This window comes from Diplotaxodon limnothrissa, linkage group LG19 (assembly GCF_057381915.1).
Source record: "Diplotaxodon limnothrissa isolate DT_005_m linkage group LG19, D_limnothrissa_male_GT1.1, whole genome shotgun sequence".
NCBI classification, from domain to species: domain Eukaryota; kingdom Metazoa; phylum Chordata; class Actinopteri; order Cichliformes; family Cichlidae; genus Diplotaxodon; species Diplotaxodon limnothrissa.
In genome coordinates, this window is record NC_140614.1 from 20,083,852 (window position 1) to 20,155,940 (window position 72,089).

General features: G+C 37.9%; 1 protein-coding gene and 1 gene segment (V, D, J or C); one reads left to right on the top strand and one right to left on the bottom strand.

Moving 5' to 3' along the window:
* The first annotated feature begins 13,596 nt into the window (after positions 1 to 13,596).
* Positions 13,597 to 51,277, top strand: LOC146612074 (T-cell receptor beta chain C region-like). The segment is given in 7 exon segments: positions 13,597 to 13,645; positions 16,942 to 17,243; positions 46,500 to 46,545; positions 50,322 to 50,684; positions 50,799 to 50,822; positions 50,927 to 51,033; positions 51,132 to 51,277. Coding segments are annotated over 7 exon segments (918 nt in total).
* Positions 51,278 to 55,654: 4,377 nt separating this feature from the next.
* paplna (papilin a, proteoglycan-like sulfated glycoprotein) overlaps positions 55,655 to 72,089 on the bottom strand; it is a 19,043-nt gene continuing 2,608 nt past the window's right edge. Inside the window, exons 3-27 of the mRNA XM_085342838.1 lie at positions 71,365 to 71,425; positions 70,956 to 71,058; positions 70,665 to 70,795; positions 68,869 to 68,992; positions 68,612 to 68,692; positions 68,363 to 68,535; positions 67,780 to 67,903; positions 67,550 to 67,676; positions 67,307 to 67,372; positions 65,462 to 65,666; positions 64,476 to 64,652; positions 64,233 to 64,383; positions 63,943 to 64,023; positions 62,935 to 63,133; positions 62,661 to 62,745; positions 62,423 to 62,549; positions 61,413 to 61,878; positions 59,904 to 60,062; positions 59,681 to 59,808; positions 58,884 to 58,929; positions 58,575 to 58,721; positions 58,041 to 58,168; positions 57,002 to 57,110; positions 56,363 to 56,538; positions 55,655 to 55,833 (exon numbers count right to left, since the gene is read on the bottom strand). Of these exons, the coding sequence (XP_085198964.1) occupies positions 55,655 to 55,833; positions 56,363 to 56,538; positions 57,002 to 57,110; positions 58,041 to 58,168; positions 58,575 to 58,721; positions 58,884 to 58,929; positions 59,681 to 59,808; positions 59,904 to 60,062; positions 61,413 to 61,878; positions 62,423 to 62,549; positions 62,661 to 62,745; positions 62,935 to 63,133; positions 63,943 to 64,023; positions 64,233 to 64,383; positions 64,476 to 64,652; positions 65,462 to 65,666; positions 67,307 to 67,372; positions 67,550 to 67,676; positions 67,780 to 67,903; positions 68,363 to 68,535; positions 68,612 to 68,692; positions 68,869 to 68,992; positions 70,665 to 70,795; positions 70,956 to 71,058; positions 71,365 to 71,425 (3,553 nt within the window). The remainder of the gene's footprint in view (positions 55,834 to 56,362; positions 56,539 to 57,001; positions 57,111 to 58,040; positions 58,169 to 58,574; positions 58,722 to 58,883; positions 58,930 to 59,680; positions 59,809 to 59,903; positions 60,063 to 61,412; positions 61,879 to 62,422; positions 62,550 to 62,660; positions 62,746 to 62,934; positions 63,134 to 63,942; positions 64,024 to 64,232; positions 64,384 to 64,475; positions 64,653 to 65,461; positions 65,667 to 67,306; positions 67,373 to 67,549; positions 67,677 to 67,779; positions 67,904 to 68,362; positions 68,536 to 68,611; positions 68,693 to 68,868; positions 68,993 to 70,664; positions 70,796 to 70,955; positions 71,059 to 71,364; positions 71,426 to 72,089) is intronic.

The following is a 72,089-nucleotide window of genomic DNA, read 5'->3' on the forward strand; positions in this document are numbered from 1 at the left end:
CAAATCATGATTATTCTACTTCTAACTATTAATTTTAGCTGTATTCTGGTTTTAGGTAAAGCCATGAATATCTTCACTATATTTTAGTAGGATGCAATGCTATAATAATCCTGTATATCTGTTTATCTATATTTTATAATTTAGATCATTTTAAGGCTTATACTTATGGATTGTGTCTTATTTTTGGTTGGTGTCTGTTTAGCAGGTTCCTCTGACAGTGATCAAGTCGACCAGACTCCAGCAAACATTTACACAAATGGGGAAGAAGCAAAAATCCACTGCTCACACAGTATTTCAAGCTATAACCAAATCCTCTGGTACAAGCAGTCAGAGAAACAGCTACTATTGCTTGGATACATGTATTATGATAAAAGTTATCCAGAACCGGGAGTGAATGTAACAATTGATGGGGATGCAAGGCAGCACAAGAACTGCACATTAACGATTAAGGAATTTGAACTGAGCAGCAGTGCAGTGTACTTCTGTGCTGCTAGTTACCACAGTACTGCACATCACTGCACCTCAATACAAAAACCTATCAAACATGTGTTCTTAATCTGTTTATTACAGCCTCTCACACCTGGAATCTGCCATTATAACCAATGTTGGTCACAGAAAGATCAGATTACTGCAAGACGCCGGAGACAGATGCAAACTCAACTGCAGCTTTATTGCTGGGTTACATAAATTTAGAATCATGTACAAACAAAGGCATAACTATGAACTAGAGAGAAGAACACCGAACAAATCGCAGAAGATTGATAACATGACAACAACAGGAGCAACAGGAGACAAGAGGTAATCCGGGAGATGGAACACAGAAGTGGACACAGTTGAACTTAATCAGAAGCAAAACTCAAAACACTGAACACGGGATGTGAGAACTCAAAAGTAAAACACAAAATACAAGACAGATGCAGACTTGACTCTGAGACATGGCAACATTAAGGCGCAGAACCAGAACAGAAACCTTGAAACCAGCAACAATAAATATAACAGAAAACCATAATTCAAAGAGGAAAACGTAAACCAGCAACACAAAACACTGGGTTGCAGATCGAGGACCGTGACAGTTCTTTCATATATCATTATCCATTAGCTAAGTTGTACTTATGTGAAAAGCTTTAACAAATAGGTCGTTTTGTGTAAAGTATTCAAGCTGATCATTGTTGCTGTGTTTTGTTTTGTTTTGTTTTTGTTAGTTTGTTTTCATTCACATTAACATGGTATTAGTTTCTCAAAAAGATAAAGCACTGCTATCAATGACCATCTGTTGATCTCACAGCCTACAGCTTGTAGCACCTGAAACACTTCTTGGCGTATGATGCTAGGCTATCTGTGACTTTTACACTGAACCAGTAGTGTGGATTTGTTTAAGACTCCTCCCACTAAATGACAGTTTCTTCATCAGACAGTTGGAAATAATCAGCACAACTGAGAACATCTTTCATAGCAAGACATCATGATAATTCTACTCCTAAGTATTTATTTTGAATGTATTCTAGTTTCAGGTAATACCATCAACATGTTAATTGCATTTTAAATTGGTATCGTACAGTGCTAGTGTTATAAGTGTATTTAAATTGTTATAAATTTCGCTTTACTTTTGAATTATGTATGTTCAGCAGGTTCCTCTTTAAGTGACCAAGTCCACCAGACTCCAGCTAATATTTACACAAAAGAAGACGATGTTAAAATTGACTGCTCACACAATATTCAAAGCTATGACCTAATCCTCTGGTACAAGCAGTCAAAGAAACAACTGCTGTTGCTTGGATACATGTACTTAGGCAAAAGTTTTCTGGAGACTGGAGTGAATGTAACGATTGATGGGGGTGCAGAGAAAAATGAGAACTGCACATTAACGATTAAGGATATCAAGCTGAGCAGCAGTGGAGTGTACTTCTGTGCTGCGAGATATCACAGTGGTGCATATCACTAGACCTCTATACAAAAACCTCCCAAACACACTCCTTTAATATCTGTTTTACAGCTCATGCCCCTCACACCTGGAATCTGCCATTATAACCAATGTTGGTCTCCCAACGATCAGATATTATAATATGAGGTTTCTTGTGAGCAGCAATTCTACATTTTAGCTGTTGGTTTACACACGCAATATTATAAAGATTTTGTCACTGTCCAAATATGTATAGACTGAACTATGTCATTGCCAACCTACACTGTAGCAGTTCATTAAAGTGTAAATATTGGACAGAGCTGCCATTATCAACCGAATTAATTGTGAAAATCAGTGAATTTTACTTATGTGAACAATGATTCATATTACTACTCATTAATACATAACCTTCCCGAACATCAGTTTTCTTCTTCTCACAGGCTGTGAGCTGTTAGACCTGTGCACCTCTAACACTTCCTGTCATAAGGTGGCAGTATATCTTTGATTTTCACACTGGAACCAGTAGTGTAAATTTGTGATGATGGTTGACACAGTGATGATTGCATAACTGAGTACATAACATGATCAAAACAACTGAGAACATATTTCAAAACAGGGCATCGTGATCATTCTTCCCCTAAGCATTCAATTTAACTGCATTCTTGTTTCAGGTAATGCCATCAATGGCATTACTGTATCACACAGTGGGCGGCTGGAAACAAACCAAAAGTTAGTGAGAGTAGGAGGCAGAGAGTGGGCAGGCTGGTGAGTAGGTGAGTCCTTCCTTTGACAGGTTAGAGAGATCATGTGATCAGGTGAGGTGGGCATGCTTGACTGGAGATTTCCACAGCTAGTAGGTGAGTTTGTTTCCAAGACAGCAAGAATTTCCAAGACAGACAGGAGCTGTCACAACGGGACTGAACGGACTCACGCGCAGGCTCTGAGTAGGGAACAATAAAGGTTTTTATTTACAGAAGCACCAGGTGATCTATTTACACAGTGGGGAAAAGACGGGTTCCGGGAATCCACACACGAACAGGAGGGGGGAAAGACACTTGCAGTCCACACACGCTCCAAAGTCCTCACTCCATCCACGCTCCACGCTCCTCTTCACACTCCACAAGAAACACAAAAGCTCGCTCCAATCCTCACACACTTGATCGCTCAGGTAACACAGGGGCAGGTCCAGGGAAACCTATTCACAGAGATGCAAAAGGTTACTGTAAGAAGATCGCTAGGGAAACACGAGAACGAACTGAGCTGGGGTTAACACTAACGAGAGTCGGCAACGGTCCAGCGACGAGAAACACAGGGCTGCCGTCTTATGAAGGAGCTGGATCACTCGTAATGAGCCACAGGTGCGTGGGCCAAGGGCAGGAGCCCGCAGGTAAGCTCCGCCCAGGCAGAGGGAGGAGGGAAAGAGGGGAGAGGAGAGAGCAGGGAAAAAATAAAAAAGGAATACAAAACATATGTAGCCGTACTGAGCCGACCGGGTAGGCACAGGGACCCTGACAGGAGCAGGTAATTCAGGTATACAAGGAGAGACAAGTATTACTACAGACAGGCGATTTCAAACAAAATGTACTAAATGCTCACGATAACAACAACAACTACCGAGCAAACAAGTGATGTAGCCTCCAGCCTTGATCTACCAAGCACTTGACTGCCAAATATAAGGCATGTGTAGGAAGGATGGACACATGGGGAAACCGCCCTGCATAAAAATTTCTGTATGGCAGCTTGCAGCCACTTACACCTGGAATCAAACATTATAACCAACATTGGTCTCACAAAGATCAGATATTATAACAGAACGTCTAAAGTGTCACATCCTGTTTTAAAAAGAAATCTACAATACCAAAACTGTCTGCAGTATCTCATTTGAACATAGTAAATTGATGACACAAATTCTCACACATATCATATGACACACATATTGATAGTTTAAGGCGATTTGAGCTTCGTCACATGCTGTGTTATCATGCTGCAAAGTAAGAGTAACAGCAAAATAGTTAAAGATTAAAAAAAATAGAAAAACATCCTTCAAAGCCCTGCTATAACAAAAATGAAGTATTGGATTCAAAAAGCAAGCTTCCAGTAACCTTGAATTTTGTTTACTTATTGAGTTGCACGAGAATGAAAGTTTATACTATAAAATACTAACAAAAGTAATTTTCTAAATATATAGACTTATACAGATGAGCTACAATAATCTACTATCAAAGGTTATGAAATGTTAAAAGGAAGTGTTATGAACTTTTAAAGAAAGAAACTTACAATTATATACTAACTTAGGTTATAAAGAAAAAGTCTTTAACAATTAGATTTAGTATCAGCAAAACTCAGCTTCTTGTTGCTTTTACTAATGATAGGGTTGTTCTTGTTGACTGTTCACTTCTTACAGCTCACAGCCCCAAGCAGCCATGAAACTTCCTGTCTTAAGGTGGCAGTATATATTTGCTCAGATTGTTGCGCTGAACCAGTAGTGAATTTGTGGAGGTGGCTGAAACAGTGAAGATTTTAATAATAAGCTGAGGATGTTGTAGGACTCCACCCGTTAAGTGATGGTTTGCTTTTAAGAAATCTATTCATAAAAGAGAAAATATCAGCAAACCTGGGAATATCTTTAGTCAAGAATCATGATCCTTTTACTCCTAAGCATCTTTTTTAACTGTCTACTGGCTTCAGGTAAGGGTATAACAATAATTAAGCTGAATTTTATAATTTATTATTTGGCTTGTTTTTATATATTGTGTTTTATTTTTGTTTGTTGTCTGTTCAGCAGGTTCTCCCGCCAATGATCAGGTTGACCAGACTCCAGCCAACATTTACACAAAAGGAGAAGATGCTAAAATCCACTGCTCACACAGTATTCAAAACTATGAAACAATCCTCTGGTACAAGCAGTCAGAGAAACAACTACAACTGCTTGGATACATGAATTATGATAGGAGTTATCCAGAGGCTGGAGTGAACGTAACGATGGATGGGGGTGCTGAAAAAGATCAGATGCATGTAAAAAGAAAAATAATCTATATAAGAGATTCATAAAACAGAGGACAAAAGTACAAGTTATATAAAAATAGATTAGTAAATATTATAAGAACAAGTAAGAAAGAATATTACCACAAATTATTGGAGCAAAGTAGAAGTAACACACAAGAAACATGGAGGATATTAAACAGTATAATCAAAAAGGGCTCAAAAAATAAAAATTATCCAGATTATTCTAAAAAGGTAAAGATATTGTGCTTGATAAAACTAAAGACATTGCAAATGAATTTAATGATTTCTTTGTAAATGTTGGCTTTAATTTAGCAAAAGAAATTCCAGAGTCAAGAAATAATAACGACCTAAATAAACATATTACTCAGAATGTGTCCTCCATGTTTATTGGTGCTGTAACTCATAGAGAAATAATTAACATTGTGAAGACATTTAAAAATAAAAAGTCCACTGACTGTTTTGGTATTGACATGATATTAGTTAAAAGTATTATAGAATATATAGTGCAACCTTTCGCATACATTTGTAAACTGTCCTTTCAAACTGGTGTGTTTCCCTCACAAATGAAAATAGCAAAAGTTATTCCAATCCATAAAAATGGAGAGAGATGTCAGTTTACCAATTATAGGCCAATATCACTACTCCCACAGTTCTCAAAAATTTTAGAGAAGTTATTTGTTAATAGACTTGATAAATATATTGAGAAGCATAATCTCCTAAGTGATAACCAATATGGCTTTAGAGTGAAAAGGTCCACTTCGATGGCAGTGATGGAACTTGTTGAAGGGATATCTAATCCATCCATTCGCTTCCGCTTATCCTTTTCAGGGTCGCGGGGGGCGCTGGAGCCTATCCCAGCTGTCATAGGGCGAGAGGCAGGGTACGCCCTGGACAGTTCGCCAGTCTGTCGCAGGGCTAACACACAAGGACAGACAACCATTCACACTCACATTCATTCACACCTAGTGGCAATTTGGATTATCCAATTAACCTATCCCCACAAGCTGCATGTCTTTGGACGGTGGGAGGAAGCCGGAGTACCCGGAGAGAACCCACGCAAATACGGGGAGAACATGCAAACTCCACACAGAAAGACCCCGGCCTGATGGTGGAATTGAACTCAGGACCTTCTTGCTGTGCGGCAACAGTGCTAACCACGGGATATCTAATGCTATAGATAATAAGGAATATACTGTTGGTGTTTTTATAGACTTAAAAAAGGCGTTTGATACAATTGATCATTCTATATTAATGAATAAACTAGAGAGATATGGCATAAGAGGGATAGCATACAAGTGGATGAAAAGTTACCTGGATGAAAGATATCAATATGTCGAATTCAATAATGTAAAATCTAAGCAGTTGAAGGTAACTTGTGGTGTTCCTCAGGGCTCTGTGCTGGGCCCTAAATTATTTATATTATATATAAATGACATATGTAGCATTTCCAAACTGTTAAAATGTGTATTGTTTGCTGATGATACCACTCTGTACTGCTCAGGTAAAAACCTAGAACAGCTTCTGACTACAGCGGAAAAGGAGTTAAATATATTAAAAAACTGGTTTGATGTAAATAAGTTATCATTAAATATAAAGAAAACAAAATTGATTATTTTTGGCACTAGACAAATGAAAAATGTATCTAAAATAAGGGTTAATGGAATTGAAATTGAAAGAGTGTACGAAAATAAATTTCTTGGAGTGATAATTGATGATAAGCTGAGTTGGAAGTCTCATATAAACCATGTGAAAACAAAAATGTCAAAAACCATTGCTATTCTCTATAAAACAAAGCATGTCCTGAACAAAAAATCATTATACACACTTTATTGTACTCTGTTGCTTCCATATATGACTTACTGTCTGGAGATATGGGGTAATGCATATAAAACGAACACTCTTCCTATTTTCAAGTTACAAAAAAGAGCTATAAGAATTATAAACCAATCAAACTATATAGAACCAACTAACATTTTGTTTATTAATCTGAAAACCCTGAAATTTTATGATTTAGTTGAATATAAAATGGCACAGATAATGTATAAAGCACAAAATAACTTGCTTTGCCCCAGTACTCAGAAGCTGTTCAAAGTCAGAGAGAGTCAATATGACTTAAGGGGAACAGATTTCTTTAAAAAAAAAACAAGATAAGGACAAATATAAAGCAGAGATGTGTTTCTGTTAGAGGAGTTAACCTGTGGAATAATTATGACAGTGATTTAAAAAGGTGTAGTTCATTTTCCTTGTTTAAAAATATGTTTAAAAATAGAGTATTAGAAAAATATATAAATCAAGAATGAAAAGAGCAAAAAAAAAAAAAAAACCCTCTTGATTCTTTTGCTTTGATGTAGTTACTTATCTAAGGTGAAAAGTTTTTTTTCTTGTTTGTTTGTTTGTTTGTTTTGTTTTTGCTTTGTTTTATTATTTGCTTCGAGCTCTGTGTACAGGAGCTGCATGCAAAAAGATATTTTGTTAAAAGGGTTGGCGTAATAAGCAAATGCTTCAGCCAATACCTTTTGATTAGCCTTGTTCTCATGCTTTCTTGCTTTGTGGTAGATCTTTGTTCTGTTTTCACTGAGATATTTGAATCAGAACTGCATATTAACGATTAAGGATATCAAAGCGAGCAGCAGTGGAGTTTACTTCTGTGCAGCTAGGTACCACAGTGCTGCACATCACTGCACCTCAATACAAAAACCAAAGTTGTTGGGGTTTTTTTAAAAAAACAAAAAAACAAAAACAACTTCTTTATTGCAGTTCGCAGCACCTTACACCTGGAATCAGCCATTATCATGAATGTGGTCTCACAAAGATCAAATATAGAAGGTTCGCTATAAGCAGAAATGCAACATTTGAACTGCCACATCATTTTTAAAAAGCAGCCTCTATATATCTATAAATATCTATGTATATGTTAAAAATATCTGTAGTGTTTAATTTCAAAATGATCACTGTGATAGCCTTTTTCGTGTCTTGGCCATTGAAGAATATGCCATTTCTTTGCCTTGAGAAATTCTTGGGTTGTTTCTGCAGTATGCTGTGGGTCATCATTCATTTGCATTTTCAACCAAGAGAAAAGCTCAGTACACATCACAGTTTATCCTGCTCCTCTATAAGCAATGCTTCACTTCCACTGCAGTGCGCCAGCTCCAGCAGCATTCATTAATGCCAATGGTGACTCCGCCATGTTTATAGATCATGATATGCTTCAGATCAAAAGTTGTCTCCTTCATCGCTCTCTCCTTCTCTTCGCTCTTTCCATCATTCTGGTAAAAATTAATCTTGGTTTCAAATGTCCAAACAATGCTTCTTCTGAACTGTACAGTCTCTATTTTCTGGAAAAGTCTGGCCTTTCAGATTATCCCCTTTTCTGTGGTCTTTTGGCCTATTTGTGTTGTGGAGCAGACCAATCCTTCTCTTCTTTCTAAACATGAAACAGATCATTGATTTGGACACTCTGGACATTTCTTTTGTTAAACCTTTGAAAGTTTGCATGTTGCGTATTTAAAATCCACTTTGCTGGTATACGGAGACAAAATTGCAAAAATTGTGTCACTAAGAACTCATGGACATGACTGTAGCATTATCAACCTACACTATAGCAGTTTGTTTTCAAACCAATATGGTTCCTGTATAGATGGGACTGCAACAAATGGACCGACTTGCATGTGATCAACTGAAGGACCTGTTCCAAAAAGCAGTGCAGTTTACTTCTGTGCTCCTATTTACCACAGTGATTCATATCACTCTTCATCAACACGTAATCTTCCCAAACACAAGTTTCATCTCCTCCCACAGCTCATTGCCCCATGCACCTGTAACATTTCCTGTCATAAGGTGGCAGTATATCTTTGACTTTTACACTGAACCAGTAGTGTGATGTTCATCACTAACAGACTGACAATTACACAATTAAGTTGAGGATATAATAAGACTCCACCTGCTGAATGATGCCTTGCTTGAAAGTGAGTTTACTCAGAAAGAATGTTTGAAAAGATCTTTACAACTGGAAACATCTTCAACAGCAAAACAATCATGATTATTCTACTTGTAGCTATACATTTGATGAATTCACTTCTGGTTTCAGGTAAAGCCATGAATATGTTTAATATATTGTTGTCTGATAACTTCAGCTTTATAGTTGCATTTTATAATTTACATGTTTTATTCTTATTTATATTTTATTTATTCTTGTTCTTATATGTTGTGTGGTCCTTTTGGTTGATGTCTGTTCAGCAGGTTCCTCTTTAAGTGATCAAGTCGACCAGACTCCAGCAGACATTTACACAAAAGGAGAAGAAGCTAAAATCCACTGCTCACACAGTAATCCAAACTTTTACACAATCCTCTGGTACAAGCAGTCAGAGAAACAGCTGCAACTGCTTGGATACACGAATTATGATAAGAGTTATCCAGAACCTGGAGTAAATATGACAATGGACGGGGATGCAAGACAGCACAAGAACTGCACATTAACAATTAAGTATCTCAAACTAAGCAGCAGTGGAGTTTACTTCTGTGCTGCTAGATACCACAGTGCTGCACATCACTGCACCTCAATACAAAAACCTATCAAACACATTTTAAAAATTTGGCAGCTTGCAGCCACTTACACCTGGAATCAGACATTATAACCAACGTTGGTCTCACAAAGATCAGATATTATAACAGAACTTTTAAAAAGTGTCACATCCCATTATAAAAAGAAACCTACAAAACTATCTATTTGAAGATGGTATAATGATGACACAAATTCCCACACATATCATATGTCACACATATTGTAGTTTGAGGTGATTTGAGCTTTGTCACATGCTGTGTTATCCTGCTGGAAGCAGACATCAAAAGATGGGTTGAGTGTGGTCATAAAGGGATGGACATGGCAGCAACAATACTTAGGTAGGATGGGCCATTTAAACAATAGTCAGTTGGTATTACACCACCATTGTCCAGCTGAATTATTAATACAAGACAGGGTGGATATACATGTTGTTTATACATCTTTTCTGACTATCATCTGAATCTGACTCATCAGACTAGTCAACATTTTCCAATCTTGATAAGTCTCTGTAAATAGTAGCCTCAATTTCCTGTTTTAACAGCAGGCATGCAATCCAGTGTGTTCTACTGTTGTTGTAGTCATCAACTTTAAGGTATGAAATGTTGTGAATTCTGAAATGGTTATGACAAGCTTATTTAAATTACTGTTGACGTTCTATTAGCCTGAAGCTGTGTGTTCATTTAGATCTGTTGTCAAGCATCAAAGAACAAACGTAAATCATCATGATAATTTCTTGTACATAGCTTTTAAAGTTATTGTGGTTTCAGATGTTGAAAACATTGAAACATTTATTTATTTACATTGTTTTGCTTTTTTTGTTTTCCTTGTTAATTTTTATAAGGAATGAGGCTGGTCTCGGTAATGCTTTTTAAACTTATCAATCATCAATTTTAATTTCTTATGCACACATTTCACAGCCCCTCACACCTGTAACACTTCCTCTCAGAAGGAGGCAGTATATCGCTAGTCAGACTTACTCATGTGAATTATTGTAATAATAACATGAGGATTACTGAGACTCCACCCAATGAATGATGGTTTCCTCCTATAAACATTTACTCACACAGAAGACTGGAAATGATCAAGACAACTGAGAACATCGTTCATCACAAAGCATCATGATTATTCTGCTCCTAAGCATCTATTTAAACTATAATCTAGTTTCAGGTAATGTCATGAATATGTTCAGTATGTACACAGTATTATAGAGTGCTACAAGCTGTATTGCTGGATTTTATATTTTACACAAGATAGTATGTTTTATTTTTATTTGATGTCTGTCTAACAGGTTCCTCTTTACGTGACCAAGTCCACCAGAGTCCAGCAAACATTTATACAAAAGGAGAAGAAGCTAAAATCTACTGCTGGCACAGTAATCCAAGCTATGACACAATCCTCTGGTACAAGAAGTCAGAGAAACAGCTACATCTGCTTGGATACATGTATTATGATAACAGTTATCCAGAACCTGGAGTAAATATAACAATGGACGGGGATGCAAGACAACACAAGAACTGCACATTAACAATTAAGTATGTCAAACTAAGCAGCAGTGGAGTGTACTTCTGTGCTGCTAGATACCACAGTGCTGCACATCACTGCACCTCAATACAAAAACCTCCAAAACACATTTTAAAAAATTTCTGTATGGCAGCTTGCAGCCACTTACACCTGGAATCAGACATTATAACCAACGTTGGTCTCACAAAGATCAGATATTATAACAAAAGGTTCCTTATTAAAAAAACCAATGCAACATTTGAGCTGTCACATCTTGTAATAGAGGCCAATCTCCAGTGGCAAATATATCTGTAGGGGATTATTATTATTAGCTTTTGACTATGAATAAAAGTGTCACATCCTGTTTTAAAAAGAAACCTATAATATTCAAACGATCTGCACTATTTTACTTTAACGTAATAAAATTATGACAAAAATTCTCAAACATATATGTCACACATATTGATAGTTTAAGGTGATTTGAGCTTTGTCACATGCTGTGTTATCCTGCTGGAAGCAGACATCAAAAGATGGGTAGAGTGTGGTCATAAAGGGATGGACATGGCAGCAACAATACTTAGGTAGGATGGGCCATTTAAACGATACTCAGTTGGTACTGAGCAGCCAAAAGTTGAAAGAAAATATCCACCAACCCATTAGACCACCATTATCCACCTGAATTGTTAATATGAGACAGGGTGGATCCATACTTTCACGTTGTTTACACATCTTTTTGATTATCATCTGAATCTGAGACTCATCAGACTAAAAACTTTTTCCAATCCTCTTTTGTCCAATCTTGATAAGCCTGTGTAAAGAGTAGCCTCAATGTCCTGTTTTAACAGCAGGCATGCCATCCAGTGTGTTCTTCTGTTGTTGTTGTAAGTTATAAAAAGTTGAAACATTTAGATTTTTGGACGTTTTTTTTTTTTTTTCTTTTTTTCTTTTACTCGTCAGTTTTATAGGGAATGAGGCTGGTCTTGGTCATGCTAATGCCTATGTACACATTTCACAGCCGCTCGCACCTGTAACACTTCCTCTCAGAAGGAGGCAGTATATCGCTAGTCAGACTTACTCATGTGAATTATTCTAATAATAACCTGAGGATTACTGAGACTCCACCCAATGAATGATAGTTTCCTCCTATTAAAGTTTACTCAGCAGACAGAAAACTGGAAATGATCAAGACAACTTCGTTCATCACAAAGCATCATGATTATTCTGCTCCTAAGCATCTATTTGAATTATATTCTAGTTTCAGGTAATGCCATGAATATGTTCAGTATATATACACAGTATTATACAGTGCTTCAATTTTAGCTGTATAGCTGCATTTTATATTTTACATAAGATGTTGTGTCATATTTTTTTATTTGATGTCTGTTCAACAGGTTCCTCTTTAAGTGACCAAGTCTCCCAGGATCCTGCTGACATTTATACAAAAGGAGAAGATGCTAAAATCTACTGCTCACACAGTATTCCAAGCTATAACAGAGTCCTCTGGTACAAGCAGTCAGAGAAACAACTACAATATCTCGGATACATGCTTACTGACAAAGGTTATCCAGAGACTGGAGTGAATGTGGAGATGGATGGGAATGCAGATCAAGGCAAAAAGTGCACATTAACAATTAAAGAAATCAAGCTGAACAGCAGTGGTGTGTATTTCTGTGCTGCTAGATACCACAGTGGTGCACATCACTGCACCTCCATACAAAAACCTATCTCAGCTTTTCAATATCTGGATTACAGCTCACGGCTCCTTGCACCTGGTATCCACCATTATAACCAATGTTGGTCTCACAAAAAGCAGATATTATAATAGAAAGTTGCTGCAATGAGCAGCAATACAACATGTAAGCTGCCACATCCTTTTATCAAAAGTACCTCTAATATTCAAAATATCAGCGGCATCTGATTTCAGCACGCTGAGGACTCAAATTTTTACATATATTTAGAGTTGTTCCTCTGTTGTTCTTTAGTGGGCTGTAAATAACGTAGTAGCTTCTATACTGAAAAATGTTCTTTAAACATTTGGAAATACAATTTTTCTTTTACCAATCACTTAATTTTGAGATTCTTTTAATTACACAGATTAAAATGATGGAGTAGTTACAGTTACAGTGTGAGTAAATACAGTAGGAGGTACTGTTATGGACAAAATGTACAAAACAAAGATTAATAACCTTCAAAGTAAAAAGGAAAACTTTAGGATGATGGCCAGTCTGTGCAACTCAAACCACCTTAAAAGGTTGGGTCTGTTTACTTGATGGGAGGGAGAAATAATGAGCATAATAACATACAGTAAGACGTAATATCAAGTACATTGATATTTACTTCAGCAAGAAAACACAACATCACGATCATCTTCTTCTCATCTTCTTCTTGTTAACTGTTCCCAATAACAACATTTCAGCCCAGTGAACCTGTAACGCTTCCTCTCATTAGGTGGCAGTATACTTTTACTCAAACGTTTACACTGAAACACAAATGTAAATTGGTGGTAGTGACTGAAACTATGACGATTATGATAATAAGATAAGGATGCTGAGACTCCACCTGCTAAATGATGGTTTGTTCATAAGAACGTTTTTGCACAAAGGAGCAGAACTGAGAGCATCAAGGAATCATGATTATTCTACTTCTAAGCATCTATTTTAACAATATTCTAGTTTCAGGTAATGCCATGAATGTATTAAATACACTTTAGAACAGTGTTATCCACAGCTACAGTTATAACTGTATTTAAGCTGCATTTTATAACACATTTCTATTATTTTTCTATTTTGGGTCTTTTCTTTGGTTGATGTCTTCCGCAGGTTCTTCTTCAAGTGACCAAGTCGACCAGATTCCTGCTGACATTTACACAAAAGGAGAGGATGTTAAAGTCTACTGCTCACACAGTATTCAAAGCTATGATGAAATCCTCTGGTACAAGCAGTCAAAAAAACAGCTACATTATCTCGGATACATGAACATTGACAAAGGTTATCCGGAAACTGGAGTGAATTTGATGATAGAAGGGAATGCAAATAAAGGCGAGAACTGCACATTAACGATTAAGGATCTCAAAGTGAGCAGCAGTGGAGTGTACTTCTGTGCTGCTAGATACCACAGTGCTGCACATCACTGCACCTCAATGCAAAAACCTAATAAACACAATTACACATTTAAGAAGCCACATTTCTAAATAAATAAATAAATCAATCAATCAATCAACCTCCAATAATAACAATATCTCCCGTGTAGGATTTCAACATGAGCACTATTTTATTGTAGATTTTTACTCTGCTCTTAAAGAGAAGAGAACTCTGCAAAGACAGAAGATGTTGATTAATTGCAGATACATAAATGCACTGATCTTAATAATCACCATTCAGCTGTCCTTTGAATTTTCACTTAACACACTGAACTTGACTTTAATGCACTTGTTCAGTACTAAAACAAACTGTCACTAAACAGAAATGTAGAAAAAGAATTGAAAAGCAACTTCACTGTAGTTTAATGAAGTCATTAAACTACAAGCAACAACACTGTTGAAAGAAGTCTAAAACAAATGCACATTTTGTTCACAAGTGTAACATCTACAAATTATAAAGAGATAACATTTGTCATCAGTGTCATCATCTTCCTATTCACCCTTTAAAGTTATATTGATTTCAGCTATAAATTGTTTTTACTGTCACTTTTACAAACAACAAGGTTGCTCCATTTCACTTAAATCTCCCAAATAACCAACTTCAGCTCTTCTCACAGCTCACAGCCTCTTTGAACCTGTAACACTTCCTGTCATAAGGTGGCAGTCTATCTTTGACTTTTATACTGAACCGGTAGGCTGAATGTGTAGTCATGGCTGTCAGAGCTATGATATAAGCTGAGGACATAAGACTCCACCTGTTGAATGATGGTTTACTTGAGTTTGTTTTCTCATCACAACTGATAACATCTTTCACAGCATCATGATTACTCTACTTCTGGGCATTTATTTTAACTGTATTTTAGTTTCAGGTAATAAAATGAATACATTAACTGCATTTTAATAAGAAACTACACTATTATTATAATGTTGGTATATTTGTATTTTTTAAGTAGCATAATTTTAAGGCATATTCTTACATGTTGTGGCTTACTTTGATTGATATCTCTTCAGCAGGTTCCTCTTTAAGTGACCAAGTCGACCAGGATCCAGCTGACATTTACACAAGAGGAGAAGATGCTAAAATCTACTGCTCACACAGTATTCCAAGCTATAACCAAATCCTCTGGTACAAACAGTTAGAGACACAGCTACAATTTCTGGGATACATGTATTTAAACAACGACAACCCAGAGACTGGAGTGAATGTGATGATGAATGGAAGTGCAAGAACTGGCGAGAAGTGCACATTGACGATTAAGGATATCAAACCGAGCAGCAGTGGAGTGTATTTCTGTGCAGCTAGTTTCCACAGCGCTGCAAATCACTCCACCTCTATACAAAAACCTAACACCACAAGTTTTGTACAGCTCCTCACACCTGGAGTCAACAATTATAACCAATCTTGGTCTCACAAAGATCAGATATCACAACAGAATGTTCCTCATGAGCAGCAAGGCACTATTTAAACCACCACATCCTCCAGTATTCAAAACATGTGCACTGTCTTATTTCAGCAAGAACACGAAGATGTTACAAATTCTCACACGTCATTATCAACGTGTTGAATTGAATTTGTTGAATTTGTGACTGATGACCTTTAAACGAAGTAGTTATTTTAGAAAAAAATTTAAATACTTTGAATTTTGGATCTGTTTTTACAGAGGTCGATATAATCAGCACCTAAAAAGATGTAAACACAGTAAACTTGACTGATTCTCAGTTGAATCAGCTCTCATCTTTGGGGTTCAGATGAACATTTCTTTATTGTTTCACTGTTTTTGTTTCGTTGACACAAACAAGGCTGCTCTTATTGCTCAAAAATCTACTGCTCATGTAGCCTTCAGATCTTATAACCAAATGCAGTTTTAAGCAGACAAAGAAAGGGCTTTATAAGCGTTTATAAGATACATGTCTTAAAAGAATGATAATGAACTCACAAGCCTCTTAACATCCCAGCCTTGCACTGAGTCGTGCTTCCATTGTTGTTGTGATCTTTAAAAAAGGGTTTTTTTGTCATTTCTCACAGGTTCATGTCCAAGCAGCCAAATCTTTCTTTAATATGTATTAGGAAGTCATGAATTCCAGAGGGTGAAGTTGATGTCAAGATGAATGGAAATGCAAATAAGTGTAGTGTATTTTTGTGTTGGTCTTTAGCACAGAGTAGGAGAGTTACTAGTCATATCAGATAGTTCAAAGCTTCTTACAACTGCATGACTATCTTTGACACAGTGACAGGATATCTATAGGTAGACCTTTATAATGGGACAGGATTCAATAAAAGTCTGATTGCAATCATATCAACATGGTACTAGTAACATTTGTGTATCACTTTCAACCCAGCAGTCTAAACTGGCTGCAGTCATATGCGTGTTTGTGAGTTGCTCAGCTACCGAGAAATATGATTACTTTGGAGCTTAAACAGTCATTTTTACCCGCAACAGTTATTATGCACAATTCTAAATGTGGTGTGTAGTGGTAGTTGATTGGTTAGTGTCAAGAAGTGGAGGAAATACTAGGCCATACAGCCCTTCTTAAAGGTTGTGCTACTTCCCTGATGGGAGGGGCTATAAGGAGATGGAATCAGTATACAGTGTTACAGAAACATTATACAGACTGATGTCAGAAAACGCAGCATCATGATATTTTTTTTCTTGCTAAGCTTTGACGTTATTCTGGTTTCAGGTAATAAATTCTTAATTGTTCCTTGTATTTCAAATGGATAATGTGTTTATGAGTACCAGTGATTCAAGAACTGTATTTTATGTAATGAAAAAATAGTTGTTCTTGTCTTAAACTCCTGTCCTGAAATTATTTTTTGTATAAATCATCTTACAGGTTCTTCTCTCCATAACCAAGTCCAGCAGGATCCTGCAGAAATATACTACAGAGCTGAAGAAACAGCTAAAATCAGCTGCTCTCACAGCTTTCAGTACTATGATAAAATCCTCTGGTACAAGCAATCAAGGAACGATCAGATGCAGTTCCTGGGATACATGAATGTGAATGATGGATATCCAGAGACTGGTGCCAATGTGGAAATAAGTGGGAGCGCAATTCAAGGCAGTACCTGCACTCTAACAATTAAAGGACTCATTGTGAACAGCAGTGCAGTTTACTTCTGTGCTGCTAGTCACACAGTGCGATGTATCACTGCTCCCCAATACATAAACCTCCCAATCATCAGTTTTCATCTCTTCTTAGAGTTCACAGCCCTGTGCACCTGTAACATTTCCTGTCATGGCACTCCAGTATATCATTGCAATGACTTGTAAATTGAAGAAGGCTGACACCGTGACAGTTCTAATAATAAGCTCCACCCACTGAATGACTGTTTGCTCTAAAGCAGATTTAGTCTTACTTCAACCATACAACACCTTTCATAGCGAGATGATGATCGTGATTATTCTACTCCTGAGCTGTCATTTAAACTGTATTCTAGTTTCAGGTAACAGCTTAATTGTGCTGAATATATTTAAGCCAGTATTAAAGAGTATTAGAAATATAACAGGATATAAATTGAATTTTTTAATACATCATTTTTAAGTTTTAAGTTAATGAATTGTCTCTTACTTTTGGTTGATATCTGTCCAACAGGTTCCTCTTACAGCGACAAAGTCTACCAGACTCCAGCTGATATTTACACAAATGGAGAAGATGCTAAAATCTCCTGCTCGCATAATATTTCAAGCTATAACCAAATCCTCTGGTACAAACAGTCAAAGAAACAATTAGAATTGCTGGGATACATGGTTTTAACAGGAGGTAATCCAGAGGCTGGAGTGAATGTGGTGATGGAAGGGAGTGCAAGTCAAGGCAAGAACTGCACATTAACGATTAAGGAAACCAAACTGAACAGCAGTGGAGTGTACTTCTGTGCTGCTAGTTACCACAGTAGTGCACATCGCTAGACTTCCATACAGAAACCTATCAAACACATTTGTGAATATCTGTATTACAGCTCACAGCCTCTCACACCTGGAATCAGATATTATAACCAATGTTGGTGTCACAAAGATCAGATATCAAAATAGAAGGTTCCTCATGAGCAGCAAAGCAACATTTGTTGCTATCATGTCCTGTTATAGAACCCCCCCCCCCCCCCCCCACACACACACACACACACACACACACACACACACACACACATCTGCAGCATTTCGTTTACCCCTTACTAACAAATTCAGTTTTCAGCTGACAGCCCCATCTGTATTACACTTCAAACCAGCACGCATTTGTCCTCTAACCCAGATCACATATTAACATTTAACATATTAACATTAAGATTCATTATGAACAAGAATGCAGCATTCAAGTTACCACATCCTGGTATAAAAAGCATCCTCAATATTCAATATGTCTTCAGTAAATTAAACTTGAGGATTGGACTGCAGTGATGACTCCAATCCTCAATTTTATTGTATTTTAAGTAAGTCTTATCTGTTCTTAAATTATCCAAATACACAAAAGCTGAACAGTATATTAATACTATCAAATTAGTAGTATCAGAGAAAAGAAGGAAACTGTTTAGGTATGAAAATACTGGCATCGTGTGAGATGTTGAAGGTTTTACATCTAGAGCTTACAACACTACCTAGGGTAAAAAGCAAGCTTTATTAAACTGCTTTGTGTGGGTTTTTTTGCTTCTTCTCACACATTTTGGTCCAGAGTGGTGTGCACGAGTAGTTGGCTTTAATGTTAAAAGAGGAAGTGATGGGATACAACCCACCCTTAAAGGTTCTGTATGCTTACATAGTGGGAGGGTTTCCTCTGAAGTAGGAATACAGTAATCGCCATACCAGCCTACAGTAAGGCAGAACCTCAGCATCAAATAGACTGAGACTCAGAAAACACTGCATCATGATCATCTTCTTGTGTTTAATCTTTAGACTTGTACAGGTGTCAGGTAAATATTATTGTTTCTTTTATTTTTATTTAAGTCGCTAAGTAGGTCTATAATTAAAATATTCTATTACTGCATAATTGTTTTGCATTAGTCTCCTTAATGCAGACATACTTGTTTCAGCAGGGTCTTCTCACATTGACAAAGTCCAACAGACTCCTGCTGAATCTTTCTACACATCTGAAGAAACAGTTGCCAAAATCAAATGTGTCCATCATATCCAGGACTATACCCGAATCTTTTGGTACAAGCAATCAAAGAATAATGAGCTGCAGCTCCTGGGATACATGAATGTCGATAAAGAATATCCAGAGACTGGAGTAAATGTGACGATGACTGGGCGTTCAACTAAAGGCGAGACCTGCACATTGACAATTAAAGGTCTCAACCCGAACAGCAGTGCAGTGTATTTCTGCGTTGCTAGCCACACAGTGCTATATTCCATTGTTTCTCAATACAAAAACCTCCTGTCAGCTACTTTTTTACCCCTTTTTCATTTCAGTTTTGTAGCTCACAGCCTTCTGCACCTGGATCACACTTCTAGCCAACATTGGTCTTGCTCCCCATCCAGATCAGATATTATAATATGAGGTTCTTCTGTGCAATAATGAAATACAGTTGCCACATCCTGTTATACTAAACAAACACCTCAAGCCTTCAGTAAGACTGTTTATAGTCAAACATAGTTTAAATATTACTGTCAAATAAACAGGTTAGTCTTAGTCATGTCCGTTGGTGCAATGGTGTTTATAAGAAACAACTGACCAATACTTTAAATTATCAGTGCTATGTTTTATTTTGACATTCATCCCAGTTATTGAGTGAGCAGAACACTGGGGAATTTGATGCACTGTGCCTTTTGCCACAGATGCATGGACTTTGCAATAATACCACTTTAATACCAGTAACACTTACATAACCACTTAACTGACTGTTACATTGGTTCCATCCTATTAATGAACCGTGTTTGAAACTCTTTAGAAGAACCCATTTTTCCACAAACATTGTCAAAGACAGATTAAATGGCTATGTGCTTGACTGTACACACCTTTGGCAATGGGACTGAAAACAACTAAATTCAAATGATTAAAAAGCTGGTTTTAACCATGTTAAAAATAAAATGAAAAAAAGGAAAATAAATTAATCAATATGTATTTATCATTAAACTTGCATCTCATCAATTTAAGTGACTGACAAGGAGCCTGGTCTTAATCGGGGCCTGAAGTAGCCAACGGTGGCCCTGAGAGGCCAAATTGGACTTCAACTTAAGAAAATACCAGCAATAAGAAAAATGCTGCAAAAGCACACAAAACACAAGGGAAACAGGGAAAAACGGAAACAGAAAAGGAAAAAACTAATTTCCAAAAGCACAAGGGAAGTGTGAATGGGGAGATTATTAATAACGTGACAAATAACTTGTCTTGTGAATATGAGTGAACACATTCATATCTACTAATGAATAATAAGTTAATGATTTTACAAAGGGACTGTTTTCTGACTAACTTTGAATATATTCTTGAGGGTTTGTTTTACTTTCTTTCACAAGATGGCAGCATATCTTTGTTGAGGCAGCGGTGTATAGTGGTTAGCAGCATTTAACATAACATATAGAAGAGCAGGAACCCGTAAGACACCACCCACCTTAAAAACCTGGTCTCTTGTATTCCTGAAAGGCTAACCTATAACCAGACTGCTCTTAAACTGAAGTCAGAGAACACAATGATGATCATTCTCTTGTATTGTTCTCTTGTTGGTTTTTTCCATGTTTCAGGTAAAAATTAGTATTGTATTTATTCTTTAAAATGTTTTAAAGAGGTATTTGCTTGCAACCATGAGGTTCCTATGGTCTCTAAAACTAGGATTAATTGTCAGAAGAAGTAGATCGGTTGTATTAACTTAAACACTTTATTTCTGGTCATTTTTTTTTATTCTCCGGCACTTGTTTCAGTAAGGAGCTGCAAATATATATTGTTGTTAAAGTGTTGCTCTTCTTGGTTTTTATAAAGGTTACTTACTCAACTTAATCTAGTTAATCATACATGCACAAACTGACATGTGGAAAATTTGTCACATTTGTAGTCAGAGGGTTTTTTTTTTTATGTCTTTTCAACAGGTTCTTCTCTGAATTCCCAAATTTACCAGACTCCAGCCCAGCTGTACATTTCAAAGGAAACAGAAGAAGTCAAAATAAACTGTTCTCACAGTATTCAGGGCTATGATCGAATCCTCTGGTATAGGCAAATGAACAACAGACATCTGCAGTTCTTGGGATACGTGTACGGCACCGTGGATAATCCTGAGAAAGGACTTGATGTGAAATTAAAAGGAGATGCGAATAAAAATAAGACTTGCACACTAACAATCGAAAAACTGGGCCCAAACAGCAGCGCAGTGTACTTCTGTGCTGTCACTCAACACAATGCTAGAAAGCACTGCACTTCAGTACAAAAACCTCACCATGTGTTCCCCCTCAGCACACGGTGCTGCACCAGCACCTGCGAAGAGGGTTTTTTCCCCTCCTTTTTTTTCAAAGTTAGCTTCCTTCTGTCAGGCAACACACAGTATTTAAATGCCCTCAGATGTTCAGTATATCTGCAGTGGCAGCATCTCAGGAAACTGGAGCACTATCATGATGCAGGTTTTCATTAGATTTGTACTTTTTCCCCTTTGGCTTCAAGGTAGTAATTAATAATTAACATTTGAAATGGAAATATTTTCTGCTATAGTCATGGTGTGCACTGCAACAACCAAGTTTATTTTTGTTATGGCTTCTTTTTTTCCCCTCTGTCAAGGAATACCTGGAACATTTATACTATTTATTTAAAATATTGCCAACTAATACCTGAGATATTTTCTGCTTATTTTATAAACAGATTGCTGTAATAGTTCATCAATGAATATGGAAAATGTTTAAATGAGGGGGAAAAAATGAGTAAATACACTTTTTTGTTTCAGATTATATAAGAAGATATCAAATTCTGTTTGAATGTTGTATTTTCTCTGCACAGGTCACTGCCAGGATGTTACTCAATATCCTAAAATCAGCTGGAGTTATGTGTCCAGTTCTGCAGAGATGAACTGCAGCCATAACAAAGGCTTTACCTATATCCAGACATACTGGTACATTCAGCGACCGGGAAAGACCATGACCTTCATCCTCTCCAAACTTCTTGGGGGAAAAATTGAATATGGAGACATCTCTGAAGCAAAATATTTAGCCAGCAAAAAAAACTTTGACATTGGGACTCTCACTGTGAAACACTTGCAGTTTAATGACAGTGGGGTGTATTTTTGTGCTGTTGGCAGACACAGTAATGTGAGAAGTAGGAGAAGCTGTACAAAAACTGTTTGCTAATCAATTAGATGTATATTGGGGGGGGAAAAACAAGCATTTTATATCATGTCACCAGGTGGCACTATAGGGCTCAAGAAACACTTCACCTTAACATGCAGCATATGAAATATAAAGTAGGTAGTTAAGATTTAAGGGAGCACAAACAAAGAGTTCACAGCAAACAAAACAACTTTAAATGTCAACTATGAATTTTGTTCAATGATAATCTTTTACTAAGAGAGTAAGAGATAATTACTTATACAGCCACTGAGTTGATAAATTTCTCTCCATCTATCACATCACAAAATGTAGATTACAGAAGACTACAGAAGCTTTTTGCCTCACTTATACTGACTGGAGTTTTGATTAACTGGGTTTTTCTTTTAGGCTCTCTCAGTCCTCATAAATTCACTTGAACTCCTGGCTCCTCCCAAGTAGCTGAAGCCTTTTTCTGTCTGGGAGTAATTGTGTTTATCACTTCAGTTACCATCACTATCAGCCACTATTAGTCACTTTCATCTCATGCAAAAGCCCATGTGTAGTCTTAGTCGCTTTTTGAGCAGTTTCTCAAAATGATCACGTTTCTCCTCTTTTGCCTGGCAGGTAAAAACTTGTTTCAACTATATTTGTTGATGTTTGACTAATACTGTACATTTAGTTTAGTTTTTTTGTTCAGTATTGATCAGAGCATAACTAATAATATTCAGTTTTTTTTCTTCATACAGGTGTTTGTGAGGGTCTTAGAGTTCATCAGACTCCCTCTGATATTATCGCACAACCTAGTGGCAAACCTGGTGACAAAATTCAGATTTTCTGCACCCATAATAAAACAGACTACTGGGTGATGCTCTGGTACCAGCAGCCACCTGGAGACACAGCTATGAAACTCATTGGGTATTTATACTCCAAAGATGTCACAATGGAAGAGCTATATAAAAATAATTTCAACATCTCTGGAGACCTGACTGGGAATACAGCAAAGAAGAGTTCTCTCATAGTTAAACTTACAGGAGAAGAGCAAAATGCAGTTTACTACTGTGCTGCGAGAGAAGCACAATGACAAAAAGGCTCTTTGAACCTTACAAAAACTGCACAATGTGGAATCATCAGTGGTTTAAAAAGAAGATAGGGAATAAACTGATCACATACACCTGCTTTTGTGGTTGTACTGTGGTTTGATGTAATCATGTTTTCATTGGCTAACGTATTTTGTGACCGTTTTTTATGTTTGTTATAAGGAAAGCTGTCCAAAAACATCATTTGTTGTGAAATCTAATAAAAGGAGAGCTTGTATAGATAAATCACATGAAGCCACTCCTCCTCTGCCTACATCACACTGGTTTCTTCATGCAATGACACCCAGCTCTGTGAGAAAGCACCTGCCACACAGACTCTGTTGATTTAAATGCTGCGATACAGCATTTTTTTTTTGTAGCTCATGTCAGAACTCTACACAATGATCAGATTTCTTTTTGGCCTTTTCCTCACAGGTAACTGCTTCACACTTAAATGTGATTTACAATCTTTGCTTTCACATTTTATATTATTGATGTGTCAACCTCTGCTTACAGCAGGTATTTCATTGGGAGTTCAGGTCCGTCAGTCTCCCTCTGCTGCTATCAGAAATGCTGGTGATGATGTACAACTAATCTGCACCCATGAAAAAACTGACTACAGAGTGATGCTGTGGTACCAGCAGTCACCTGGAGACACAGCTCTGAAACTAATTGGATATGTGGACTATAGCACAATAAAATATGAAGGAGATTTTGAAAAGTATTGCAACATCACTGGAGATTTAAGTGGAAATACAGCTAAGAGGGGGTCTCTGTTTATAGCGGGTCTAAAAGAGTCTGAGCACAGCGCGGTGTATTACTGTGCAGCGCGATATGCACACTGAGGCAGATTTCCTGTTAGTTACACAAAAACTAAATGCATACATCTTTTATCAACTGTGGTTTTATGTCTTTAAGCAACCTTCAGTCATCCAGCTGCTCTCTGGGATCCCTGTCATGTGATACATACATCATTTCCTCATGTCTTTTTTTTTTAAACATACATACTAGTGACAACCCTCATCAGTATCACATTTATCTCGCAGCTGCACAGGATATAGAACTAAAATGATCATTTTACTTATTTTAGGTCATCTTATGGGTAATTTCAACTTTCCTCTAGATCAGCAAGTTTCTATTTTGTTTCATTGTTTAAGTAAATCTAAGTTGTTGTTGGGTTTTTTTTGTAGGTTTTTCACTCGGGGTTCAGATCCATCAGTCTCCTTCTGTCATCAAAAAGGCTGATGCCAATGTTGAGATTTTGTGCAAACATGAAAAATCTGACTACAGAGTGATGCTTTGGTACCAGAAGCGACGCGGAGAAACGGCTCTGAAACTTGTTGGATATGGATATGCAAAGTTCAACAATGACAGCGTTGAGGAGCCATTTAGAAAACATTTCAAATTATCTGGAGATCTGGAAGGAGAGAAAAAGCATAGCTTGCTTACCATAATCAACCTTAAACCGCTTGAGCACACTGCGACTTACTTTTGTGCAGCTAGGGAAGCACACTGCATCAAACATCCATCTTCTCTTAACAAAAACCTCTTTTTTGCTCACCCCTGAATGTAGGTTAAAGAGTAAGTATCTCCCATACAATCATGGGTTGTTTTTGTGGTTTACCGAGTTCCCAGCTTATCAGCACATGTATTACACTACTGCTTTCCTTTCACCCTTCAGACATACACTGCGTTGCCACAAGTATTAACTCACCAATCCAAATCATTGAATTCAGGGGTTCCAGTCACGTCTATTGCCACAGGTGCATAAAATCAATGTGAAAGAAGGGCTCAGTCTCAGGAATTCAAGCATAGTATTCTGACAGTATGCCATCAGTGCAACAAGTCCACAGTCAACTATTGGTGGTATAATGTCAACTAGAAGCAACTAGAAAAAACAGCAACTCAGCCAAAAAAAGTGGTGGGCAACATAAAATCATACAGCAGTGTCACTCGATACTGAGGCGCATAGTGCACAGAGGTCACCAACTTTCTGCAGATTCAATGGCTGCAGACCTCCAAATTTCATGTGGCCTTCAGATTAATTTAGATTAAGATTATCTTACCTACATCAAATCCCTACATGACCAAGCATAATGCAAAGAGTTGTGAAGTGTGCCGCCACTGGAGTCTAGAGTAGTGGAGATGTGTTCTCTGGAGTGAAAAATCCACCCGTCTGGCTCCGTCTGATGAATGCAGACTGTCTCCATGTTGTCATGTTCCAACATGACAACATGGAGACAGTCTGCATTAAACAGTTTGAATTAAAATTACAATTATTCAAATTTTGTGGATTACACTGCCATATTTACTTGAAGATCGGTTAAGATCATAACACAAAACAACTGCTAGTACCAGCCCATAACCCTGCCTGTGTTTTGTTCACCTCTAACATGCCAGCGAGGCATGATTGTAGATGCTGCACAGGTGTGTCCATCTCACATGCAGCGGTATCGCAAACCACGCCCAGCCACAGACTAATACCAGAGTTTCACAGAGAAGAGGTGTTATTTTAAATTACATAACAAGTTGACTAAAATATTGAGTACCATTATGACAAAGACTAGTAAGCCTTCCTGAAAGCCTGCCTCAGGTATGCCTTCATCCACACCTGACTAGGTGTGATCAATTAGCAACAGCTGAACACTCTTGCACTGCCCCTGCAAAGAGATTAGGGGCTGCAGAAGGGCGGAACAGTCATCTTATACGCCGGTCTCTTTGCATCACTTCCTGTCCCTCCTTCTGTTTTACAAAGTACAGTAAAGACTCCATTCAGTTCTTGACATTCAACATGACACCAGCTTATCTTATCGTTGCCTTTCTCTGGATTAAAGGTAATTAATTCATTAATTAACCTTCTTCTTTAATATATTTGTAAATGAATCCCCTTAAAATGCTTTACAGATGGAAGAACTGGAGGTGGTATATAAATATTTACTTTCACCATTTTCCCAGAAATCAGCTGACATGCACAGGTTTTCTTCTCCAGCAGCAGCACATTACAGCACCACCTAACAGTGTTTCTTTATTTCTTTACAGGAGTTTACCCCAATAAACAAAAACAGGTTTTTCAGTCTCCAACTCAACTCTTAGGAAAACCAAACATTCAAATAAACCTGACCTTAACTCATAACATCTCGAGCTATGACACAATTCTGTGGTATCACCGCTCAGCAGGAGACACCTCCATGAAACTGGTTGCATATGTCAATTATAAAACCCCGAAAGTTGAGCCGGGTTTTGAAGGTCGTTTCAGTGTGAGCGGAGATGGAGAGAAAACTGGTTATCTGCACATCCTGAACCCAAAACACCCCGAAGACAGCGGAGAATATTTTGGAGCAGCAAGTATGCACAGTGATAAATATGCTCATCCTCCAATACAAAAACCTCCATAATAGTCAAGCAGATATTAATACCCCAACAGGAAACCACAGATACCATGTGACACAGTATCAGTGCTCTAACAACAGTCTTCAATAGAACTGGATGTAGGCTTCACAGGTGATGTTGATCTTCATATTGGAGAGTCGTTCATGGGTGATTTGCAACTTGGATACAATTTAAATACACAACAAATGAATAATAACTATTCATTTTTGGTAAGATTGCAACCTAAGCTCTGTACATTATGTTTCTATTTGAAGTTTTATTTATTTTTGTGCACCAAACAGAAGATCTGTTTGCCTTCAGATCTTCTCTGCTTTTTGTAATCAACTCACAAATGACTTTTCAATAAAGTCTTGGACCAACTAAAAAGCCCAAATACAGTCAAAAAGCAGCCACATCTGGCAAAGGAAATCAGAAAATATTTACCATTAAAAATTTTGCAAATGACTAATAAATGATTTATCAGTTAGGTGAAAACACCCGTCAGACACGAGATTCCACACAAAACCGTGGACACTCAAGCTACCAAGATCAGACAAAACAACTGCTTGTGAAATCTGAGAGAGAAACTGTACCAGTCCAGTCCAGTAACCAGTCCAACAGTACCTGTCAGCCAGCATATACACCTGATCCCTAATAGTTAGAGAAGAGTCTCACACAGCCTGGCAGATGATCCTAAGAAGGTGACATGAATCTTTGTAACAAACATTTTCTTTTAATTTCATTGATCTCATACATGGCTCATCATTTGAAACATGTAATGATAGGCCATGAACCTTAGCCATCATTATGACAGCTTTTCTTAGAAGTCACTACAATAGCAAAAGTAACCAGTGTCCAAAGAAACGCTTTGATACACATCTAAAACACCTGGAGAACCATTTTTAAACTTAACTGAACATCCTATATACTAAAATAAAAGCCTTTCAGATGAAAATAGTAATCATACTGTAATTAGCCAATCCAAATGTTTTTTTAATGCTAGAAGATAAATGACAAATAAAAAATGGAGTCAGTATCTTAACTGAGAAACTCAAAATAAGACAAACAGGAGTACTATTGTTACAGACCACTTTAAAAAATTAAATGAATGTCTGGCTTCTTGGAAGACTATTTTATATCTCATCTTATACGCTGATCTCTTTGCATCACTTCCTGTTCCTCCTTCTGTTTCTCAAAGCACAGGAAAGACTTCATTCAGTTCTTGAGATTCAACATGGCACCAGCTTATTTTATCATCACCATCATCACCTTTCTCTGGATTAAAGGTAATTAATTAGTTAACCTTCTTCTTTAATGTATTTGTAAATGAACGCTCTACAAACACCTTACTATGGAGGAATTGGAGGTGAAATATTTACACCTTCTCCACCACTGTTTTCCAGTAATAAAGCTGAAGGTTTTTATTCTCCAGCAGCAGCACATTACAGCAATATCTAACAGTGTTTCTTTATTTCTTTACAGGAGTTTACCCCAATAAACAAAAACAAGTTTTTCAGTCTCCAACTCAACTCTTAGGAAAACCAAACATTCAAATAAACCTGACCTTAACTCATAACATCTCGAGCTATGACACAATTCTGTGGTATCACCGCTCAGCAGGAGACACCTCCATGAAACTGGTTGCCTACATATATTATAAAACCCTGAAAGTTGAGCCGGGTTTTGAAGGTCGTTTCAGTGTGAGTGGAGATGGAGAGAAAACTGGTTATCTGCACATCCTGAACCCAAAACACCCCGAAGACAGCGGAGAATATTTTGGAGCAGCAAGTATGCACAGTGATAAACATGCTCATCCTCCAATACAAAAACCTCCATAATAGTCAAGCAGATATTAATACCCCAACAGGAAACCACAGAAACCATGTGACACCATATCAGTGCTCTAACAGTCTTTATTAGAACTGGAAGCAAGTTTTACAGGTAATGATAATATTAAGAAGAAGAAGTTTGAGAAAAGGAAAGGATTGAAAAAACATCAGCATGATGCTATGAAAGTTAGATAGAAATCCAAATGATTTTTTAAATGTTCAACTTTCTTTACTGCACAGAAAAAGTCAGGAAATCTAAATATATGAGAATCTATACTTAAGGATACTATAAGTTTTATACTATCTAGTTCAGCCAAGATCAGTCCAACAATCAATGATACTCTTCATTTTAAGTCTCTGGGCCAGAAAAATGTCTAAATATGGTCAAAAAGCAGCCACATCAGGCAAAGCATATCAGAAAATCCTTGCCATTAAAACCTTGCTTCTGTAATACAATAATTTTCTTGTAGGATCAATAAGTATCTCTCTATTTGTCGGTTTATCTTTACAAATTAACCGGGTGACAAATTCTTTGGACTTGTGGAGAAACTGCACTTACATGCTATGGATTTAATGTAGAAGAAGAGTGCATTTAAATAAAAGAGGTAATGAAAATTCACTGAACAGTTTGAAATAGCAGTAGTGACATAAATAACTTGGTAAAAAAGCAGGTGGAAGAACTGTCACATTCATTATTTCAAATAAGAAGTGGAAAGTTAGCAGGGAGCACATTCAAACTGGTTTAATTATGATCAAGAATTTAAAAAGCAGCACAACAGGGGCAGGACTAAACCAATTCAACCGATAGGTGGAGGCACAGCACGTAGTTTGAAGCTTTTATCATGAGGATGTGGTGATGAATTAACCCGACACTGCTACTGCTTCACAGTCTTAATCTCAGAGAACTACTCCTGTCACATCAGTGCCTGACGATGTCTTCATTGTATGCCTTTGGCTCTTTCTTCATCAGTCTTTACTGTAAGATGTCAAACTTCAGGTCTTTGTGAAAGTCTCTATTTTTTTATATACTTCTATGCCTAAACAGTCATGTTTAAAATATACGTTTTTTAGAGGTAATTTTGTTGGATTTTTTTTGTTTGGTTTGTTTTTGCACAAAGATGGTTATTGTATTTTCTCTGCAGGTCAGGTGAGTGCTGTTACATTTCAGCAATCTACTCCCCAGATAGTGGCAGAGAAAAGTGAAGTCCAGATCGATTGCAGTCATAATGATGGGAACCTTCCTGTAATGCTCTGGTATCAGCATATAAAAGAAAATCAGTCTATGACCCTCATTGGGTATGGATATCAAAATACCCGCCAAACATTTGAGGGTCAGTTTGAAGAACAATTCAAGTTGACAAGAGGAAGCGCAACAACAGGAACACTTACTATTCCAAGCGCAGAACTGTCACACTCTGCTGTTTACTTCTGCGCTGCCAGCACACAGTGATGTGGCTTAATGCCACTCCCTTACTAAAAGCATTTTTCCTACACCTGCAGGTGTGATGTGTCTCTTACAGACTTTCGCTGATAAAAACCGTGTTTAACCTACAACAGCACAAACTTGGAGGATGTCAGCTGTGATCGGGTTTCTTCTCATCTTGCTTTCAAGTAATTATTTCAAATTTTCTTGCACTTTTTACAACACTTCTTATTTTAACATGACTTCAACATTAGCTTCTTTAACATTTGCCTTTCTCCCTACGCAGGTCAAGCCAGCAGTGTGACCTTTCAACCATCTCATCCAAGAATAGTCAATGAAACATCCAATGTTGAAATTACATGCAGTCATGATAAAAATGACTTCTATCTAATGCTTTGGTACCAGCAAAAAGAAAATGGTTTAATGAGCCTCATAGGATACAGCTACTTCGGCAGTGTCCCTGTCAAGGAAGAACAATTTGACAATCGCTTTGAGATTACAAGAGAAAATATCCAAACAGGAGCTCTGAGCATCAGCAGCGTGATTGTATCAGACTCAGCCATGTACTTCTGTGCTGCCAGCACACAGTGATGTGTTTTGGTGTAATGCCAATGCTAAAAACCTTGTTCTTTCTGAACCAGGCTGCTGAAATGTGCCTCAAAACAAATGTGTTTTTAGCCAAATTTTCAGTGGTTCAAACTCACAGTATCTTTACTCCACATACACACCAGTGAGCCTGGGGTGCCCACTTCCTTTAACCAGTTTTGGAGACCCTCTGAGTTCATTGTTTACAGTTTGGTCCTTGTCAAAGTTTTTTAAAAATGTTTTTACACTTGCCAAGTACTTCTTTTTACAACACATCAACTTCACTTGCTGACATATAATTAACTCTTTAACTGGTACATCTGGTACGTCATCATTCTTATTCAATTTGCAGGCTACATGGTGTAAAAAGAACCAAACGTTTACCTTAAAAGGTGAAGCTGTAATTGTTAGCATAAACAGTCCAATGAAATAAACATAGCAGAAAAAGGGATTTCCCTGTTTATTCCATTCTGGTGTCATTTTTGAGTTTCTACTGTAGTTTATAACAGTCAAATTTATTAAAGTATATAGGTGATCTTATAACTTTGTGTATTGTAATGTAACATAATGTGTGGCTTTAATTTGAACGTGTTAAAATAATACAACAACAGTTAAATAATATCCATTATAATTAACATGTTCAAAAAGGAGTTTTGTGGTGACAATCTCATATCACAATATCATGTTTTGCTTCTGGCTTTAATCAAGTAAATTAGTTGATCAAAACCAGTCATCTTATAAGTTTGGCAGGTAAAATAATTTCATATAATTTAAAATATTTTTTTAATATAATTAAAATGTAGACACTAACTTTTTCTTATTTGCAATGATGTTGCATGATGCTGGGAACAAAAGATTAATGTCACAGCAGCACAGAATACTGGCAACATTTCAAAAAGAACAGCAGTCCATCATGAAGGAGAGTGATGATAGATGATACTTCTCAAATCATGTGATCATGTGATCTCAGTTCATGATGTCTTTTGCGTTAAATGTGGTGAGGTTTGCATCTGCTGTATCATTCCACTGAAGGCAGCTCATCACTAACATGGTTATAGCAGTTATTTATTTCTCATTTTTTATTCACTCTGGTGGGTGCTCTGTGAATTTACTCACACTTTATTTACTATACTTACTATATAAGTGACAAATCTGAGTAAATTCACTTTTTTTTCTCTGTTTTTTCTCTCATGGCTTCTAGGTCTGACTGTTGTTGTTCTTCAGTCTGAAGATCAAATGTCTGACCCAGGGAGAACAGTGACGCTGGAGTGCAAAATGGGTTCAGGGTTCAGCATGAGCAGCTACACCATGCTCTGGTACAGACAGAATCACCATGGAGCTCCAGTCGACTACCTTTTAAATGAATATGATAAAACTGTGGGACGCTTAAAGTCATTTGTCGAGGCATCCAAAAACAACTTCTCTCTACAAATAACTGAGCTGCATATGAATGACAGCAGCACCTACTACTGCGCTGCCAGTCACAGTGATACACACAGACCAGACACTCATACAAATAGCAAGTGTGTCTGTCACACATCACATATAACAGGAAGGGGCTGTGGCTTGTTTGGTTTGATATTAAATTTTTATACAGATGGAGCAGTCTACAAATCTTCAAAGTTACACAGAACTGACCTAAAACAATTTGGTGCATTTACTTTTAATATCAGATAAAAGTTAATGACTAACACCAATTACCACTTGCACAAAGAATAAGCCAAAACATTTTAAAGTCACATGTCTAACTGTTACATCTGTGTGTCTGTGCACACCAAAAGAGTTTAGACCATACCGTATTTATTGGAAGCAATAGATTTGTTTGTAAATCAGAATTTTGCATCACCATCAGCCTCACATGCAGCTGCACAGTCAATCCAATAAAGGATGAAGACCGCTGGTTTGAGGTTTAGTAAAATTGTGAAAAGAGCAAACAAATCTTCAGAAAAGTAAGAAAAAAAACAAACCTAAGAGAATAATCAGTATCAGAATCTCTGGAGAAAGGAAATTAAGCTGCAGTTGGCTTGGTGGCCACTGGGAGACTGCTGCTGTAAAAAGGAACCCCTTCAGATTGTCTGTATGAAAAACTGTGGGTTGTTCATCTTGTTTCAGAAGCTTTAACTGCAGCAGCTTAATAAGTTGCATCAGTGCTGTGCCTGCTCAGCCTGTAAGAAATTTAAATGCAGAAAGATATATTTTTATTTGTCATAATATAATCAATGTAAACATGAATTTCCTCTTTTTTGTGCTTTTGATATTCACTGGTAAGAACATTTATACTCATATTACATAACTATAATATCTCTGGAAATTCTTCATCATATTTTTTCACTTAATTTGTTGATTCGCCTTTGTGTCTTTGTTTTCCAGATTTCTCCCGGGGTGTTAAAATTGATCAGCTTCAAATTATTTTCAGTCGTGAAGGAACCAAAAATGTGACCCTGGATTGTAAACAAGATGATAGTCAATATTACTACATGTACTAGTACAGACAAAGCAGCAGTGGGAAACTGGAGTTAGTGACATTTTCTCCTGGTCAAAATTCCTGGAACATTGAAGCTCCTTTTGAAAAAATAAAGTACACCATGTCTCGGCCTTCCGTGCTTGAATCCACCCTGCAGATACACCCTGTTGAGACACGGCTCTGTATTACTGTGCTTCCAGAATAGCACAGTGGTTAAGAAAGCATCTGCAGCTAAACAACAACCTCACAGGAAGAAAAAACTGGAAGATAAGGGGAAGATGGATAAATCTGAAAGCTGATGTGTTTAACTCTAAGAGCCCCATAAAAATAAGTATCAGGACTACATGACATAAAAGGAAACAATAATTGTTATAAAAGCAAATAAAGCACATTTATCTTATATATGAAGTATAAGAACTGTCTCTGCAAAGTTCAGTCATGTCTGTGCATCACCACAAAGCTGATCTGTTCAGATAAGTGAGCAGGTGTTGGTACTCAGTATATGACTACTTTAGTTAACTGTAACATTTGCAGTGTAAATTATAATGATTTAATACTGGAGTGTTATTACTGATAAATCTACCCAGATGTTTGAAATTGGCAATAACAGAATATCCAGAATATAATGACTTTGACAGTTTTCCACTGGATTAATTCTGGTCAAAAACACTTTATGCCACCAGAACAACTATGACCTATCAAGGTTTGGACTCCCCAATATCTCTGCTGGTGTCTAATAGTATCAGGCAGATCCTTTCAGTTCTGTCAGTTGTGAGGTGGGTCTTCCACTGATTGTTGTTCCAGGGGTCAGCATAAGAAGTCTGTCATTTCACTGTCATTTCAATAATACAAGTTTTCACTTGTATTATTATTTTGAAAGAGATCTGTTTTGGTTTTGTTTTGGTTTTGGTCTCTGCCTGAAATACATGCATTTAATTTTTATTCTGCTTTCTCCACATTTCAGCAATCTCCTCACCAAACAGTGGCACAGAAAAGTAAAGTCCAGATTGACTGCAGTCATAATGATGAGAACCTTACTCTAATGCTCTGGTACCAGTATATATAGTATCAGTATATATAACAGAATAAGTCTATGGCCCTCACTGAGTATGGATATCAAAATGCAAGAGGGAACTTATCATTCAAAGAGCAGAACTGTCACACTCTGCTGTTTACTTCTGCGCTGCCAGCACACAGCGATGTGGCTTAATGCCACTCCCTTACTAAAAGCATTTTTTCCTATAAGCTCATGAGTGACGTGACTCTTTTCACAGACCTTTGCTGAACGAAGCCGTGTTTAACCTACAACAGCACAAACTTGGAGGATGTCAGCTGTGATCGGGTTTCTTCTCATCTTCCTTTCAAGTAATTATTTCCAATCTTCCTCTACTTTTTACAACACTTATATGATGTTTAACATGACTTCTACATTAGCTTCTTTTAACATGTGGCTTCTCCCCCACACAGATCAAGCCAGCAGTGTGATCTTTCAGCCATCTCACCCAAGAATAGTCACTGAAACAGCCAATGTTAAAATTGCATGCAGTCATGATGATAATGGCCTCAATTTAATGCTTTGGTACCAGCAAAAAGAAAATGGTTTAATGAGCTTCATAGGATACAGCTACATAGGCAGTGTCGCTGTCATTGAGGAGCAGTTTGAAAATCACTTTGAGATTACAAGAGAAAATATCCAAACAGGAGCTCTGAGCATCAGCAGTGTGATTGTATCAGACTCAGCTGTGTACTTCTGTGCTGCCAGCACACAGTGATGTGTTTTGGTGTAACGTCAATGCTAGAAACCTTGTTCTTACTGCTCTAGGCTGATGGAATATGCCTCAAAACAAATGACTGATTTGGCTTTAACAACAAGGTGTAGTTTTTAATGGGTGGAGAATAATATATTTTCTTTCCTTTTAGGGCACAAAAACTAAAAAAAAATACACTAAAATGCCGCTGTCTATTTCTAAGTAGCTACTACAATAAAAGGAGGTGGAACTCTTCATTTAGGGTGAATTATGATTTCACTTTTCAGGACTAGAATAAAATATCTTCTTTCTTTAGCTCTGTTGGCTGACATTTTACCACTTGCAGGAACAGACACACCAAAACTAAAAACATTAAAACCACTTGATTGATCCTGGTAAGACACCGTTCATGCCAACAGAGCAGCTCTGACCTATCAACTCTCCACAATACCTGATCTGAGATCTGTAATCACTCATCTGCCTGCCTTCCTGCGTGTTTGGCTGTTTTTCTGTTCTTTGCATGACTACCAGTTTCTCACATTGTCACTGTCAATACTGACATCATTACTCTAGTCCAATCATCTTCTCGCCTGCCTTCTTTGAGCCAATGAGTCTTCTCAAGTTTTAAATATGCGCTCTTCATCATTCTCCCTAAAAAAGTGTCTTTCATGCAACACACCTCCTCCCCATCTCCGCCACTTTTCAGCAGCTGCATCATTACACTGAAGACAGTTCATTGCTAACATGGAGGTGGCAGTTATTTACCTGTACCTATCATTTATTATTCACTCTGGTGAGTGCTGTGTATTTACTCAAGCCTTATTTATTACTTAATACCTACTTGACTCTACATTAAATTTAGTTTCCTACTTGTTCTCTACCATGGCTTCTAGGTCTGACTGTTGTTGTTCTTCAGTCTGGAGATCAAATATCTGACCCAGGGAGAAAAGTGTTGCTGGAGTGCAAAATGGGTCCAGGGTTCAGCATGGGCAGCTACACCATGTTCTGGTACAGACAGAACCACCACAGAGCTCCAATCGAGTTCCTTGTAAAAGAATACGAGAAACCTGTGGGACGCTTAGAGTCATTTATCGATACATCCAAAAACAACTTCTCTCTACAAATAACTGAGCTGCATATGAATGACAGCAGCACCTACTACTGTGCTGCCAGTCACAGTGATACACACAGACCAGACACTCATACACATAACCAGCGTGTTTGTCACAGATGGCGTAAAGCAGGAAGGAGCTGTGGCTTGTTTGGTTGTAAATGTCCTGGTGGAAATATAAGACAGAACATCTTCTGATCTTCAGGTCTATGTAGAATTAGGCAGACATGCTGGTACAATTAATTTATTTTTAATATCAGAATAATGCTAATAACTAATATCAAATTTGTCTTGCAAAAATAAGTGTACAGAAGCAGATAAAAGTCATGTGCTTCTGGTGTACACCAAAAGAGATTAAGCCACGCAGTATTTTTGGGGGTAATAAATTTGTTTATAAATCCAAATTTTGCATCACCATCTGCCCTCACTCTGTATGGAGGTGCATAATTAATTCAATATGGGACAAAAACGGTGAGTTTGAAGCTTTTACTGGGTATAGAATTATCAAAAGAGCATGCAATAAACTGACTGATCATAAATAAAAGTATCAAAAACCAGGATGAAAACAGGAAAGGTGGCTTGCAGAAATCAACATTAGTTCATTTACCAGTAAAGTGATATAAACTGCCCCCTTGAGACCTGCAAGCAGCACTGTCACAGTACACTGGGGAGAGGATAATTAAGCTGCAGTTGGTTTGGTGGCCACTGGGAGACTGTTGCTGTAAAAAGGAAGCTGTGGAAAACTGTGGGCTGATGACATCTTGTTACAGGAGCTTTGACTGCAGCAGTTCAATAAGTTACATCAGTGCTGTGACTGCTGTAAATATAAATGCAGAAAATTAAATAATTTTTATGTTTTGTTATAAAAATGAATCTCCTCTTGTTTGTGCTTTTTATATTCACTGGTAAGAGCATTTATACTTATATTAGATAACTGTAATGTCTCTGGTAATTCTTCTTTATATTTTTCACTGAATTTGCTGATTTTGCCTTTGTTTTCTCTGTTTTCTTGTTTTACAGATTTCTCCCGGGGTGTTAAAATTGACCAGCCTCAATTCATATCAAGCAGTAAAGGATCTGCATTTGTGACTCTGAAATGTGAACAAGATGACAGACAACATTACTACATGTACTGGTACAAACAAAGCAGCAGTGGGAAACTGGAGTTAGTGGCATATTCTACTGGTCAAGATAACTCGTTCATTGAAGCGCCTTTTGAAAAAATGAAGTACACCATGTCTCGGCGTTCTGTACTTAACTCCACTCTGCAGCTACACCTTGTTGAGCCTGAAGACACGGCTCTGTACTACTGTGCTTCTAGTAGAACACAGTGGTTCAGGAAGCCTGAGCAGCTAAACAACAACCTCGGTGGGAAAAAAAAAATCCCTACATGATGGGAGGATGGATAAATAGAAAGGCTTGTATCTGTAACTCTGATAGCCTCTTAAAATAAATTTCAGAGATATACCAATGTGACATTATAGGCCAAAAGAAATCTTATGAACAATAATAAAGAACATTTACTGACACATATAAAGTACAAGAACTGCCTGTGCAAAGTTCAGTCATGTCTCTGCATCACCACAAAGCTGATCTGTTCAGATAAGTGAGCAGGTGTTGGTGCAGTAAAGATATTTTACTACGTTCAGTATTGTTTTCATGACATAAAATAAAATTATGCCATTTAATTATTTGCTACTACAAGCTGGATTTGCACCTTTTGGATGATATTTCTCATATTCTTTAAATTATTTTCAAAATCAGTAAATAATTTTCAATGGCCACGAAGGAACATGTGCATCAAGGGACACGTGAGCAGTTTTAAGGAGGCAGGAATGAAGGGGTGTGGTGTAAAGAAGAGAGAGGATATAACTCAACATGTATAAGTTTGTTAGACACGAGCGGCATGTAAATGTTCAACCGCAGAGATGTTAGTTTTGTAATTTTGCTGTGAAAGCAGTTTATTGTGTGATTTCACATATCTACATTTAGGTTTACTTTCTAGAATGCCTCCAGCTCTGTACACATTTGGATTTATACTCGTGGTCCTTACAAGTAAGCTTAACAGTTTTGTCTTTTTTTGTTGAATTGCAATGCTCAAATTCACCTCACGTCCCCTTTGTTTTTCTCACAGGAAAAGTGGAGAGTGTTACCTTTGAACAGTCGTCTGCTCAAGTTGTGAACAAAGGGACTGAGGAGCTCAGGATTAACTGCAGTCATGATGACAGCAACTTACAAGTAATGCTGTGGTACCAGCACAAGCAGAGTGATCAGGCAATGAGCCTCATTGGGTACACAGTACCCCAGAGTAAACCAAACTATGAGAGCCAGTTCACAGACCGGTTTGAGATAAAAAGAGACAACACAGTGAAAGGCTCTCTGATCATCAAAAGCCTTAATCTGTCAGACTCAGCTGTGTATTTCTGTGCTGCCAGCACACGGTGACGTGTTTCATATCCCTGCTATACTAAAAACCTCTGATAGAAAACTAATGACAAAGGCACAAAAACTTCCAAAAATGGGTTCAGGCTTTAGCATGAGCAGCTACACCATGTTCTGGTACAGACAGAACCATCATGGAGCTCCAATCAAGTTCCTTATGAGGGAATACGAGAAACCGTTGGGACACTTAGAGTCATTTATCGATACATCCAAAAACAACTTCTCTCCACAAATAACTGAGCTGCATATGAATGACAGCAGCACCTACTACTGTGCTGCCAGTCACAGTATTTTTGTAGGTAATAACTTTGTTTATAAATCCAAATTTTGCATCACAATCTCCCCTCACTCTGTATGGAGGTGCATAATTCATTTAATACGGGACAAAGACATTGGGTTTGAAGCTTTTACTGGGTATAAAATTATGAAAAGAGCATGCAATAAACTGACTGATCATAAATAAAAGTATCAAAAACCAGGATGAAAACAGGAAAGGTGGCTTGCAGAAATCAACATTAGTTCATTTACCATTAAAGTGATATAAACTGCCCCCTTGAGACCTGCAAGCAGCACTGTCACAGTACACTGGGGAGAGGATAATTAAGCTGCAGTTGGTTTGGTGGCCACTGGGAGACTGTTGCTGTAAAAGGAAGCTGTGGAAAACTGTGGGTTGATGACATCTTGTTACAGGAGCTTTGACTGCAGCAGTTCAATAAGTTACATCAGTGCTGTGACTGTTGTAAATATAAATGCAGAAAATTAATAATTTTTATGTTTTGTTATAAAAATGAATCTCCTCTTGTTTGTGCTTTTTATATTCACTGGTAAGAGCATTTATACTTATATTAGATAACTGTAATGTCTCTGGTAATTCTTCTTTATATTTTTCACTGAATTTGCTGATTTTGCCTTTGTTTTCTCTGTTTTCTTGTTTTACAGATTTCTCCCGGGGTGTTAAAATTTACCAGCCTCAATTCATTTCAAGTCGTAAAGGATCTGCATTTGTGACTCTGAAATGTGAACAAGATGACAGACAACATTACTACATGTACTGGTACAAACAAAGCAGCGGTGGGAAACTGGAGTTATTGACATATTCTACCGGTCAAAATAGCTCGAAGACTGAAGCTCCTTTTGAAAAAAGGAAGTACACCATGTCTCGGCCTTCCTTGCTTAACTCCACTCTGTATATATACCCCGTTGAGCCTGAAGACATGGCTCTGTACTACTGTGCTTCTAGTAGAACACAGTGGTTCAGGAAGAATGAGGAGCTAAACAACAACATTGGTGGGAAAAAAAAATCACTACATGATGGGAGGATGGATAAATAGAAACTCTGATAGCCTCTTAAAATGAATCTCATAAATATACCAATGTGACATTACAGGACAAAAGAAATCTTATGAACAATAATAAAGAACATTTACTGACACATATAAAGTACAAGAACTGCCTGTGCAAAGTTCAGTCATGTCTCTGCATCACCACAAAGCTGATCTGTTCAGATAAGTGAGCAGGTGTTGGTGCAGTAAAGATATTTTACTACGTTCAGTATTGTTTTCATGAAATAAAATAAAATTATGCCATTTAATTATTTGCTACTACAAGCTGGATTTGCACCTTTTGGATGATATTTCTCATATTCTTTAAATTATTTTCAAAATCAGTAAATAATTTTCAATGGCCATGAAGGAACATGTGCATCAAGGGACACGTGAGCAGTTTTAAGGAGGCAGGAATGAAGGGGTGTGGTGTAAAGAAGAGAGAGGATACCTCAACATGTATAAGTTTGTTAGACACGAGCGGCATGTAAATGTTCAACCGCAGAGATGTTAGTTTTGTAATTTTGCTGTGAAAGCAGTTTATTGTGTGATTTCACATATCTACATTTAGGTTTACTTTCTAGAATGCCTCCAGCTCTGTACACATTTGGATTTATACTCGTGGTCCTTACAAGTAAGCTTAACAGTTTTGTCTTTTTTTGTTGAATTGCAATGCTCAAATTCACCTCACTTTGTTTTTCTCACAGAAAAAGTGGAGAGTGTTACCTTTGAACAGTCGTCTGCTCAAGTTGTGAACAAAGGGACTGAGGAGCTCAGGATTAACTGCAGTCATGATGGCAACAGCTTACAAGTAATGCTGTGGTACCAGCACAAGCAGAGTGATCAGGCGATGAGCCTCATTGGGTACACAGTGCTTATGGGTGAACCAAACTATGAGAGCCAGTTCACAGACCGGTTTCAGATAAAAAGAGACAACACAGTGAAAGGCTCTCTGATCATCAAAAACCTTAATCTGTCAGACTCAGCTGTGTATTTCTGTGCTGCCAGCACACAGTGACGTGTTTCATATCCCTGCTATACTAAAAACCTCTGATAGAAAACTAATGACAGTGGCATAATGTTTTTTCTTTTTGGACGTTGAAACTGTTCATCTTTTTATCAGGGCAACATTGGGGTATAACAAATCTATGTATTCTTTATGAAGTGTAATGTACCTATACATATGTAACAAATTTCCCAGTTTAACTACATTTAAGTTAATTTCAGCTTTAGTCTTTTTATGTGAAAAACTTTTTCTATTTTTTTTCTCTATAAAATATGTGCTTCACAGTACAACAATGCTAATCTAGCTGTTTCTGTTCCAATGTTGTTGCTTTTTGTATGTCTGCTTTAATCTTAATAAACAGTAAAATATATTAAAGTTCGTGTGATCTTATAACTTCTGGCTACTTAGACTCGACAGACTTGATGCACACTGGTTTTGATGCAATGAGCTGTTTTTAAAGAATGATTTATTACTCTAATTATTTAGACAAAAAGTGTTTGCAAAGGAGTTTTTCAACTGTGGAAGTAGTCCTAAACCAAAACATCATAAGGGTGACATAATAAAGACTTTTTAAGCAAAACTTTCATGAGGTAATAAGACAAGATTCTCAATATATAAAGCAGTAATATTGAACATTACATTACTTTTTTAAAAAATGATTGTTTCCATTACCTTTGGTTTGTTAGGATTAAATATGTACACCTACACAATCAATTAAATGTCAATAAATATATGTCAACATTGTTTTCAAAATGGTCGTATTGAAGAAAATTGTAGATGAAACGTCCCCCAAATCACGTGGTCGTGTGACCTCATGATGCTTTTGTACTGAATACAGTGATGTTGCAACAGCTGCATCATTTCACTGGAGACAGCTCAATACTAACATGGTTGTCGCAGTTATTTACCTCTCGTTTTTTATTCACTCTGGTGGGTGTGTTGGCTGTGTATTTACTCACACTTTATTTACTGCCTAATAAGTGACAAATCTGAGTAAATTCACTTTTTTTCTCTGTGTTCTCTCCCATGGCTTCTAGGTCTGACTGTTGTTGTTCTTCAGTCTGAAGATCAAATATCTGACCCAGGGAGAACATTGATGCTGGAGTGCAAAATGGGTTCAGGGTTCAGCATGAGTGGCTACACCATGCTCTGGTACAGACAGAACCACCACGGAGCTCCAATCGAGTTCCTTGTAAAAGAATATGAGAAACCTGTGGGACGCTTAGAGTCATTTATCGATACATCCAAAAACAACTTCTCTCTACAAATAACTGAGCTGCGTATCAATGACAGCAGCACCTATTACTGTGCTGCCAGTCACAGTGATACACACAGACCAGACACTCATACACATAACCACCCTGTCTGTCACAGATGGCATAAAGCAGGAAGGGGCTGTGGCTTGTTTGGTTGTAAAAGTCAGCGCACCTTTGTCCTGGTGGAAGCATAAGTTTTAAATAGAACAGACTTCAGCTCTTCAAATGTATGTAGAAATATGTAGAAATTCTAGAACATTTACATGGATTTATTTTTGATATCAGATCAATGAAATGTAACGACAGAAATCTGTCAGCATTGTTTCACATTTTTCAAAGCCATCCAATGGAGCATAACAGAGTCTTCACCACGACAACTGTGGGATCCGGGCCTCATGTTTGACATCCCTGAACAAGAACTTCTGTGTGTTTGCAACAAAAGCGATTAGACCATGCAGTCATTATTGGAGATAATAGCTTTTTTGTAAATCCCAGCTTGGCATCACCATCTGCCCTCACTCTGTACGCAGATGCACAATTTATCCAATACAGGATACAAAAAAGGGAAGAGAATTAACATAAGTGCAGTCTATGTAGTTAGCAGATACAGTGGTTAGTGATAAAAACTGCCCCCTTGAGTCCTGCAAGCAGCACTGTCTCATTACTCTGAAGAAATTAAATTAAGCTGCAGTTGGCTTGGTGGCCACTGGGATATGGTTGCTGTAAAAATGAACCCCTTCAGATTGTCTGTATGAAAAACTGTGGGTTGATGACATCTTGTTTCAGAAGCTTTAACTGCAGCAGTTCAATAAGTTGCATCAGTGCTGTGCCTGCTCAGCCTGTTAGAAATACAAATGCAGAAAGATATATTTTATTTGAAATAATTTAATAACTGTAAAAATGAATTTTCTCCCATTTGTGCTTTTTATATTCACTGGTAAGAACATTTATACTTATATTAGATAACTGTAATATCTCTGGTAATTCCCCATCATATTTTTTCACTTAATTTGTTGATTTGTCTCTTTGTTTCCAGATTTCTCCCGGGGTGTTAAAATTGATCAGCCTCAGTTTATTTTCAGCTATGAAGGAACCGCAAATGTGACCCTGGATTGTAAACAAGATGACAGTGACTATTACTACATGTACTGGTACAGACAAAGCAGCAGTGGGAAACTGGAGTTAGTGACATATTCTCTTAGTAAAGATTCTTGGAACATTGAAGCTCCTTTTAAAAATTCACAGTACACCATGTCTCGGCCTTCCTTGCTTGAATCCACCCTGAAGATACACCTCGTTGGGGCCGGAGACACGGCTCTGTATTACTGTGCTTCCAGTATAGCACAGTGGTTCAGGAAGCCTGAGCAGCTAAACAACAACCTCAATGAAAAAAACACGACGAGTTGGGGAAGATGGATAAATAGGAATGATTATGTGTTTAACTCTGATGGTCCCTTAAAATGAATTTAAAGGAAATACCAATATGACATGAACAGATACAATCATTTTTATAAAAAACAAATAAATAACCTTTATAAATACACATAAAGTACAAGAACTGCCATTTCACAGTTCAGTCATGTCCCTGCATCACCACAACGCTGATCTGTTCAGATAAGTGAGCAGGTGTTGGTACAGTAAAGATATTTTACTACATTCAGTATTATCCTCACAAACAGTTTGTTATCAACATCCACGTGCTTTAGTTTCTACTTCATTCATTTATTTATTTTGGTGTGTTCGGTTTGATTGGATCAAGTTCAGAAGATTATCACACACTGACCTCTACTGGGTTTATACGGGATAACAATTAATCCAAATAAAGTGCAATTTATACTAAATATTATAGCTACTGTACACATGCTCTCATAAAATGCTTATAGTTTGCACTATTAAGTCTGTTCTTAATGAAATTTTAGGTTTAAACATGAGAACAATTCTTGTGCTGCTAATTATTTACTCATCCTTAAATGTCAAACATGTAAATATACATCAGCTTTTACACACTGAACTGATGGGATGTTTGAATATATAATTAAGTTCTGGAATGTTCCAAAATACATCATAAAAGTTAGCAATAAATTAGAAATTTGAATAAGAATAATTGAAATGTAAGGTATTATAAGGTAAGTATAGCCCAGGCTAATTTGCAGTGGAGCAAATGTAACTAAATAAATATATTTAGACATAAATACCGTTTTAAGGACATAACTACGTTACTCAGTATGTGATTACTTTAGTTAGCTCAAACTTATGTTGTGTAAAATATATCAAATAAATATTTTTTACATCAGTATCTACATACAATTTTATATTATTATGAAATGGCTCATTGTGTTCTTGACTATAACTATTATCTTACAATTCACTTCAGAATAATAACCTTTGCTCTTTTATTTCTATGATTCTATATCCACACAATCCAATATTATGTTATAATTTGTCAAAATGTCCTTTCAGTTATACAAACTATATCATTTATGTGACAAATTTACTCTTATGAACTCGACTAGACAGCAGAAGTTCATCCAGAAACAATGAGATTTTAATTTACTGGTATTACTGGTATCAAATACTTAGTGCTTGGTTGTTTTGCATACCATGCTTTTATAGCATTCTATGCGGGGTCTTATCTGAAGGTTACAGTTACCAAAATGCGTGAGCATCCATTTATAGTATTTCTCATCTTGCTTGCCAATAACTGATTGGATAAAGCGCTGTGACCACCAGAGATGTCACCTCCTCTGAGCAACTACAAACACAAATAAAAAAGTCTCTTTGTGTTTTTTCTGCCCTCCCTTCCTGCTTCTTTTCTTAGCTGTCACAGAAATAGCAGCAGTCAGGTTGGAGCGCGTTCAGCCGTCAGTCAGCCCGACCTGCACAGCTGCGCTCACAGGCAGACAGAGATGGAGGCTGAGATAGGGAGAAGCGGGGTGGGGGAAGGAGAGAGGAGAGAACGAAAAAGACGCAAGGTTTTTGTGTGATGCTTTTTCACCGTGGGGACAGGGGGCCACGGTGATACAATCCCATAGAGCCGTCGTACAAAAACCTCCTCCCATTAAAATGCATTGTGAAGACTGCTACATGCAACTTAAAACGTTGTTAGAGCGGAAAAATCACTAATCTGAAGGTGTCTGGGATGGAGGAACACTTTGGTAGCGAAAACCTATTCCTAAGAAGAAATTTTAATGGGAAATAAGTTTTTAAAGACTTGCAATTCATATTTGCAGCCGTTGGATGTTTGTATTGTTATCTCAACAAACACAAAACAAATTTGGTCATTGTAAAGCTCACCCTCCATGTTTAAAGTGTTTAAAGATCACCTGGATTATTAGAATATGTGTAAACTGGATGTTTCTGGAAAGTTTTGAGAGTTTTTGGCAGAGGAGGCCTACAGCGTGACTCTGGAGCTGAAGCTTACTTTGGAAAAGGAACAAAACTCACTGTTTTAGGTAAGTTGGATATCTCAAAACTTTGATTCATCCTATTACACAGAAATTGGTGTAAATGCTGGTTTGACAGTGAAGGAAAATTCTGTTCTCATAAAAATCTAAAATATTGAGCTAAAAACGGAGCACTGTGACCTACAATAATCCTGCTTACTTTGGCCAAGGAACCAAGCTGACAGTTTTAGGTAAATATTCCACTTTACTTCCATTTTTTGACAAATATGACATTGGCTACAGCCTCAGTGTTAACATAAATGTTCATTAATACTAACTAAAGGTTATTCTGGTGTAAAAAGAGTTTCATGCTGAGTATTTTGCACTGTGACCAACACACAACCTGCTTACTTTGGCCAAGGAACCAAGCTGACAGTTTTAGGTAAATATTCCACTTTACTGGTGTGTTTTGTGAACTGTAAATTTGTTTAGAGCCATAACATTGACAGGAGTATTAGTAAAGAATATTGTCAAAGATTATTCTGATACAAAAACAGTTTCATGCTGAGTATTTTGCACTGTGACCAACAACCAACCTGCTTACTTTGGCAAAGGAACCAAGCTGACAGTTTTAGGTAAATATTCCACTTTACTGTGGTGTTTTGTGAACTGTAAATTTGTTTAGAGCCATAACATTGACAGGAGTATTAGTAAAGAATATTGTCAAAGATTATTCTGATACAAAAACAGTTTCATGCTGAGTATTTTGCACTGTGACCACCGGCCAACCTGCTTACTTTGGCAAAGGAACCAAGCTGACAGTTTTAGGTAAATATTTCATTTTACTAGAATTTTTGATAAATATGACTTTAACTATAACCATAGTATAAACAGAGGTATCCATGAAGACTATCCTTAGAGAGGATTCGGATACAAAAACAGTTTCATGCTGAGTATTTTGCACTGTGACCTACACTGATCCTGCTTATTTTGGCCAAGGAACCAAACTGACAGTTTTAGGTAAATATTTCATTTTATTTCTGTGTTCTGATGAATGTACCTTTCATCAGAAGCTTAGTACTGACAGGATTATTAATAAAGACAATCCTCAGAGATAATTCTTGTGCAAAAACAGTTTCTTGCTGAGTGTTTTTGCATTGTGTCAGGGCAGCGAAGCTTACTTTGGAAAAGGAACAAAACTGACTGTATTAGGTAAATATTTCATTTTATTTCTGTGTTCTGATGAATGTACCTTTATTCAGAAGCTTAGTACTGACAGGATTATTAGTAAAGACAATCCTCAGAGATAATTTTGGTTTCTTGCTGAGTGTTTTTGCACTGTGACAGACCAGCGAAGCTTACTTTGGAAAAGGAACAAAACTGACTGTATTAGGTAAATATTTCACTTCACTGCTCTGTTCCAAAAATGTACCTTTCATTAGAGGCTTAGTATTGACAGGATTATAAGTAAACACAATCCTCAGGCATAAAAAGAGTTTCATGCTGAGTGTTTTTGCATTGTGACAATGCTAACGAAGCTTACTTTGGCCAAGGAACCAAACTGACAGTTTTAGGTAAATATTTCACTTTATTTCTGTGTTTTGATAAATGCAATTTTGATTAGAGCCTTAGTGTTGTCAGAAGTATTATCAAAGACGTTTGTCAAAGGTTATTCTGGAACAAAAAGGGTTTCATGCTGAGTATTTTGCACTGTGAACACTGGCAATCCTGCTTACTTTGGCCAAGGAACCAAACTGACAGTTTTAGGTAAATATTTCACTTTTTCTATTGTGTTGGATGAATATTGGTTTGTTTAGAGGATTAGTAAAAGTGCTGGCAGAAGTATGAGCAAAGATTATTCCCAAAGAGAAGTGTGGTAGAGAAAGAGTTTCATGCTGAGTATTTTGCACTGTGACAAACAGCGAAGCTTACTTTGGAAAAGGAACCAAACTGACTGTATTAGGTAAGTAAAGCATGTGAATAATCAAATAAATGCATGAAGATGTTCAAGGGTGAAGCTGCAAAAATAAGTTTAAGGAGCTCAGATGTTTAGAGTGCTTTTTGACATTAAGCCTGAGCGCTGTGTCAATAGAGAAGCTTATTTCGGTCAGGGAACAAAACTGACTGTTCTTGGTAAGTAAAACTTTTCTCTCACATGAATTCAACACAGAAATAATTAAAACATGTTAAAGGGCAGCTGTTGCTTCAGATTTCTTTTCTTAATAGTAGCTTAAATGCTTAAAGAAGCAAAGTGAAAGAAGCATCGTGATGTTTTGAGCACAGATTAAGTTCACTGTGCCACTGGTGGTTATGAAACTTTCTTCGGTGGAGGAACAAAATTAACTGTTTTAGGTAAGAAAGAAAAATTATACGTAAAATTTGTAATAAGATTTGGGCCAGAGGAATAACTAATATAAAAAACTTTCTTACATAAGCAGCTTGGTAACAAACTTACTGTACTTGGACTCGTTATAGTCTGAGCTCAGTGCTTTTTGTTCAGAAGCTTAAACACTGTGCCAATTATGAAGCTTATTTCGGCCAGGGAACAAAACTGACTGTTCTTGGTAAGTGAAAAATCTAAATGTCTTTTCATAAACATAGTTAAACTAGTTAAAGCTGACAAAAGTGTTTCAGTAAGGTGTTTGGCATTTAAACTGGTAAAAACAACAACAACAATAAAACATGAGTGCAGCACATTTAGACATTTTACTTTAAAGAAAAATAAAAGGAAACTTCATTATTTTATGAAGAGACCAAAAAATGAAGATGCAAAGTAGAAACAGCATGTTGGGCTGTTTTGAGCACTAATTAACTTCACTGTGACTCTGGTGGTGCTTCAGAGGCTTACTTTGGTGGAGGAACAAAATTAACTGTTTTAGGTAAGAAATAAAAACTATATATGAGTATATGTATGTCTGCAGTAAGGTCTTGGATACATGAATCCAAATAGATGTTAAAATTCCCAACTGGAGTCATTATTAAACAAACTGTATTTGAGGTCTCTGTAGTCTCAGCTCAGGGCTTTTTGCTCTGAGGTTTAAATGCTGTGTCAGAACGAAGCTTATTTCGGGCAGGGAACAAAACTAACTGTTCTTGGTAAGTGACGAATCAAAATTTATTCTTATAAATGTTACAAAACAAAAACCAATTAAAGAATAAGTGTTGCCTGAAAAAACAAACATTTTGTTTCATATTAAATTTGTAAAAACTTAAAAGAGCAGTGCAGCATATGTGGGATTTTTAACTTAAAGAAAAGCAACATTTGGTTTATTAAAAGCAAGCAAAGAATTAAGGAGCAAAGCAGAAGCAGCATGTGTTGAGCTGTTTTGAGCAGTGATCAGGTGCACTGTGACTCTGGTGCTTCAGAGGCTCACTTTGGTGGAGGAACAAAATTAACTGTTTTAGGTAAGAAAACATTTTAAAGTTCACTAAATAAAGTTGAGGACTGATTTTGTTAAGCTGCCTCTAAAACTTTAAAATCACACCAAAAACTCATGTAGCTAAAGTCAAAGTCTTTACATGTAAAAATTGACAGTTGAAATAATTACCATGTGGCAAAGCTAAAGAGAGGCACTAGAAAGGGTTTTTGTCACAGTACAAAGTCTCTGTGCTCCTACAACGAGGCTTACTTTGGAGCTGGAACTAAACTCACTGTTTTAGGTAAGAAAACTTCCAACAAAAATCAGCTGGGCTTTACTCTCATGGTGTTGGTTGAATGAGAACATTTAGTATATGTTTCATTTATTTATTTACCTTTATGTTATGGTAGTGAAAAAAGTGGGCAATCGTTAAAGTTTAAAAGTAATTTATGTAGAAGTTTTCTTGTAGAAGTTTTCTTGTGCCAGGAGAAAAAAGTGTTATCTGTGTTCTCCAGTAAAAGTACTGTGCCTATGAAACATTTGGCTCTGCGCCCAGAATATTGTTCTCACACTCAGTTCTTATCAGCTCTGTGAAATACTGTGAGTTCCCAGTCAGAAGCTTATTTTGGAGCTGGAACTAAACTCACGGTTTTAGGTAAGAGTGCAAAGATGGATTAACATTAAAGTAATAATTTCTGATGAAATATTCATTGGGATCCTTCTGTAAATTAGTTGGTTTTAATGTCTGTTATTTTAGATTTGTGCATTTCCAAAATTAATTCTCTTGCATGGTCAAAATTTGCGTAATAATGCTACAAGCAGATGATTTTCCTCAGGTCTTTTCTATATGTTTGGGTGTAAAAGTTGTTTAACACTGAAAAAGAGAACAAAGACAGACAGCAGCTTTCTAGAGCAGTTTTTTCTACAGCAGTTTATCAGTGTGAACAACTACGACCCTGCTTACTTTGGCAGTGGCACCAAACTCACAGTACTGGGTAAGAAAGTGACAAAATAGTGCATAAATACTTGTTTTTAGAGATGTAAAGATGTCGTCATCCATGCTGTAAACCTTTAAATTGCATTTTAATGAGTAAACATCTCAAAATGTGTCAGAAAACTGTGATATTTGGAAAAAAAAAACGGCCTCAAGTCTGGAAGAATATTTGTGTTATGGAACAGCTGGCAGAAAAGTGCAGTTTGTTTCATCAAAAAGTGATTTAAATTGCACATGGCAGAGTAATCGTTTTGTATGTGAACTAACAAATGCTGTAGAAAAAATAAGCTTGAGGTGAATCCAAGTGTTCTAAGTCTTGTGAGTTTTTGTGGCTGTGACTTGGCATTGTGCTCAGGCACTTATCCTCCTTATTTTGGAGAGGGAACCAAGCTAACAGTTCTGGGTAAGATCACCACAATAATTTAGTAATAAAGAAAATGTGAGTTTTGTAATCTGAATTAATCCTTTGTGTTAATATGTGTGGGAAAAAAGTTCTCCTGGATGTTTTTGTGCATTAATTGTAATGTTTGCCTGGCATGTGCACGAGACTTGGGTGTCTTACATTTGTTGTAGATCTAAAGGCAGTTTTAGTCATGTGTGTTAATGTGATTCTTCTTTGTCCTTTGTCCTTGCAGAAGAAAACAGTAAAATCACTCCACCACAAGTAAAAATACTGGAACCTTCAAAACATGAGTGCAGAAACAGCAAAGACAAAAAAAGGAAGAAGACCCTCGTCTGTGTGGCCTCTGGTTTCTACCCTGACCATGTCAAAGTGTATTGGCAAATGAATGGGAAAAATGTCATTGATGGTGTGGCAACAGATGAAGCTGCGCGTGAAGGAAAAGATGACAACAACCAGACCGTGTACAAAATCACCAGCAGGCTGAGAGTCTATGCCAAACAATGGGAAAATCCTGACAATACCTTTAAATGCGTTGTCAATTTCTTCAGTGGCACTGTATATACAGATTATTCAGATGTTACTGACGGAGTTACGGGTAAATTCTTGTGGAACTTAATCGTCTTGCTCTTATATGCACATATTATATGCAAATCTTTTAATATTTCAGTCATCTGTTGTGAACTAATAATTTCTTCTTTTTTTCAAACAGCTGAGACAAATTCTATATCAAGAGGTAAATATTATAGATTATTCCTTCAGTGAATCAGTTCTAGCATGATTGTCATCACTTGGAAATATAGAAGCTGTGTTGTATCACTAAATGTTTCTTATTTACAGAGAAGTATTTGACAACTACACAAAATTTCAAGGTCGTCTACAGCGTGCTTACTGTCAAGAGCTGTGCCTATGGAGCTTTCGTTGGATTTTTGGTGTGGAAGCTTCAGGTTTGTCCAAATCTTGTCCAAAAAAATTGTCTCTCTCTATAATAATAACAGTAACACAAATGACTTATTACTCTCTGCGTTCTTTCTATGTTTTGCAGCGTTTTGGTGGAAAGCAGAAGTACTGAGAGCTGAGCTGAAGCCTCAAAAAATAACTCTGGGACATGAGTTACCTTGCTCTCTGTAAATATCGTTCACAAACAGTCTATTGTTAAAGTGCACACTGTTAATCGCCTGTTCAAGTTCTGCTGTGGATTTTTATGTGCTTATTTGTCTTTATATAATTAATAACTGCCTTTCAAATAGACTGTCAATTTCTTATACAAAGTGATTTTCTGTGTGTAACTTGATTTTCTACTTAATAAAAGTATGTTAGATTATTTTAAAGCTGTGTTGTTCTTGTGTAGTTTGCCCTGGAAATACTTTTTAAAGCTGTGAATCAGTCTTCATATCATAATATCAAACACTATTACTTAATTTGAAAAGGATAGGATGAGACAGGTGAATAATAATGTGTCATTTGATCAAACTTGTGAAGAATATCATCGCCTTTCTCTGGTTTTACATCTCAAGTTTTTCCAGAGATACTGTAAAATGTATTTTTCATCAACTAGCCTGTTTTCTGAGAAGTCGTCTATTTTCTCCCCCATAATCTTGAAACATCTCACCTCAGGAGAACTTCTTAAGATGGTTAATTTTACTCATAGCAGGATTTTCCATTCAGAAAACCGATGACTAAAAAGTGTCTGTTAAAATTTACTAGTAAATTTAAATTTCATCCAGTAATTTTCTTTACTTTTCTTGGAAATCAATTCACTTTTTGAGTCACCTTTTCCACAAACACAAACAGTGTGTGACAACATGCATTCCTTTCTTAAACAAAGAATATCTTTCTTTAGTTCAAACACGCTCTGTAGCAAAATAAGAACACAAGTCTAACCCATAACAGGAAATCAGCATTTCATCTGTGTACTGAAGAAGGTCAAAGCTGCTGTGGGTGAGAAAGATAAACCAGGGCATGAAACCCTGCAGAGGAGAGTGCAACAGCAGAGGAGAGGATGTGGTCACAGAGCAGCCTGCAGCTCGCTCTCTGTGCTGAGAAACGGCGGAGGTGCAACCTTCACTTTACCACAACCTCCGGCTCGCTGTGTGCACCTGCAACTTTGCACCGACCCCCCGCTCTGCACATCTATGAGCAAACAGATGGAAACTTCCATTTCTGTGTCAACTGAAGTTACGCATTGTACAAAAACAACGTCATACATTATGCAAAAGCTGTTTGCAGTGATCTGGCACAACATTTTGCACCAGATAAAATCAGACTTTGGGGAAGCCACAGAACTTCAGGCAAATATCAGCAGCTCATTTAAAAACATAACTGACAGTGTTTAAATGTACACATGTGTATATAACTATAAGATAAAGGTTTGTGTGGGACTGCATTCAAAAGATAATCTGGCCTTTTTACAGGACTCAGTTCAAACCGTCACATTCTGCTTTCCCTGGTTGCTTCCTTGAAAAACATGTTTTCTTGTCCTGAAGTCAAATAAACAGGAAGCGTAGTCTTTGAAGCAGCAACAGAAATGTGGCACATCTGCCATCTGTTAGGAAAATAATTTTAGCTTCCCCTGAATGTGATCCTTAAATGAATGTATAAGCTGCTAATTTAAACCTCACACGTGTGGAGCTCATAAAGAAAACAGCCAGTGTTTGGGTTTTTCGTCTTAAAAACACAATCACAGCTGACGGGTACAGCCATGACAAAAAGAAATTACATCCCCTGCCAATTCTAAGGTTTTACATGTCAGCGAATAAAAAAAATAATAAAAATAGCCAGTGTATACCAGGTCTTATAAGCTGGTAACAAAACATAAATTATTACACCAAATTTAAGCCAAAATGCATAACTGTAGATGAATTTTTAAGCTCACTTTTCTTTACAGTATTGCTTCAATTCATTGAGCTTCTCAGTCATTTGTTATGTACAGCTCTCTTAAGGCACAACATTTCACTCAGGTTGAAGTCTGGACTTTATCCAGGCCACTCCATCACCACTTATTCTCTTTTTCAGTCTTTCTGCTGTCGATTTGCTGCTGTGCTTGAGATTATTGTTCTTTTATATTATCCATTTTCAACCAAGCTTTAGCTGTTAGACAGATGGCCTCACATTTGACTTCAGAATACTTTGGTATACGGAGCAGTCCACGGTCAACTTAATGACTGTAAGGTACTCACGTGTTGTGGCTGCAAAACCCAAATTCTCTCCCCTCCACCACCGTATCTGACAGTTGATATGAGGCGTTTATGTTGATATACTGTGTTTGGCTTTAATCATATGTGATTGTCAATGGAAAAATTGTACTTAGTAGTCAGTATAGTCTTTTAATGATATAAGTTTGCATATGGTAGAATACTGCATGTAATCATTTGTGTTTAGAAGTATATAGTTGGTGGCATATTGAAAGAATGTCTCATCCTAGGAGGTCTGTAACATTCCAGGGTGTTCTGGCGTTCACCCCCACATCCTGGGAGCATGGGAGAGGTCGTACCTTGTTTTATTGTTTTACGGTAGGATTAACGTAGCTATGTCAGTTTTAGTCCAAGTGCTTTTTTACATATAGATGAACTGTTGGACCAGCAGGTTAAGGGAAGTAGTTTATGGGGACACACACACACACACACACACACCCCTCCACATTCCAATGTAAGGAACAAACGCTCACTGAAGTGTAAATAAAGACCGGGGCAGTTTCTCAGCGCGAGTCTCAGTTCTGGAGGCTGCCCTTGCTAGCAAGAAATTCTGCGTGTTTCTCTTCTCTGATTTTCTACTGAAGAAGTGTTTTAGAGTACATCTCTTAACAGTGATCCTGCGCATTCCAGTGCTGTGCAGTTGGTTCAAGTTGAACGTTGCAAACCTAAGCCATGCTGCCATGTTGTTTTTAGAGAGAAGAGGCTTTCTCCTAGTAGCTCTTCAAAATATGGTATACTTATTCTGTCTTACTCTCATTAAACTGTCATGAACTTTACATTTAACCTGCTAACTGAGGCCTGTAGAGTCTGAAATGAAGCTCTTTTTTTCCCCAGTTTCTCTGTGTAATACAGAATGATCTTGGAGTCAAGTTGCTGGGACTTCCACTGCTGGGAAGATTGGCAAATGTTTTGTCTCGTCACTGTAGCAAGATGGATTTCAGATTGTCTGTAAAGTACCTCATACATTTTCCCAAACTGAAGGGCAGCAACAGTTGCTTGTCTCAGATCAGCACCAGAACACTCCAGACCAGCAAGCTTCCTAAATGTCTGCATTTATAAAGAAGCTCACACTTGCAATTGATCAGTTCACAAATGACCTCTTCATGTTTGCTCACTTTTTGTTAAATAATAACATGACATAACCTGATGTTTGTCTGAGGTTGTGTTTCCATAATCTTAGGGAAAGGGCCAGATTATTTTTTATGACATCCTAATGTGCAAAGCCTTGGACCTGAACTGTAAATATAAAGATTATTAAACAATGAGTTTTATTTTACTTAATGGCTACATTAAGTAAAATATTGCACTATACCATTTATTGTCTGTCTGCCATACTATAGCTCACAACTGTACTAAAAAAATATTAAAGATATAAGGAGAACGCTCCACAAATATACACCACGGCCAGGAGATTAAATACTGACTGTTAGCTAAAGATTGTTTTGTTTGTAGAGCCAGCAAATCCATCTTAAAGCTAGAATGTAAGTGGTTAAATTATGTTTATGAAAACAACACAAGAGCAAAAAAAGCTGATTGCTGAGAGATGTTACAAATGTTTATTCTTACTGTTAGACATTGCTTGACTTGACGGTTGGAATAGATACTGCAATATGCAGTGGAAAAACATCTCTAATAAATTTAGAGATGTCACTGAATTATTTTCCAGTGAAGGTTCAGTTATGTTCATATTCAGTTTCCATCAAGTGAATGAGAAACTGTGGTTCTCATCTTGGGCGACACCTTGTGGTAGAAACTGGAACAATTCAGCACACGTGTATAACGTACAGTCATTGAAGTCAACCAAAGTTTTTATCAAAATATGACCTTTATTGTCAAATAATTACATAGAAATAAAAAAATAGTGGAAAAGTCTTGCAGAGTTTCATTATATGATACAGAAGCAGCAATGAGTGCAGCCTTGTATCAGTGATTTACTGGCATGAAAAAAGTCATTTCAGCTTTTTTAATAACATATATAAGAGTTATTATCATCACGATTCTCAAAAAACAGAGAATATATAGATCAAGTGAGAGCATAACTCATTTTAAAAGGTGTGGCAGAGTAAGAACGAGTTCATCGTCTCATCACATTCAGACTTTACAGGTTTACGTTCTATTTTAAGGCCCATCTTTTATCGTTCCATAAGATTCCCTGAACACCACTTACTTTGTAGCTTTAACTACTGTGCATCTACAGTGATCCGTCCCTTTTTTAAGATTGCAATATTCAAAGACATTTCTGTACAATCTGCTCAGGGTTTTTTGAGTCCTTTTGGCAAATGCAGCAGCTCGTAGTCGACAGCTCGAGTTTTTTAGAATCTAAATGGGAATTCAGATCCCACCCCAGTGTCCACCACCACACATCACATAGTTTTTACACCCTCTGTGGCTTTAACCTGGTCGACCAAACCTGTCGTTTCTTCTGCGAATGCCTGGTGCAGCTGGCACAGCAGAAACTGGAGTAGTATGAGTTGGAGCAAAGTCGGGCGTAAACTATCAGCTCACAGTTTGCAAGCTCAGGCTGGTCCAAACATTCTGGCGGGAGGTCAGCGCCTGCAACGGCACAGTAGATAGGGTTAAAAAAAAAAAAAAAAAAAAAATTAAAAAACCCACAACATTAAAATTTAAAGCCTGAGCCATGAAATATTTGCCAGAAAATTCAATTTCTTTTTTAAATGGAGTGCTTATGATGAAATACAAATTTATTAAATATTAATTTGCATATATCAAATTAATTTAAATCATTTTAATCTGTTAAAATGTAGATAATATTCAGTAATTTTTCTGCAATTGATTTCTTAAAAATGTACCGTGCAGTTTATGTTGTTTTTTTCAGGAGGAAAACTCACACTGGTGATTTAGAAATCTAAAGAACTCAAAGTCACTCACATATAAAATATGATACACTTGACTTTAAAGGGTTAAAGCAAAATCATTGTTTAAACTCAAGCTAAAAATAAATAAATAAATAAATAAATACATGATGACATCGTGGCGAATAAATAAGTCAGTTCCAAGTTCAGTTTTTCTACTTTCCCTCTGCAGTGCAGATAACAGGTCTGAGCTGATTTAGCGTTCTCACCTTGCTGTGTTTCTTTAATGACCTTTACTTCAGCTGTGGCGCTCACAGAGTAAATGCCGGTGTAAGCGTTGCAGGTGTACGTGCCCTGATCAGAAGGCTTGACATTATTAAGGATCAGGCTGCCGTCAGAAGACAAGAGGATGTTGCGCCCATCTGGACGCACCGGTACACCATTTCTGTATTTAAAGAGAGCAACAGGAAAGGTTTAGGTACATTATTTAAATGCATTCAATAGGCACTTAAATTAAAAATCAGTTCACTCTTTTTAACGCGTATATTAATGCATGCATGCTCTGTAACTGCAAGTAACAGAAATACAACTCATGGCTTTATTTCTGGATTTTAGGGCCATGAAATAAATAAGTAAGTAATAGTAATAAGTAATAATAAGTAAATAATGTCAGTGTTGATGACAACAAGAACTGGATTTATATATTTTTTTGTAGACAAATATCACCTTATTTAACATTTAAGTCGTTAAAGTTATAGGGTGTATTTTTGGGTCATTTTTACTTTTATTGGGGATTCTTTTTGAATGCTATATAACCTAAAAATCAGACAGTTTAACAGATGTTTCATGCATCTCTTCCACTTATTCTTAATGATGTCTAATAAAGTAATAACAATGTCATTTTTCACCTTGACCAGCCTATATTGACGTTGTCTCCTGACACCACACAGGGAAGCATGCCCGTGCTGCCTTCTGACACTTGGATGTTATTGGGAGCTGTTGTGATTTTCAGATCAGCTGGACAAAGAAACCAAGAGAAAAGATCATTAATGTCACTTTTTTCTTACAATAAGTTTTTACCGTTTAATCCTGGGTCTTGCCCTATGGGTAAAGTTTTTTGTTTTGTTTTTTTTATAAAAAGGCAATAACAAAAACACCCCAAAATAAAATTGGTCAACAGTTACTTAAATTAAACAGAAAAAACTGCTTAGCTTTATCTTATTACACCCAATGCATATTGTAAACTGAAAGACCCAAAAAAAAAAAAAAAAAAAAAAATTGGGCAAAATATTAACAATAATGTTTCATAAGCAATAATAATCACACTCCAGTTTTATATTTGTTTACTATCTGATGTATAATTGTTGTTTTTAAATAAACTACACAGCCTTACTTCCTCATAACACTTATTCCACATGTTTATTGGTCTGACAGAGAAATAGATTTATTTATCATGTGATCAACTCAGCTGTAAAATCTTAGGAATGTAAATTCAGAAATAATATGTTCATGGTCTGGATCATATGAACTGGATTAGTGTTTATTTGGTGTTCCCATACAGTCAGTAATGCATTGAAATGAAAGGAAACAATCTGTTTACAGTACGTGTTAGATTTAAAATATCTTTGGTTTTATATAATAAAATAATAATAATTTAGTTTTTACTATATTTCTATGAGATTTCTACTACAGTTCATGTCTATTACCACACACTCATACACTATTTCAGCGCTGTTCATTGTATTTGAACAGTGCAAGCAGAGAGAGAATCAGGCAGTCAGTGACATTTACTGATCTCTGCTGGTGATTATCTGAAACTGCAGCATCAGGTTTCAGTCTTACAATCATAATTTCCCTTCTGAGTTTGATAAGCTATCTATCTATTGCACACAAGCATCCAAACAGTACATGTTTAAAAAAAATGATGAGGCTATGAATAAAACTCACGCTGGACTCTGAGCTGCAGCTGTCGCTGCTCCAGCTGCTGCTGGTTGGAGGCTGTACATGTGTAGACACCGGAGTCATCAGACTTCAGAGGGCTGATGATGAGGGTGCCATCTGAATGCTGAGTAAACCTGCAGCACAGCCATCAGACAGGACCTCAGTTTACACCGACTTCTTCGTAAATGACTCATCTTTATGGTTTAAAATGATAAAGTACCGAGACCCTAACAGGCAAACCGGGGCAATTTATACCAAGCCGGCTTTAACAGTGTCTGCATCTCTTGGATAATAAAACAATCTCAAATGGATAAAGACAGATCAGGTTATTTTCTTTAGACTCCAAAGTTCAGCTTGAATCAGATTTATATATAAAGTGGACTAAATAACTGAGCTATGCTAACTGACATCACAGCGGTAATAGATCTCAAAAATAAAAATACTAATAGTAAGAACCATGGATAAAAATCAAAGAACTTTCACTGCTAGCAATGTTTTTAATAAAGGGTTCATAAATTTCTGAATGTCTTCAATTATTACCTGGGATCACTGATTATCTGTCCATCTTTAGTCCACCCAATGCTGACAGACTGCCGAGCTGAGGAGGGGACAACAGTGCAGGGCAGTCTGGCAGTTTGTCCTGCTCGCATTTCCACCTGGGCTGAGCTTGAGCGCTCAATACTGAACCTGACAGAAATTACAGGGAAGCAAAGACAATGTGAAGTGATTCATTTATACTGTTAGAAATAAATCAGAATACTGAGGTTTCCATGTGCCTGAGCTCTTAATATCTCCAGAAACCGTAAATAACCATCTTCAGGTGCACAGATCCACAGATATTCTTCTCACCTTGCAAATGGACCGTCTCTGGGAAGCGAGGTAGAAGATGGTCCCTCTGTGGCCGAATACACAAACACAAGCACATATGAATGCTCGCAAACAATTCAACACACAGAGTGAGCACTTGCACAATGTCATTGCATAAACACCAAGTGACTTTGCAAGATCAGCATGTTCTGACACAACCTATGACATCAGAGCTTTACCCCAAACTTTCTACATGTTCATGTGACAGACTAATTGGGGTCAAAGTCGGTCAAATTAGCAGTTTGACCGAATCCAGCCGATTGTATATCAGGGTGTGAGAACGTCATTCCATGAAAAAAATCAGCCTCCCAACTGACCCCTTTACAATCAGGCGCAAATTTTTACAACTTTTCTCTTTTTATTGAAGCAAAATGTTACATTCACACAGACTCTATAGTATATATAGGATGTAATTTCACACAGATTCTCAATTGAGACCATCTGAGACCCCTCTATAGGAATTTTGAAACATTTCTTCAGGTAGATTTTACTTTTCCCAGGCTTGAATTGATCGATTAAAAGATCTTTATCACTCTGAGCCTCTTCCAAAATATGCCATTTCCCCTTTGTCAGCAAAAGTCACTCTGTTGACATCAACTATAAGAATATGTAATTCAGATCATGTCCCATATATCAGTTTGTTTGGACTGTCATAGTAATGTTTTCCAAATTCTTCCACTACTTTGTATCTTAACTTACTTAACTTCAGATATAATTATCTGCAAGTGAACCTACCAGTCTTGTTTTGACCATAGAGGTTGTGGCTGAAATGTAATTACCTGAGACAGCCAGGTAAATGTAGCGGTGGTCTCTCTCTCGTTCTCGAGTGGCCACACACAGGAACCAGCCAGAGTCCAGCTTAGAGACAGGACCTACTAACAGAGAGCCATTGGGCTGTTGGTGATGCCTAAATGTAATTAAAAATATAGATATAAATAAAAATAGCAACAGGAAAAACAACTTTAATGTAAATTAAGTCACCGAGTACGTTTCTCTACATACCTGTGAGTTGATAGAGGTATACCATCCCTCCTCCACTCCACGACAACGGTGGAGGAAGGTGGAGGGCTGACTCGGCAGGGCAGCACAACTGTTTGGCCAACTAAAGCCTCGACTGTGGATGGGTCGGTCTTATCAATCGTTACTCCCCCCAGAGTCAAGCTGAAGAATAGGGAGTGATAAAAGGAAAGGAAACAGAAGGAAAACAAAGGAGAAGAGAACAGGAAAAAGGAAATGTGAAAGGAAAAAGGACAAAGGAAGAGACATTTGGAAGAGAAAAAAAAAAGTCACTTTATGCTCCACTGTTGGTACTTTTATCAGCAGCTACCAAAGCAAGCATAAAGAGCGCCCACAACCTGGCTTTAGGAGTTTGTCAGATAAAGCTCAGAGAAGAGAAATCCACATGCAGCCCAAAAAGTGACGAGACAAAAAGTGCAAAAAAACCCAAATACAAAATACTACGAACATACAAAAGAGACAAGGACACCTTTCATGTAAAATACCCAAACACCACTAAAGAAATCTAAAACCATCTAAACAAGAAAGAGAGATTTAGGGACCACACACATAGGATGACTGAATTATCACAGCAGAATTTTTATTAGTTTGATTTCATAACATTTAGGTGAAGACACCAAAGCACAGACGTGATGGTGGTTACTGACACAGAGAGGTAGCATGCACAAATAAGCACCAACAATAATGACTGACAGAGAGCAGTGAGTCCCAGAAGCATTAAACAGCGTTGATGTCCATATAAGGTGTGTGAGGTCTGGTGACTTCTTCTTGATTTGGTTGAGGTTAAAGGAAGAAATGAGGTGTTGCGACATAAGCAGGTGTGAGAGTGAAGGTCTGTGGAGCTGGAAAGAGCTGTGGCTTCATTTTAAAGCAAGAGTTTAGATTATATGAGCATCGAAAGAGTCTACAAAGATGGCATGTTACACAGAAGCACAGTACATTAAGTATTTTGTTGAACAAAATCCAGGAAAAATGGGAAAGGTTGTTGAAACTCAACACCAGGCTGGAAAGCACACAGCCTGATTTACTTGTGGGTGAGGTTGGGTGTGGTCAGAGGTGTGCTTTGTTACACCAGATGTTACAGGCAAATGACACACCCTCCATCTGCTGTGTCAGAAAGAGAGCTTAACCACATGGAGGGTAAGACTAAGTAAGCTATGTTCTCTGTTTTGTTCCCTGATAGACTTTACTAAAGAAAGTTTTAAAAAAAATTTGGATTGCATAAAATATAATTTGCTTATATATGATTTTTGGTTGCTTCAGCTCCACCGTCATATTTCCAGGATGGGTGAATGAGGCACATGATTTGTCTTTTGATTGCGTTTCCATCTCCTATAGCCCACTCTTTGGCCCTGCAGGGTAGAGTGAACTGGGGCTCCTTCAGCATGAATTAGAAGGCTCTGAATAGCATTACGAGGCCAGTAGTGGTAGTAGTGGGGTTGGATCGGGTAGGGTTAGCTTTTCACTGCTCTCCCTGGGTCTTTGGGGTCTTACCTCGCAGCTGGGCCGGTGTGCTGTGCAGCTGTGCCATGTGAAGGCCGGCGTACCCGCAGGTAGACTCTACCTCTGTGGGCATTAGTGGCTGCGCTTGTAGCCTGTCTGCTGGTGCTGCTGGTCGAGCCACGCTGGACTATGAAAATCCTCCCCATGTTGCGTGACCGCCCATCCGTTGTAGATCCTCTTCCAGCTGAGGTCTCTGCTTCAGTCGTGCTGTGTTCTCCAGCTGCGGTTCTTGTAGACTCTCCAGAGGGAGCTGCAGGCTGCGGGGCCTGCCAGCTGGGTGCAGGTCGTGGACATGTCCGTTTGCACTCTGCTAGGGTCATGAAGTTATTGCTGTTGCCGTGGCATCCTCCATACCAGAAGTGCACACATTTAGAGGAGATGACATCGAAATGGTACCGGGACACCCAACTGCTGCAGGAGCCAGCAGCACGGGGCAGGGAGCAGATTGATCGCTCAACTGCACAAAGACAACACAATGCAGATCAGCTGTTTGTCATTGTCAAGCATTTTCTCAAACAGGGCTGTCTTGCATAGATGTATTGTGCAAATACAGAGGAAAAACAATATTATAGTATTTTTATCAAGTATAATTTGAATGTTTGTGTTCAGTATTACTACTAAAATGTTACAGTTTACTGCAGTCACATATTTGTTTATAGTCAGTTTTCTTACTACAGCACTATGGGGCCTGAGGAGTAAACATGAAAAACAACTCCCATGTTTTGTACTCAGTAAGTGTCCTCTGCTGCATACCATTTTTTGTTTCTCTGTCTGATTATTTCTTCTCATATTATGACTGCCAATTGCTACAACACCATCATGGCCAATATATCAATCATGCCCATGAGATGCAGGTGATCTAGATCAACTGGATAAAAGCGACTGTTAGAGTGACCTCTAAATTGGAGCATCTCAGTAACCAACAGCACAAAATTATATCTTAACTGGAAATAATATAAAAATAAAAAAAGATTTCTCTTCATTGAGTTTAGAAAACTTACTATAATTAGGAGGATTGGGGCAGCCCTCCCCATTGGGTCCTCCTGCAGGTGTGGTGCGGTCATAGCAGCAGCCATAGGTGGTGGTGCGGCATTCTACTGCATTCTCAGTAGGGAGAGAAGGTGTAACCTGAAAAGGCATAACACATGAAATAAGGCAATATTTTCTCATTCTTTAAAGAATTTGACTGACATTTGACTAATGTTTGATTCATTCAGACTTTTGTGTGCTTTTGCTTACAGTTGGTGCAGGGTTCACATACGCCGCACAGCCTTCCTTATTGGGGCCCTGAGCAGCCGTCACACCATCTTCACAGCAGCCATAACTGACACACAGAACAGGAAGAGAGCAAGAACAGTTGGTATTAAAAGTTTGAGCTTCTGGTCATGTATAATGCCACATAGTCCCTGGTTAGTAACCAAGTCAGCGACCTTAAAAAAAAAAAAAAAAAAAAAAAAAAAAGGCTCTGCATATGACCTCAACTGCAGTGCAATAACAGAGTGCAGGTGGATACCTGGTCTGAATGCAGGATGTTGGGACAGGAGAGGGAGCTGGAGCTGATGGGCAACCCAGACCCTGGGGGCCTCTGGCTGAAGTATGCCCATCTGAGCAGCAGCCATAATAAGACTGGCTGCAGTGGAGAGCCGGGGCGGAGCTGTGAGGGTCGTAGACTGTATTCGTCTGGGTTGGATCTCTTGTCTCAGGCCTGCGGGCTACAGGCAAAGCCAAGTGAGTGGTGAATTCACGCATTGTACATGCAAAACAGACCCCATAGTTCACCATGGTTCACAAGACAACACCATACAAGCAATAGGGACGTTCACACATCGGTTGAATAAACAATAGAGTCTGTCATTGTGTTTGAGACCACACAGTGAGTCTGTACAGGATGCTGAAGAAAAACAAAAAAAGTCCATACTCCTTTTGTTTATGGGCTAACAAAGCAGAGGAAATTATAAAAGAAATGATGATCAGCAATCTGACGTAACAATCTGAAGGAAAATAAACACACAAGACGTCAAACTTAAAATTCCTGACCACTGGGATAGCACATGATGCTGAACATGCCAGAAACGCCACTGCCAGCACTAGCACACTTCAGTGCTTCAGAAATATTTTAATCAGGCCAACAATGACCATGGAACCATAAAAACATGTCAATCAGGCCCAGATAATTAGTGCTGGGACAGGCTGAATGGGGATGAAGGGGGGTGGAGGGGTTGCTGGGGACAAAGTGACAGAAGTTATATCAGCAGAGAAGAGGGGATGCTGAGCAACAGCAGGGCAATCACACCTACAATTAGCTTTTAATGCTCCAACCATAATAAGAAGATGGTATGTTTTGTTAGTTTTAATTGTTAATAACTGGTTGACAAGATGTTACCTTGGTGATGTCACATTGAGCTTTTTCAGTGGTTTTTTGTTTACTTTCTGAGTAACTACGTAGCTAAAAATGCTTACGTACTAGCTTATTTTCAATGCTGATGTGATTATGAGATGCCTTTGAGAGGTAGAGTCTAACCTGTTGCGTGATCTGGCACATAAGGCTGGAAGCCAATCTGAGTGCTGTCATGTCCCCGTGGGTCCTGAATGCTGGGGACGACTGCACAAAGTGTGGATAAAACAAACGCAGAACAGTGTAAGCATGCAACTTAACTGAAGACTGGCAGCAGTCACAAAATGTTAAATTTAATTTTGCACATTGTATTTTTAGATTGCAGTCTATTAAGTAAATGGAAATTTAACAACTTAACTTGAGAAATAAAATAAAAACAGGTGCATTGTTTATTTGCTTAGTTAGCATTTGCTCACCCTGTGGGCTGTAACAGGGCTGGGTGTTGCAGCGCTCCACTGTGAGTGGTTTGGGCTGGGTGTTACACTGGTCCACAGGGTACAGGTTCCTCTCCTGATCAGAGCAGATCACCTGGCGCTCTCGTGAGCCAGATCCACAACTCTTAGAGCACTGCAGGAAAATGGAGAGAGTTTTTCACCCATACAGCTGCTATAACTACATTTATGAGTCCTTGTTTGGTTGCATGTGTGCATCAGGTTTACCAGTCCCCAATCTCCTACGTGCCAGCTGATCTGTTGGGGGCAGGGGGCCATCTCACATCGTTGGACAGCGGCCGGGCGTAGCAAAGCACTGCAAGATGTTTCATCCAGCCTCGTACCATCTGAACCCATACAGGTCACTTCTCTGGTCTGCTGACCTGAACCACAGGTCACTGAGCACTGCAAACACAAGGATTATATATCAAGTGCATCGATTACACTTTTTTATAAAGACCCAAGAAAGATGAAAATTTTTAAATATAACCCAACCTTACATGTTTGTGTGGCATTTTAACCTTATAGTCAAATGTGCTTATCATGTAATTTTACATTTAGGACTTTCGATCTGATCTGAGGTTTCTTCCTGTGAAGAGGGAGTATTTGCTTCCCACCATCGCCAAGGTTTGCTCATAGAGGGCTGTTTCCAGAATACTATGGCATCTTACAGTAGAGAGTGCTTTGAGGTCTGTGTTTTGGTGATTTGGTGCTATATTAAAAAACTGAAGTGAACTGAGTTGAGGTAAGCCACTTTTTTCTAGAAACAAATTACTCTAACAGAGTGTAGATTAGATACCAGTGTTTATTATAGCTCAGTAAAGCAAAAAACAGCTTCTCTGCCTTGTAGTTAGTTGGATTAACATATTATTTATGGATAAATGTTTAGGCTGGTTTAGGGACTGCAATTAATACCATCTTCACTCTCACAATATATTACATTTGTTCCCAGAGTCAGAGGCCAGAGGCTTTTAAGTATGCAGCCTATTTTTTCCAAAGTAATCGACACAATAGCCAGAAACTGTCAGAAATTCTCTTGATAAATGTGAATGCTCTTAAAGTTCTACTTTCTTGATATCTTTTCCATCTCTTCTACATAACATGTAGAAGAGAGAGCCCACATTTTTACTGTGTGCTGGTTGTATTTTTTCTTTATTTAACTTATTTGTAAAGTCTTTTACCAGGATTTAAATAGAGTTCTACAGTTTGCTCACCGCACTCCATCCAGTCACATGGTACTCAGCACATTTCTGCATGTTGCAGGTCTGCAGAGGAGGAGGAGCGTCAGCGTAAGCGGCACAAATGGCATCCTCCACCACGCGGGGTCCCGAGACATCATTGGAAACACACTGCACACTGCGCACCTGAGAGCCTCCACCACAGGTAACTGAGCAGGCGTTCCACTCCCCAGTTTGCCAGCTGAGAAAACCACCAAAAGACAAGAAACAGGAGTCAGTCTCTTTGCTGCTGATATAGACACTGTACAGCTGACCATACAGCATACGCAGCTTCAGCCAAGAGGAGTGATGGGAAGAGTTTCGTTCCAAAATCAGGAAAAACAAATGAGTTGAACAAATACTGTCCAGTTTGACTTCACTGCTCTTCAGAGCCGGTTTTTTACATTTTACTTTAACTATAACATAAACATTTCTTCGTCAGTACCTGACCTGGGACATAGTCTTCCATAAAATCTTTAGTAGATTATGTATATATTTTAAATGTTATTTTTGGCTGGATGCATGGATAAACTAATACGGGAAAGAAGCGTTATAATTTTCAGCAGTGAGAAATACAAAGACATTTATTTTACTTTTTTTTTTTTAAATGAGCAGAATAACTTGACCTATGACCTACATGCTAAACCTATTTGTGTTAACATATCAGCATTTTTTTTTTTTGACTGACAAATTCAATAATTATTTCATATTTGATGCAAATCGCTGTTTGGAATGAAACCTCCGGATGCCTTTAAAAGGCTGCGCTGCTGTTTGAACAAAGCCCCTCACATGCAGCTAGAAAAACTACTAAACCCCTGGACACATACACACTGATAACAACACTTTTAGAGACAGACATCGAGACACCAGCTGATCCCAGATGAACCTCAGACAGTGTTTTTCTCACTATAATAGCTTAGAACCGGCACTAATGGGGCTGCTAGAAGCATAGGCAGAAGTGAAAGCAGCAATAAACGGCATTTAATTCCTCGCATCTCCGCAAATTAAGCATCTACTGATTCTGGCTTTAGGTGTTAACTTTAATGGATACTGAGGGTGCAGTTAGAGTCACTTGAGCTACATAAACATCTCAGGTTTCTAAGCTGCAGCAGCATGAAAGAAAAGAAAGCAGGAAATACCAGAAAGTCATAGACTAAAGCGACTATTTACTACTTAGCACTACTGCCGTGTCCCAGCCTGAAAAGTACACAATCCCCAACACCCACGGCATGACGATCTTTAACCTCTAAGCGCCTCACAACACATTGGCTACAATATTGCACAGGAACAGAGAGCTTTACAGTTTGCTGAAGAGATCAGGCAGCAGCCCAGCTCAGGAATCAGACACAGGTGCCACAGCTTAAAGGTTAAAGAAGAAGAAGAGTTGGCTCTTTGGGGGGGAAAATGCTACATCCAATCATCCATCACTCACTTTACAAAGTGCTGGATGTTGTCTAAGGTAAATGAGGGTCATTAAAAGGTTGAAAAGAGATCTCTGAGCTTGACAGTTGCCCCATGCCTTCATCCTTATCTCACATGGACAGAACAGACTTGGCACTAAAGACGGACTTGACTAGAGTCAAACACTTCTAAAGGGGGAGAGATCGCGCTTTCAATCAACATTTCTGGTCATTTTTGATATTTTCAGCCCAATTTTAGGGACAAGTAGCCAAAAATGATTCGTTGTAAAAGTGTTTGTTTGACAGAAAGTATGGAAATGATCTAAGAGAGCTAATAAAAGAATCTTTTCAAGGAAATAAGTGAAAGTGTTTAATTATTTAGATCTTCCCCCGGTGTTTGCAGACACCTAAAACTCCTCTACGAGCGCTGAACATGGGTTACCTGAACACAGAGGCTCTAGGCCTCTTTGAGGATCTCAACAACTGTGGTGGATACAGGTACGCCATCCTTTCAGACAGGCATAACATACCAACAACAGTCAAAATACTGCTCTGGGAGTTATTTATGGTACTCTTTAAATTCATTCATTCAGAGTGGAGCAAAGTAAACTCTGGAAACGTCTAAAATTTAGCTTGCATTTACTGAAATAACACATTTCATTTGAGAAGTTTAAGCATTACTTACCTGCGGATTTGTGGGCATGGTTGAGGGTTGCATGTACGGTTGCTCTGTGGCCTCGGCAGAGAAGCACAGAGATAGTCAGGATAGGCCTCATTGTCGATTGAACAGAAGACCAAACGAGACTGGTAGCCTGATAAAGGAAGGTATGGAGCTATTATACTGTCCAAAAACAAGGATGTTTAAAACATTTTAAATTAAATTATGCTGGCAACAAATAAAAGTTGCAGTCTAACCTGATCCACACTCTTTGCTGCAAGCAGACCAGGATCCATAGCTCCAGTAGTAGCCCTCTCTGGAGCGTCCATTTGGAAGGTAGTATTCATATTCCACTCCCTGATTGGGCTCCTGGCTGATCAGCTGAGGGGACAGGGTTAATTTTAACTCCTACTTTTATCCACACATCCAAAACGCTACCTTAAGTTTACAATTTTAAACAAACACTTATGGCATGAAGAAACTAAATGTTTCTCTTTTCTGGAAATGTTTCTCATATATTTCTGTGGCGGAGGTGTGGTCCCTGGCTCAGCTGCAGGGGAGGGAGCTCAACGGGGCGGTGCCAGCGAGGCAGGTGAGAACACAGCTGGTGGCATTTGGACTGATGACAGTCTTTTTCCCCCTTTTAGTGAGGGAGGAGACGAGAGAGGGGAGGATGGAAAGCTGAGACCAGTGCAGACCAGACCGTGGGTCGTTGTATAAGAACCAAAACAAACTTGACACCTGTGAGCACAACCATTGTGTGTGTGGAGTGCATTCTACAATTTCATATTTATAACCCTGTGAAGTCTATTTGATCATGAATGGTCATTTGTTTTTTACCTCAACAACAAGTGGTTCAGTGGTGGGGCCACGGCCGATGATGGTTTCAGGGACACTGTCGCCCTCAGCTCCTCTCTGGTAGTACAGCATGGTGCCGCCAATAGGTGTGGCTCTGGAAAACTCAATTACCCAGTGGCCATTGAGATAGTACTCTCCACGTAGATTCTTGATAGCTGTAAAGAAGTTGTAAATGTCAATTATTTTGATTATCTTGTAGTGTGTTTTCTAAAAGGTCTGACACACACTTACCGAGGTAGTTACGTGTGGCATGTGTCTCTCTGATGCTGATGGTGGTGGCTCCAACGGGGATGATGAACATCTGGTTGTAGCCTGAAATAAAAGTGGCAAAAAAGAAGAAACTGGGGTTTAAACTTCAGGAGAGGATTTAAATGACACATATTTAGATGATGATGATTTATGACATTTATCAGGTACATGTTGGGTACATATATCATTTGGCATATCATTTGGGAGTAAGCGTGACCAAATTATAATATGAATCATACCGGTTGGCAGGTCGCGGGCAGTGAAGCTGTTCTTGACACGGTAGCAGGACTGGCCGTTACCCCCGCACTGCAGACAGGGGTCCTCCTGCTGAGGAGACTCCAGCATGTTGTCGCAGCCCATACGCTGATGAAAGGAAAAGTTGGGAAAAAATGATCAAAAAAGAAGATGAAAACCACAGTTCACCTCAACCTGTATTCTGTGTCATTTAGGTTGTCTTCTGCAGATATAAACAAGCACAAATAACATCATTTAAAAACTTTAAATCTTGATCTTAATAAAAATCAGATGTGTTCATCTTGTAAAATTCCTGTCTTTGTATGACAACTGTCAAAGTCACGACTCCACTATAATAGAGAGAGATTAGAAATCATCTCCCGAGAATATATGTGCTAAAACATTATTTCTGTGAAACGTGTAGTTTGAAGAAAAACATGGTTGGAGGTGAAATAATTGAAAATAAATAAATAAAGACCCGAGAAAAGAGTGGATTTGGGACAGCTGTTCCCTTCAGGGAAGGTGATAGAGACATGAAGTCAGAGGTTAAATTGACAAGGTTTACTCATGAGGAAAAAGTTGCAGCAATAATTGCATGAGAAAAGAACAAGAGCAGAAGTGTTTGATGTTATACAGACTGAAGCTAATCTTTCATCCTGCTGCTCAGCTCCACTGATTGTGTCCTGTCTGATTAACGAAGTGATGCTGCATAAGCAAACCCCAAATCATGGATGGGCAGACTAATCAAATCATTAGACCTAACTGGCAACTCATATCAGGCTATGTGTTGCATTTTTTAAATAAGACCTCTACAGCTCTTCACATTCCTTTAGTGTGTGGTAAACACCAAATTGCATATGTTATACATACTGTATGGTATTTGAGCTGCCACCTGCAGGGCAGAGAGCAGAACTACAAAATATGTGCCTTGCAACTTAGTTAACTTTATCATTGAAATGTTCATGCACACATTTATTAAATTGCAACCAATATATTTTTATCAATCATGTTTTCCCAAATAGATTTTGACCTCTGCTGGACACTACGTATTCTGCATGCAAGTATAAGGTAATGTACTTTTAGTACATTACATTTAGTACATTAGTTCAAGGAGTACTTTTAGCTGTCTCCTTGTTTCCCAAGAGGTCACTACAGCGGATGGATTTTCATATTTTATTTGACACCACCCTCCCATTTATCCAGGCTTGGGCCAACACTAGGAGTAGACTAGCTTGCTCCCCATTGAGGCTGGCTCTCAAACCAGGGATCTTTTGTGTGTTTTTGTGCGTTAACCACTGCATGTAGCTATTACTACTGCATATAACTGTGTTATGTGCAATTATAAATTGCTTTAACACGTGTTTTCTTGTCCACATAGAAACCCCAGATACAAATCACACGTTCGTGTCAGGTATAACCGGGGTAAAAATGTCAGCAGGGATTGCCCTGGGGGTAAGTGCTGAGGAGAAGCCAACAGGAGCATGTTGAGACTAAAGAACTTACAGTACACTCATATTTGGAAAGTTTACCACTTAAAATAATACAATAAATTTCCCGTTACATAACCTATAACAGACAGAAAAGAATACTTATTATTAGAATTATTAATACTCTTTCTCAAGAAGTATGGAGTAATAAAAAGTTACGGTTTCAGGACATTTTCAGGACAAGTTGGAAAACATAGAATTACATTTAGATGTCACAAACCTCCTTCCTACCCTCTCTGTTTTCGTCACCTGTCAGATATTAATTTCTTTGTGTGTGTGCAAGTGTGTGCGCAATATTTGGCGGGGCATCCTACCCTGCACACTCCATCCACACAGATATCCGTCCGCCCTGGGTGACAGGGCGTACCATCAATCACGGCTCTGCGGTGGCGGTAGAAAAAGTTTTCCCCTCTTGGCATGCAGTTCAGCTCACAGGGGTTCTCAGCTATCACAGAAATAAGGCTAATTTTAACAATTTAAAGAACTTAGAAATACAAATGCTCACAAATAGCCGGTGCTTGGCAAATGTCACAAGAAAATTCAGTCAATAGTATACATAATATGGCCTGTCAAAGCAAACTCTCAGCTTTGTTTTTGTTTCTGACCTCCGTAATATGGAAGCCATTTGTAGCGTTTCCCGTGGAAATCTGTCCCATCAAACTGGGAGCACTGCTCTTCGCGGAAATCTCTGGATCCCTCTGGACAGTCCTGAGTTGAATAAGGAGATGCAGCAAAGGTCAAAGGTCAGTAATCCTAAAATAACTACTGTATTGTATTTTGAATTAATACAAATTCAAAAAATATATTTACAATGTCTTCTTTAAGGAAGAAACACACTTTTGTACTTTGATTTGCCTTAGGTTTTAGTGCATCATAGTGATTATTGCTATCAAGTTATCGTGTTTAAAAAAAAGTCCTTTGATATATAAAAAAAATTTAGAGGTCTAAATATAAAAGTATACATGAAAATAAAAGGTTGACCATTAAAACCAAATTAGTTTCACATGTGATCACCTGGATGTTGCAGGACCGATATGACTTGTCTGGTCCCACACAGTTGTGCCCTCCATCCTCCCTGAGTGCAAATAAAATAAAACATGAACATGACATTTCATGTAATACTTTTATGAATGAACCCTGATCTGCCCGATATAGTGAGAGCAATTTCCACAAGAGTAGAAGAGACTAAGACCTCCTGACTGACTTTTATCCTTGCTTCTACTACTCCTTATGCTTTAAAAACACTCCACAACATCATAGATACATTTCTTTAGATGCTTTAGAATCTAAAGCATCTAGGGTTGCATCAGGGCTGCCCAATCCCAGTCCTCGAGAGCTACTATCCTGCAGCTTTTAGATGCATCCCTACTCCAACACAGCTGAATCAAATGGTTTGATTACCTCTTCAGCCTGATAACAAGCCATTCATTTGATTCGGGTGTGTGGGAACAAGGATGCATCTAAAAGCTGCAGGACGGTAGCTCTCGAGGACCGGGATTGGGCACCCCTGCTTTAGATGCTCTGTGTTTCTTAATGACCACTTCATTTAAATTTGTATCACAGACTTTCTGTTAAAAGAAGATGTTCACAAATAATCCTGTCTTCCTTCTCTCACCCCAACCGCCCCTCCCTGAGCCTGGTTCTGCTGGAGGTTTCTTCCTATTAAAAGGGAGTTTTTCCTTCCCACTGTCGCCAAAGTGCTTGCTCATAGGGGGTCATATGATTGTTGGGTATTTCTC